At 43.0% G+C, this 72,089-nt stretch overlaps 1 protein-coding gene across 3 annotated transcripts; it reads left to right on the forward strand.

The window, feature by feature from the left end:
• The first annotated feature begins 23,702 nt into the window (after window positions 1-23,702).
• On the forward strand, window positions 23,703-57,521 carry CSK (C-terminal Src kinase). Of its 3 annotated transcripts, none has more exons than XM_042476499.1 (13): window positions 23,703-23,774; window positions 36,048-36,125; window positions 39,046-39,159; window positions 42,162-42,274; window positions 43,355-43,574; window positions 47,824-47,917; window positions 48,023-48,088; window positions 48,893-48,992; window positions 49,735-49,825; window positions 52,539-52,612; window positions 53,244-53,439; window positions 53,905-53,991; window positions 56,121-57,521. In XM_042476499.1, the coding sequence occupies exons 1-13, from the start codon at window positions 23,718-23,720 to the stop codon at window positions 56,301-56,303; spliced, it is 1,473 nt and encodes a 490-aa protein (XP_042332433.1). In that variant the 5' UTR covers window positions 23,703-23,717; the 3' UTR covers window positions 56,304-57,521. The 3 variants fall into 3 exon arrangements, with proteins under 3 accessions (XP_042332433.1, XP_042332434.1, XP_042332432.1); XM_042476500.1 differs by lacking the exon at window positions 23,703-23,774 and adding an exon at window positions 23,996-24,016; XM_042476498.1 differs by lacking the exon at window positions 23,703-23,774 and adding an exon at window positions 25,611-25,721.
• The last annotated feature ends 14,568 nt before the right edge of the window (window positions 57,522-72,089 follow it).

Genomic DNA, 72,089 nt, shown 5'->3' on the forward strand with positions numbered 1-72,089 from the left:
CCGGATCTCCAGCCGTCGGAGGATTGCTGCAGTCCTAGCTTTCCCTCTGCTGCAGGCAGTTGCTGCTGCTTCTCTCCTCTCTTGCCATCAAACTCCTCCCTAGGAAAACCGCAAGAGACGTGAGGCTGTGAATTGTATGTGTGGGGGAAGGCTGGGAGGAATCTTCATGGGGAAGCTTGACCGTTTCCATGCCATTGGTTCCTTGGCTTTCCTTGTTATATAACCCAAGATGCATCTCAGCTTCTGTTCAGGTCTTGTAAGTGCCGCTCTCCTTTTCCTCCCTCCTTTCTCTCTTTCCCTTTTCCCTCTTTCACAACCAGCCCTCCTTCTCCTCACTCTGGGCTTTTCTTTAAAAATTCTGTCTATAATTCAAAAAGGCTGTTCCCTGGACAGTCCACAACACTGGGCCTTGCTAAGTGTGTATCTGTGTGCATGCTTAAAATTGCATTGCATACCTCGCTGAGAGATGAAATTTCGCAGCTGATGGTGGTTGATTTCTTTGGGAAGCTGGCTGGCTACTGGTGATGCTGGTAGTAGTGGGGACAATGTAAGGGGATGCTGGGAAGCAAGTGATGGGTGATATTGCTGGCTGTCAGGATGAGATCCAATGCAGGCTGTATCTTGCAGATGTTGCTTTCTGCCCCAAGCCTTGGACGAATCCAGAGAGAAGTGGATATCTCTGCATGCAAAAAAGGTAGAGTAAAGGCATGCATAGCAGAGGCATGGCAGGTATGGCTTGTACATCTCACCTTCTTCCTTGTTCCTCTTCCGTTGCCTGTCTTCTTGGGCCAGGGATGACAGGATTGTGTCCATCCTGACAGGTAATAGGAAGAAAGCGGCAGAGAGTCAAAGTGGAGCTGAGCTGAAAGCATGCAAAGGCTGCTTCTGAGCAGCTGCCGGCAAAGGACTGTAGCTTGGTGCTACATCACATGCTTTGCATGCTGAAGCTCCTAGGTTCGATCTCTGACATTTCCATTTTAAAAAATCCTATTTTTGCAGGGATTTGATAGAAGACCCCTGCCTGCTTTGTTTTCTTTAATATCCTCTGCTGGTTAGAGCAGTCAGTATTGGACTGAATGGGCACATTTTCTATAGAGTAAGATCCAGCTGTGCAATCGCATCAACGTCTGTAGTGTTTAGAGCAGCCTTTCTCAAGCTTTTGACCTTAGAGGAGGGATTCCCAAACTTTGGGTCCGCGTCCGCCAGGTGTTTTGGACTTCAGTTCCCAGATTTCCTGACTGTTGGCCAAGGTGGCTGGGGCTTCTGGGAGTTGAAGTTCAAAACACCTAGAGGACAAAGTTTGGGAATCCCTGCCTTAGAGGGCCCCTTGAAATAATTTTCAGGACTTAGGAGACCCCTGTGTGAAAATTATTATATCAACAGTTCAAAACATAATGTGATTTCCCCCCTGATCACACCCTCCTAAACTGGCATCACCTAAACTGGCGTCAAACTGCATTATTTCCACAGTGCAGATGCACCCTTAGTTATTAAGCTTCTTGTTGCTGTATGCCTTCAAGTAATTTCTGACTTATAGCAGCACTAAGGCCATGAGGTTTTCTTGGCATGATTTATTTAGAGGGGTTTTGCCTTTGCCTTCCTCCAAGGCTGAGACAGTGTGACTTACCCAAGGTCACCCAGTGGGTTTCTGAGGGTGAGAGGAGATTTAAACCCTACTCTCTAGTCCTAGTCTAACACCCAGACCACTACGTTATTAATCGTAATTATTAGTTACTGTATTTATTATTCCTTTCCCCCACCACGTTGCTTGAACATAAGTTTTGTGAGTTCTAGTCAAATTCAGATACCTGAGAAAGTTAAAATGTAAAGCATTTTGAAAGAAAGGATGTCACTGTTCTTCCATTGTGCGTTTGCATTACTCTTCCCATCTCTTTGGCTTTGCATATCTTTGTTCTTTTAAGGCATGAATGTGAAAACTTAAGCCTTGGGGTCAAATCTGCCCCTCCTGGGCCCAATCCAACCCTCTGGGCTTCCTCTGGTGTCTATGCCCTCATTGCCATAACATTGCGCTTGTTTATTTCTCAGGTTCCTCCCCTCCATTCTAAAAATGTGGAAATGCTTCCTTTACAGGTTTAGTTACTGTAAACTAAAATATGCTGGTAGGGTTGGCCTTTGGCCATGCCTATCACTGGAACTCGGCCCCAGAGGACCTTTCTCAAATTGCGTTTGGCCTTCTGGCCGAAAGAGGTTCTCTATCCTTAATAATTGCTTTGGGTCCCAATTTTGGAAGGAAAGCAGGATACTACTACTACTACTACTACTACTACTAATAATAATAATAATAATAAATAGTAGTAATATCATAGAATCATAGAAAGTCCTGTTTTCTTTGTGTGCTTTGTTTTTGTTAAGGGAAATATTTTTGTTGTTGCTATATCTTTAAGTTGTTTCCAACTTATGGCAAGCCTCATGCAACCCTATCATGGGGTTTTCTCTGCAAGGTTTGTTCAGAAGAAGCTTGTCATTGTCCTCTTCTGAGACTGAGAAAGTGTGACTTGCCCAAGGTTACCCAGTAGGTTTCCATGGCCGAATGGGGATTCAAACCCTGGCCTCCAGTGGCATGGCCCATATTATTATAAATAACGATCACTATGGTTTGTAAGGGCTGTATTTCTGCCGTCCAGCTGTGTTGCCAATAGTTTCTTCCTCTTGTTCAAAGACATAGCCGTCTTAGTCCGGAAAATCAGTATGCAAAGGCATCAGTAGGACCTTTGAGACTAATTTTCTTTCAGTTCCTTTTACCCAGCGATTGGAAATTTGCTTTTAAAAATTAATCACCGTTGGCCCTCCGTATCCACGGATTCCTTATGTACAGATTCAACCATCCATGGTTTGGAGATTTTTTTTTTAATTCCAAGATGCAAACTTTGATTTTCCCATTTATATTTTGCAATTTTCCTACACCATTGTATTTGATGGGACTTGAGCATCCACAGATTTTGCTATCCCCAAAACCAAACCCCAGCGGATACCAAGGGCCCACTGTAGTTCCATTTCCAAGCCTCCAAAAGCATCTAGTCCGCTGTTGCAACTCTTTGATTTGGATTTGATGCTTTGATTTGGATTTCCTGCATGGCAGGGGGTTGGACTGGATGGCCCTAGTGGTCTCTTCCAACTCTATGATTCTATGATTCTATGATTCACTTTCAATTAACCTTTGAGTATGGAAAAATTGTTGCTCTTTACTTCCTTTTCAACCCTAGCCACATTTCAGTAGCAAGACCATGCATCCCTGTAAACCGGTTATAGTTACTTCTACCTTTACATCTCCTGCTCCAAGGGAAAGGTATGCTCATCTGTATAGTAAATGGATCACTAGCTCCAGGCATTTGCCTGGGAAGAAAGTAGGGGACACCAGTGAACTGACTTCTGGATCACAGCCCAGCCTTATCCTCCAGAGTTGGATTGTATCAGGGTTTTTTCTGTCTCCCAGCTCAGCAAAATCTGCTTAAAACTGCAGCAGAAGCAGTAACTGAGAAATTGGGGAGGTTATATTATCCTAAGAAGAGGGAACAGTGCAGGATCTTTGGCGATCTGCAAAGGACACCTGGTCTCATCCCTTTATTATTGAGATCTTGTGTTGTGTTGTTGTTGTATTTATTTATTTTTGTTGTTGTTGTGTGCCTCCACTTTAATAAATAATAATAATAAATTTTATTTATACCCCGCCTCTTGAATGAGACCGAGGCGGCTTACAACAACATTAAAAAGCATTAAAATACAATAAAATACAATGCCCCATAAACCCACCTACCCACCATAACCAATAATAAACAACAATGAACAATAACAAAAAAACTTTGACTTACGATGGTCCTAAGGTAAGCCTCTCATGGGGTTTTCTTGGCAAGTTTCTTCGGAGGGGGTTTGACATCCTCCGAGGCTGAGAGAGTGTGATGTGCCCACAGTCATTCAGTGGGTTTTCAGAAGCAGCCTTACACTGATTTAAATCATTTGCACATCTAGCTGAGTACAGTCTACTCCAGCAGCTCTTAGCCTTGTGCCATGCGTGTTTTGGACTATGCTCTAATAGTGAGGCCAAGCTGGTATGACTGGGGATGACAGAAATTGTAATCCAACACTTCTAGCCAGCAACATGGAAATATCCAAAATTTAGGCCTCACGTTCAGTGGAACATTCCTTTGTGCTGCCCAAAAGATGGCCCTGGAGGATTTCTTGGCAAGCTTCTTCCAAGGGAGTTTGCGACTGCATTCCTCTGAGGCTGAGAGAGTGTGACTTGCCCAATGTCATCCAATGGGTTTCTTTGGCTGAGCAGGGATTTGAACCCTGGTCTCTAGAGTCGTCCAATGCTCAAACTACTACACCACTCAGGCCCTCATTTTTATCCTGTCTTTCCCCCAGTAAAAAGACTCTTACAAATGACTGCAACCAGGACAGATTAAAAACATACAAAAGCCTCAGGTATATATGCATGCATGTGTGTATGTGTGTTATTTTAAAGCAGTTAAACAATCCAGAGGGTTAAAGCGTTTAAAATTCAGCAATCCACAAAACAGCATGCCAGTAAAATGTCAATTCATAAATGACTGGGGGAAAAGCCTGAGTTTTCAGAGTTTAGGTCCTGGAATCTCCCAGCCCAGGGAAGGAATCTTAGGTTGAGAGTGCTGTCTTGAAATCTTGGAAAGCAAAATGCAAATCTTGAAAGCTAGGGAAAGAATCCATGGTGTAGCAGCTTGAGCATTGGGATATGATTCTGGTAACTAGGGTTTGAATCCTGGCTTGGCCATGTAAACCCATTGGGTAACCTTGGGTACAGTCTCTCAGCTGCAGAGGATGGCTGTGAAGAACTTTGCCAAGAAAACCACATGATAGGATCACCTTAGGGTTGTCAGAAATTACTCTGAAGGCACACAACAACTACAATAAATCTCAAGATAATAATGCTGCCTTGAATGTGTGTGTGTGTGTGTGTGTGTGTGTGTATGCCTTATCGTGATCCCCATTTCATAGGGTTTTCTCAGGCAAGGAATACTCAGGTAGTTTTGCCAGTACCTTCCTCTGAAATATTGCCTATGGCACCTGGGCTTCATTGGCGGTCACCTGTCCAAGTACTAGCCATGACCGACCCTGCTTACCTTCCGAGATCAGATGGGATCTGGTGTCCTTAGCATATTTATTTGCGCGTATATATATATATAACTTTGTGGTGTGGCCAATGGAGACTTTGCAGGGGTTGATGCTTAACTGAACCATGTTTAATCATTTCACTAAGCCTCCTTCTTGTGATATTGCCAGGAGCTGCTTTTAGGGCTCAGATTTTGTCTAAACACCCTAAAGACACCAGATCCTATCTGATTTTGGAATCTAAGTAGGTTCAGGTGTGGTTAGTACTTGGAAAGGGCGCCTTATTTTTTTCTCCCCAAGATGACTGTTGGAAATGTTATTTCTTTCTTCTTTTCCTGGGTTTCTTTTCTTTTATGGCTTTTTAAAGGGTTGCCTCCAGGAACTTTGAGTCCGCTCTTCGCATCTTTAGAGCTGCTCACCTGTGTGTGTTTCTGTCATCATTGTCACTGTTACGATTTGGGTTGTAGCGGGTGTTTCAGTGTCAACAGATCACAAAGCACTTTCCAGAGCCGGCCCTGCCATTAGGCAGAATGAGGTGGTTGCCTCGGGTGGTAGGTTTGCAAGAAGGCAGCAGAGAGTGAAAAGCAACTGATTCGGAGGGCATGGTGTGGGAGAAAAGTGCTTTGGGGATTTTTTAATTTTTGCCTTGTGTAGTACATATGTAATATCTGTAACATTTTGTAGTCCGTATCTTAACTTGAGCATGCGAGGAACAAAATTTAGCATTTGCTTCTCAGCTTCAAAATGTCTTGGGATGGCATTTAAAATGATTAAAAAGAGATGCTCCCTGTTAATCTGATAGCAAATTCTATGTCTTTCAATAACCATTAGGATTACTCATGGAACTCACAGATGGCAAGGGCCAGCTTGAAAGGGTTCTTGAGTGAGGCAAGAAACTTGTGCCATCTAAAGAACGAACAAACTCAACATATCCTAAGGTAGCTATATAGCAAAGGACAATAACATCCAAAACCCACAAAACAATAACATGTAAAGCGCTGTGTAAATTTACAACGCTCTATAAATAAAGCTTAATAATAATAATAACAATAATAATATCTTTTTTGGACCAACCACAATGCGAAAAATATACGTCACAAGCTTTCCGTGCTCCACTGGCTTCTTTATCAGGCCAGTCCCACTGGAGCTTTGAAAACTTGCAATGTATATTCTGTGCATTTTGGTTGGTCTCTGATGCCACAAGAAACAATGAACCCCAGATTGGAGTCATGTTCTGTTGGTTCTATCTTGGTTTTATGTGGCCTGCTTTTTTATTGCTTTGGTTTATCGGCCTGTTGTGTTTTACGCTCTTGATTTGTCTACCACTTGAATTTGTCTACCACTGCTTAAAAATGTAATGAATATTTATTAATTGAAATGTTTATCTCTGTATATGTGCGTGTGTGTCGTTCAGTCTTGCCTTTTTCATGACATGCTATTTTTCTATATGGAAGGCATTCTACCACACACACTGGCAAGGAATATCATCATCACCATCGTCATCATCATCATGATCATCAGATTAATGCCTTCATTTACTCCTTTTCTTCTTTCGTTTCCCACTTTTCCTTTTGCATTGCATCTTTCAGATGGTAAGCCTACATCCAGAGACTCCTTTGTTTTTATTGATATTTTCTCAGCTGCCTGGTAGCCTTTCTAACTGAAGAACAGAGTAAAAATCCTTTAAATAAATGAAATGATACTATAAACCAGCCTTCCTCAAACTAGATCCACCCATAGGTGTTGTAATGCAACACCCATCATCCCCAACTAGCGTAGCCAATGGTGGGTGGTGAATTGTAGGAGGTAATGGGAGAGATAATAGGTAAAGTCATGGTCAAATGGGAGGAAAAGCAAAAGAATGAGTGGGATCCAGACTTCATACTTAGACCAGACCCATTGATATTGATGGGATTCCCCTAAGGCCCATTCATTTTAATGTGCTACTTTGTTTTTGTTCCTTATGTATCTCATCTTTCTCCTAGTACTGAACTCAAGGCATCTTGTAACGTCGATTAAAATAGAATGCCGGTAAACAGCAATTACTGTATAATATTAAGAAACAGTTTTAAAAACACAAATGGACTATGATAATAAAAAATGGACTTGAATTAAAACAGGCCAAAGGCATTTGAAACATAACAAATGAGGAAGAAAGTGCAGCACATCCCCTCCATCTTAAAAAGACCCGTGAGCAGCCAAAACACTCTTCAGATACTTCCAGCATTATTAAATCTGAGCCTAACCTGCTATAAATAATGGAGCATGCGCAATTTGCTGATTTATTTTTTACAGACCTAAGGGACACAGAGCTGAGCTTTTTGGTTCAGAATTGGACTTAGCGTATATACTCGACTATAAATCGACCTTAAGTCGAGGGCAGGTTTGGGAGGCTAAAATTATGGATTTTGATATGACCCATGGATAAGTCAAGGGTAAAACTCGACATGGATAAGTCGAGGGTAAAACATATAAATGAAGGATGTAAAGGATGAAGCAAAGGGAAACAATGCCAAAGCTCTGGCATCCTAAGAGCTTGACTAAGCTCTTGTAGGTTTTCCCTGGCATTGTCATCTAGGTGTCTTGGGATTTCCATCATTTGGTCCGTGCCACAGAGAGAAAATGTAATACTTCCCTGGGAGCCAGATGTGAAATAATCACGTTCCCTTCAAAGGGTTTATTCTAATCCCTGTCGGATGGCGAGTGGCTTTAGTTCCAAGGCAGAAAGATTAATATCCTGCCTGCACAGATCTCCACCATCAAAAGTCATCCTTGGAGCCCAAAAAGGGGAAATCAAAACTTTTTAGTGTTCTGTGTCTAAATAAAGGAGGGCTGATTTCTCCTTCTCTCTCCTGCTTTTTGGAAACATGTGTCAGGGATAGAGTTGATGGGATGGAGAGGCCATGGACTATTTGCAGAATACTTCCCAAACATGGAAGATCAAAGATTGAAAACAGTCTTCTACCACAGGTTCCCAACCAACGGTCTTCCAGATGTTTGGGACTTCAGCTCCCATAATAGTTGGCCGCCTTGGCTGAGGCTTCTGAGATCTGAAGTCCAAAACAAATGGAGGACCAAAGGTTGGGACCCATTGGTAGAGTACTGCAGTGGTTCTCAGTCTTGGATTTTCCATGTTTTGGACTTCACCTCCCAGCATTCCAAACCATTGGCCTTGATAGTTGTGGACCATGGGAATTCAGGTCCAGAACATCTGGAGAAGCAATGGAAAGGCAATGAGAAGCACTGGAAGATTGTTCTCTGCCATAATATGGAGACATCACAATAAAAGTATTTCCTTCTGGCCTTCTTGTGTAGTGTAGTGGTTAGGGTGATGGACTGAGATCTGGGAGATCTGGGTTCAAGTCCTGTGCTGAGCTATTTACAAAACTTTGTTGATAGACCTTGGGCTTGTCCCATTTCACTCACTTGTATTCAAATGATACCTTGCCCAGCCTGACACCTTAGTAGTGTGTTGGATTACAACTCCCATCATCCAGACACCAATCATGCTAGCTGACGATGAGAACTATGTTGGAGCAGGAGTTGAGAGATCAGGGTTCAAGTTTCTACTGAGTCTTGAGATTCTCACTCACCCTCTCCTACCTCACAGGGTTGTTGTGAGGATGATGCAGGCTCATAATTACCCCTATGTCACAGGGTTTTCTTGGCAAGTTTCTTCAGACGGGGGGTTGACATTGTCAACCGCTGAAGCTGAGAGTGTGACTTGCCCAGGGTCACCCAGTGGGTTTCCATGCCCCAAATCTGTGGTCCAAAGCTGAAACCACGACATCACAGTGACTCTCATCAGGACAGTTTCAGTGGAATCATAGTGCTATAATTGTGCAGTGTGAAAGACACCCAAGCATTACCTTCAGATTATGTGTAAAAGGTATATAGGAAACATAAAATGAATTTTGTGGGTCCTGTCACCAAGCTAGCTCATTATATATCTATATACAAATATATGTCAATACATAATGTATATATATATATGGTGCATCCTCCAGCAAGTCCGGGAGATGGAAAATGCACCTCCCCAGCCATCTGAAGCTTCCTGTCTCTAAAATAAGAGAAGTGTGTTTCTAGTTTGTGTGTAGGGGGGTGTCACAGGAACTACCTGAAGAAAAGAAGAAGTTGTGTTTGTGAGTTTGAGTTATAGGTCTTCTTTTTTAAGACCAACAAACAAGGGCCCTATTTATGCTACATAACTCCCTCTCTCTCTCTCTCTCTCTCTCGCTCTCGCTCTCTCTCTCTCTCTCTCTCTGTGTGTGTGTGTGTGTGTGTGTGTTTGCCTTCAAGTTGCCAGTCAACGTAGGGCAACCCAATAAATTTCATAGAAGTATTGTGCTTGGAAGAGCCAGCATGGTGTAATGGTTTGAGTATTGGACTATGACTTTGGAGATCAGGGTTCGAGTTCAGCCATGGAAACATCACTGGATGATGTTGGGTGAGTCACACACTCTCAACCCTGTGATAGGGTCACCTTAGGGTCACCATAAGTCAGAAACAACTTGAAGGCACATAAGGACACTATTCCACTTTAACTGCCTGTGATTCTAGAGAATCCTGGGATTTGCAGTTTAGGAAGAGGGATTTATAATTCTCAGCCAGAGAGCTCTAGTGCTTTGCCAAACTACAAATCCCAGGATTCCATAGATGGCCACCATGGCAGTTGAATTGGGATCCTAGTGCTACAACTGTCTGGTGTGAAAGGACTCAAGGAAACAAAATGCAAACCAGGGATTAATTTGGAAAGAAGCAGAGCATCGGGAGCAAGCGTTACTTCCGTGTGGCTGCCATAGGGATGGGCTTGCATTTCCCAAGTTCTCAAGTTCGGGCTTGCAACCACATTCGCAGGTTGCGTTGCAGAAACTCATTTCTGCAACAGGCCTTCCTTTATGTCACTATTTGTTTGTTTGTTTGTACCATTTTGGGGGGTATCAGTTGTTGGTCCTCTGGTTTGAGGATTCTTGCTGAATTGGTATTGGGACAAAAATGCCTTTTTTCACCCCGCAAAAGACAGAAATGGAAGCAGTGATCTTCGCTGCTAGAAAAAGCACATTGTTGTAAAATGAAACCTAGCGGTGACAGCGTTCTTAGTGGTTTCCCACCCTGGGATCTATCCATCTCATTTTCCTAGAGTCCAGAATGCTTCAACTGTACTTTGCCCGCTGACGTGGGTCTCCTAATCTAGGAGTCTCTGTCACTGTGATTGTTTTTGGCAAAGTTCAGGGAACGGTGGTGAGGTGGCATACAGCAGAGGCACAACCTAGTCTTCAAAATCTCAAATCCTTTCCTTTTCCCCCTTGTTTTCTTTTTTCTTTTCCCTTTCCTTTCTTCCCTCCTTTCCTTTCTGCTTTGAAAAACTAAGACTACGCAGTGTTCTCTTGATGTTTATCTTTTGTCTTTGGAATGGATTTGCTTTCATTGGTTTTAAACTCTATGGGCAGTTTTGTTGCATTTTAACTCTATTTCTTGATATATTTTTTTTGTTTGCTTTAAATCAGTGGCGGCTCTACGAATGAGACAATTCAAAGAAATGAATTCAGCCAAATGCATCTGAGCTTGTAGACTGAAGTCTAGGAAAGCTCATGCTGCCAATGCTTTCTTTCAGTGAGTCTCAAAGGTGCTCCAAGATCTCTCTACATCTATGAATGAGAGATTTCCAAGTCACCCTATTCAAAACCGTCCTGCTCAGCTCTTGCAGATTCATGGCTGTGGCTTCTTTGATTTAATCTATCCGTCTGGTATACAGTTTTCTTTTTTCCTATTCCCCTCTACTAAGCATTATTGTCTTTTCTGCTGACTCTTGTCTTCTTGTGCTATGGCCAAAATATATCAACCTCAGTTTACTCATCTTTGCTTCTAGGGAGAATTTGGGTCTGATTTGTTCTAGGACCCATTGACTTGTCAGCACTCTTCTCCAGCACCACATTTCGAATGAATTTATTTGAAAATAAGTTGTCAGTTGACAAATTGGAACGTGTCCAGAGGAGGGAGATCAAAATGGTGAAAGCTCTGGAAACCATGAAGTCCTATGAGGAGCAACTCAAATACATTGATTTTCTTCCTATCCACTTTCTTCACTCTCCAGCCTTCACAGCCGCACATAAAAATGGGAAATACAATGGCATGCACAATCTAGCTTTAGTGTTCAGTGATCCTTTACACTTCAGGATCTTCTCTTATTTATTTAGTGCATTTATAACCACATCCTTCAGCCAAAAAGCCTCCCAGGGCAGCTTTGTTGTTGTTGTGTGTGCCTTCAAGTTCTTTCCGACTTTTGGCAACCCTTAAGGTGTGAACCAGTCATGGGGTTTCCTTGCCAAGATTTGTTCAGAGGAGGTTTGCCATTGCCTTCCCCTGAGACTGAGAGTGTGTGACATACCCAAGATGCTCTAGTAAGTTTCATGGTCAAGCGAGGAATCGAACCCTGGTCTCCAGGAGACTTACAAATTGAGGTTCAGCACCTCTTTGAAAAGAAAACAGCTGAGGTTCCAGTGGTGATTCTTGCTCTGGGAGCAATTCCAAAAGGAGTGACAAAACATCTGAATAAACATGTCATAGATAGGATCACAATTACAAAAAAGCATCAGAACATGCCTGATTATACTTTGCTCATTCCAAGATTCTTGGATAAAACTCTTTAACACCTGATAAACAGTGAAACTGAGATAGCAGCAGCAGTAACAGGAGCAATTTGACACTCTTTCTGCCTCCGGAAGTATGTCCTTACAGATAAACACTTGCACTGAGTAGGTTTCAGTTTATGTTGTGGTGAATGATGGAAGTGTTTAAACCCACGAGAAGAATAAACAAGACCCAAAGGCCTTGATAAACAGTCACATTTCCATTTGGTGCTGAAATGATACCAATGTTGGTATTAATCAGGCCTCCAAGGGTAGGGCATTCCAAAATTGGAGTGCCACAACTGAGGAGGCCCTCTGCAATGTCCTAACACAGGTCCAAAACACACTGCAGAAATAATCCACTTTCAGATCAGTTTAACTGCTCTGGCTCAGTGCTAAGGAATCATGGGAATGGTAGTTTATTTTGGCACCAGAGCTCTGACAGAGAATGCTGAATGTCTCACAAAACTACAGTTCTTAGAATTCCCTAGCATTAAGCCAGGGCAGTTAAAGCAATCTCAAACTGGTTTATTTCTGCAGTGTGTTTTGGACCACAGTGTATCGATGCAGAGATATCCTGCGTCCCTACAGGCCTTAATCCTCAATTACATACTGTATAGGCATATATGGACCTGGATTTTGTAGCTGCCTATGTGTTATGAGAGCCAGCATGGTGTAGTGGTTTGAGTGTTGGACTATGACTCTGGAGACCAGGTTTCGAATCTCTACTGAACCATGAAACTCACTGGGTGATCTTGGGCAAGTCACACTCTCTCAGCCTCAGAGGATGGCAATGGGAAACCATCTCTGAAGAAATTTGTCAAGAAGGCCCTACGATAGCGTCACCATAAATCAGAAATGACTTGAAGGCACACAACAACAACATGCTATATAATTCTGCTGTGGCCCAGTAAGGCTTACTTTGCTTGTGGTGCACAGGAGAGTCTTCTCTATTGTGGCTCCCAGCAGCATAGGCAATGTGCAAAGATATAGCCCTGTTAGTCTGTAGAATCAGTATGTAGAGAAATCTTGTAGCACCTTTGAGATGAACTGAAAGAAAGAAGTTGGCAGCATGAGCTTTCGTAGACATGTCTACTTCCAAATCCATCTGAGGACTTACCGTATATACTCGAATATACGTTGACCTCATGTATAAGTCAAGGGCAGGTTTTGAGGCTAGAATTATGGTTTTTGATATGACCTGTGGATAAGTCAAGGGTAGGACTTAGCCGCATGTGACAAAGGATGTTAAGGATGAAGCAAAAGAAAACAATGCTAAAGAACTTAAAATTTCTTGACAAGCACAACTATTTGTGCTCACCCAAAAGGCTGGATAGATGACAGAGTAGAGGGAGTTGATGCTTCTTTTAGGTACTCTGAGAAGGGATTAAGCTCTCACCTTTCACCAGGGGATGGTTCCTTTTTTTGGTAAGAGTTAAAGTACAGTGGTTACATTGACCCATGGATAAGTCAACTCAGGTTTTGGGGGTCACTTTTTTGACTAAAATTTCTAGACTTATACATGAGCGGCTGGATGGCCATCTGTCGGGGATGCTTTCATTGTGATTTCCTGCATGGCAGGGGGTTGGACTGGATGGCCCTTGCAGTCTCTTCCAACTCTACGATTCTATGATTCTATGGTGCTTTACAGATCACCCAAAAGGGTGATCTGCCGCCGCCCTTGTTTGCTGCACGAGGGAGCTGCAGCGGACAAACCACGTGGCTCCCCTGCGCAGCAAAAAGAAGCTGCAAAAAGCAGCTTCTTTTTCTGGCACCGTTATGATGCTGCAAGGCGCCAATGGGGCACTCGTGGCGTCATCAAGGTGCCATGATTTGCGGGCGCTAGGCGTCCATCACGTCAAAATGGCGGCGGCCATGTGTATAGGGCTCTGCCATTTTTATGCCCTTGTCACGTGCGAGGGGCAAGGCGCGTCAGGAAGCGCCGCCCCTCGCGCGTAACAACGGCGGCCAAAAGGCCCCATCTATAGAGCGCCTATGATTCTATATACAGTTTGGCTACAAAAGCTCATGCTGCCAACTTCTTTCTTTCACTTAGTCTCAGTGGTGCTGCGAGATCTCTCTAGCATAGGCAATGGTAAGGCATGCTTCAGTTGCAGTCAAACAATATCTGTAAGGCCACTTGATCCTCACCCCTGATATGCATAGGCACTGTGAAAGTGCACTGACATGCAGGAGAGGGTTAAAGTCTCTTTTTAAGAAGCCTTTTTCTTTGTTCCCAGCAGACCTAGGAAAAGCTTCTGCCCACCTGGCATGCATTGTCTTTGGAGATGGCTGCTGGGCAAGCATCAGTGGGCGTAAAGCAGCAGGCAGGCCTCTGGACGGCCTCTGGGCGAGCTTCAGAGCCAGGCAGTGAGTGGGCGAAGGCTTTCCTTCATTGCACTCCAGCAACTTTTTTGCCTTCAGGGATCCCAGGGAAGTGGCAAGAGTAGGACACTGGAGCTGGCATGAAAGAATGTGTCAGCCTCAGCTTGGACAAGTGAGCTTTTGGTCTCCCAACATCCCTAAGCCAACATGGGTGGGTAGCCTATCAGGGATCCTGGGGAGGGCACAAGAAAAGGATGTTGAAGCTGGAGCAAAGAGGGAGATCTTGGGCAGAGCTTTGATTCATTAATTTAAGGAATTAATTAATTAGTGTACTGTACTGACTTTTTCCCAAGGCTGATTACAGCATAGGTTAGAAACAAAATACAGTACAGTTAAAGCAACTTGTCATGCAAAAGTGGAAAAAAAATTAAATCCAATGTGAAGCCGAAGGCTTTCATGGCCTGCATCCATAGTTTTTTGTGGGTTTTGGGGGCTATGTGGCCATGTTCTAGAAGCGTTTCTTCCTGACGTTTTGCCAGCATCAGAGAAAGAAGATACAGTACCAGCCACAGATGTTGGCAATATGTCAGGAAGAAACTCTTCTAGAACATGGCCACATAGCCCCCAAAACCCACAAAAAACAATTAAATCCAATTTTAATCTTCAACCCCCCCCAATTATTTAAAACATTAAAAATACAAAAAATACAGTGCCTCCATTGAAAGGACCTTGTGTGACAGCTGTGGTTCTGTATGGATGACACATCTCAGAATCCCCGAACCACACATAGCTAGGTGGCCCATCAGGGATCCTGGATAGTGGGCAAGAATAGGAATGTGGAGCAGGAGCAAAATGGAGTCTTAGATGGAGATTTAAAAAGTTACTATTTTTGAATTGCACTTCACAGAATCTCCCAGCCATCCCTACTCATTGCTTAGAAGTAAATAGTAACTTTTAGTGAAGACGCAGTAAGGTCACATATCAAAAGTTACCTAATAAGTAAGAGAGAAGTGATGGCTTCAAGTTACTGTTAATGGCATTTTACGGTAATTTTTGATAGTACACTTTGACGTTTGCTATCATTCCTTTAGCAATCCAAACGTTCTTTCTTTCAAAAGTGCAACGGAAATTAACAGCAAAGCAGTCATTAATAGCAAAACAGTAATTAATAGCAAAGCAGTAAACAGTGTCAAATAGCAGGTTACTTTTTTTGTCAGTATACTCACTAACAGTACTTCAGGTTTGTCTTCAAACTCTGTAATGAGTAATAGAAGCGTGTTACTTTTTTAAAGTAACTTTCTATGCTGGTTGAAGAATTAGAAGAGTTCTGGTCCCCTAAAATAACTTCTCCAACCTCTAGCCTGCCCAAAGTTATTTTACACTGAAGAAAAGGGGAAAAAGTTACATAATTTGATGTATGGTTACTTAAATATGTATTGAGGCTATAAATGATTTTTGTAATGTGTTTTCCCACTTTAAATTGTTTCAATATGTTTAAATGGAATCTGTCACAGGCTGACCTGAGATCCTTGGACACGGTGTAGGATATAAATGTTTTAATAAAAGTTGCAATGTGGGATAAAAAACTTTTATAAATATTTTAATATTTATACATTTACAAACAGCAGCAGCAATGTAAAGTTGACGTTTCACATTTTATGTTGGCGAAGTTGGAAACAAGGGTATATTTGCTCACGTCTTTTGCATCATCCTGCATCTGCCTGTTTGCATCTCTTCTCCATTCAATAATAGTTAGGTTAAATCCTGTTTAGCCTCACCTTCAGACTGTAAAAGCCCTCGGGGGAAGCCTTGCAAAAAGCACACCTAACCTGTTCACAATTCAGTGAACAAAAATGTTGAAAGGTTAATTAACCACAATTTTCAGATATCATCTTTTTGCAGTTGAAAGCACACCTTGAACAGTAGTCAGTCTGATCCCTCGATGTAAAAACCAGAGCCTGGTAAAAGTAATAGTACTGTAGTAGTAGTAGTAGTAGTAGTAGTATAGTTGGCCCTCCTTATACAGAGATTTTTAAATTTATGGATTCAAGTATCCACGGCTTGAAAATATATACTTTTTAAAAGTATAAATTCCAAAGCAAACCTTGATTTCCCATTTTAAATAAGGGACACCATTTTGCTGTGCCATTATATTTAATGGGACTTGAGTATCCACGGATTTTGTTATCCATGAGGGATCCTGGAACCAAACCCCAGCGGATCACAAAGTCCCACTGTAGTAGTAGTAATAATAATAATAATTCTATAAACGACAATTTATAGAATCATTCTGTGAATCAGAGCCTATTATTATTATTATTATTATTATTATTATTATTATTATTATTATGGCTTTGATTCACAAAATGATTCTAGAAATTGTAGTCCATTATTATTGGCCTTTGATGTACAGGATGATTCTAGAAATTATAGTCTAAGAAAGGTAACTTTTGCAGCTTCTAATTGACAACAAAATGGTGTCCTTTATATAAAATGAAAAATCAAGGTTTGCTTTGGAATTTATACTTGTCTTTGAATATTGAAGTAGTCAGCTTGAAGCTACACTGGTCCACTTTATACTGCCAGTGGTGGTTCTGGTGTGTGGCGCAGTGGTTTGAGTATTGGACTGTGACTCTGGAGGACAGGGTTTGATTCCCCCGTTTGGCTATGAAACCCACTGAGTGCCCTTGATCACACTCTCTCAGCCTCAGAGGGACACAATGGCAAACCTCTTCCGAACAAATCTTGCCACGAAAACCCCACGAAGGTATACAGTTATTACTATTATTATTAGCTTTGAGTCCCAAAATGATTACAGAACGTATAGTTGGAAAAAGATAATTTTTCCAGCTTCTGGTTGAAATAGGAGACATACTGCCTGAGTCCTATCTGACAGTGCAAAGATCGGCTTGAAACTGCCCTGGTCCACTTTATTTATTTAATTTCAATGCCACCTTTCTCCCAGAAAGGGATCCAAGGTGGCTAACAAATAAAAACTCTTTAAAAACTTAATACATTAAAACAGTTAAAACATCATATAAAAACATACAAACTTACAAACATCAAAACCACAATAAAACCACAAAACCCACCCCATATAGCAAGCACTCTGTTTAACTCTTTGTATTTCTGGTGTAGCCCTTTTGCTTCCTTTTCAGCAGGAATCTTTGGAAGCACAACCCACACCTAAAGCTTAAATTCTGCTTTTAAAAAGTATTATTTATTGACGTAAATGCAAAATCTTAGCTCTTAATACTGCACTGGGCTTTAGAGCACATTAGCCCTCTCCCGAGATGCGTTGGGCTTTTTAAGTCTGAAATAATTTGACATGCTGTATAAATATCTCAAAAGCGACGGGGGGAAAATTTAAAGGAAGTATAATATGGTTTAAATGTTTCATGTTCACATTTACTAGGAAAATAAAGTAGTGGTCAACGATTTTAAGGCACAACAGGTGATTCCCCTACATTGTTTGCACCAGAGATAAAGAACCTTTGACCTATCATAGGAACAGACTACGAATCACATCATTCCCTTCCCTCGGTCTCGCTAGCTGGGGATCTTGGGAGCTGAAGTCGAAAATATCTGGGAGACTTAATGTTTGCCATCTTTAGCTGTGATGGCATGGCCAATTGTGAATCGTGTGCCCTTGAGACCCGCCATGATCCCCATCTTCATGGGAAATGGAAAAAAACCAGAGGACTCAAAACTGGAAGTGGGCAGTAGTCCACTTCATGTTTGGCAACCCCTGGTTCTCTTTCGGTGTGTGTTTCTGTGTGTGTATGTGCATGCAAAACAAGCTGGGGAGGCTACACTTTGTTCTTCGGACAACTGATGCTTAGGAAGTGGAAATTCTCCCTGTTGTGCAATCCTTTTATTTCCAGACAGAAGGGTATTGTTGAGAAAGGAGGTTGTGAGTGGTCTGTGGGCCACAAAAACAACCCTATCAGCCACATGTGGTCCACCGCTACACTTTTTAATTGTAAGAACGAAAAGGCACTGAATATATTTGAAAGGAAGCATTTCACCAGAATCTCAGAGCTGCACCAGTGTGGCATAGTGGTTTGAGTGTTGGACTATGACTCTGGAGACCAGGGTTTGATTCCCCATATTGGCTGTGGAACCCATTGGATGACTTTGGGCAAGTTGCATGCTCTCAGCCTCAGGGGAAGGCGATGGCAAAACCTCCTCTGAACAACTCATGCCAATAAACGCCCATGCTAGGTTCATCTTAGAGTCACCATGAGTTGGAAATGACCTGAAGGCACACAACAACAACAACAACAACAAGAGCTGTACACATAGACCTAAGTGCAGCCTTACTAATGGTCACTTTGCAAGAATAAATAGATTTGCAGCTCTGATTTGAGAGATGTGAAGGGTAGTCCTTTCTATTCCAGATGCCCAGAATTCTGTTGCATTCATTGGCTAGTGGGGTTTGGGAACTGACACCTTTCTAATTTCAAAGGGAAGAAACTACCACTTCGTCCCAGAATCATGTTGTTTAAAGGCGTGCATTTCTTTTAGGGCATGAACCGTTTTGGCTCGGTTGGGTGAACAGATATAGTGAAACTGCAGAAAGAGTGAACAGGATTCAAGTGGGAAGGAGGCAGGACTTGGGTAACACCCATAGTTTCTTGTTTGATTAAGCCAGATAAATTAAAATGACTAAACTTAAGTGCCAGCATGGTGTGGGGGTTTGAGCATTGGACTATGATTCTGGACACCAGGGTTTGAATACCCCGCTCAGTCATGGAAACCCACTGGGTGACTTTGGACAAGTCACACTCTCAGCCATAGAGGAAGGCAAAGGCAAAACTTGCAGTGAAAATCCCGTGATAGGCTCACTGTAATCCCTTTGGGTTGCCATAAGTCCGAAATGACTTGAAGGCATAGACCCAACAACAAAACTTAAGTGTACCTCTGAGTCAGACCAAAGGCCCGTCCACAACACAACCAGGCTGACCATTTCTCCAGAATTCGATACCAAAATTTGAAATGCATGTCAGCCTGCCTCTTATCTGCTTACTTGACTGCAGAGTCACCAAACTTGTTGTGTTATCTAATCAGACCGAAACAAATACTATTCTTATTGAGCTACCTATCAAACACTTCAGATTTCTGTGTTATTTGCTTTACAGTGTTGCCACTTAAAAATTGCACCAGTCCACCAGTTATTGCCCATGCAGGAAAATTTTTTTAAATGTAGCCAGTGGCTACAAATACAATACTGATCCCTGCAGATAGACAGACAGACAGACAGACAGACAGACAGATAGTCCTCTGCCTCAGAAGCACTATAGAGTCTACATTTGTGGATCAGTTTTGACCAGCTTTAGACTTACGTTTGTGGGTCCCAAACTTTTTTTCTGCAAGTCAGGACCAGCCGGCCGACTTAAGGGTTCTTTTCAGAAATGTCTCTCTTGGGTCTTTTTTGCTTAGAATGCACATGAAAGGAATTTGAGAGCTGTGGTGCAACCAGTCAAACTTCGGTTCTTCAGGTCATAATGAAGTCCTAACATCAACGCTTGCAAAAGCTGATAGGTTTCCTTTTCTGTTGAATTAACGGTTATTGATTAAGTGCTCCTTCCCTCTTCTCTTTTTAAATAGGATTGGAAAGGAATCATTGATCATCTAGTTCCAATGCTTTGCCAGGGCAGAAATCCTTCCCTAAAGTACTCCTAAGGTGGACATCCAACCTCTGTAAAGGTTCCAACCTTCTGCTGCTGCTGCTGTTTCTTAAGCACTGAGACTGCATACTTCATGTGTGTTGTGTGTAGTCCAGTGGACTAACATATCTTTTTTCCGCTTTCTCTGTTATTTTTAGCCTTACATGCCAAGTTGAGCAGTTTGCTCTTCGCTGCCGTGCATCTGGTCTATATGAATAAACGCTTCTTTCTTTTGCTACTTCCGTAGCGCTTTCCCTCTTCTTGGGCCACATCTCGCAGGGTTCCTTGGGGGGGGGGCGGCACAGTTTGGATTTCTAGGGAAGGTGGCACAGAAGAGCCTGGAGATGGAGGCTAAGTTATCTGAAGGTTTGTCGCTTTCAGTGTCTAGCGCGGAACAGATCTGGGTGTTCAGAGCAGCACAGCAAGATGGGCATTGGAAATGTAATTGATTGACTGATGTAACATGCTGGCTTTCCCTTGTGACTTGGAGTGAGCCACCGGGTTGTGACATAACAAAAGGCCGGTCAAAGAGTCATGGCTGGAAGGAGATCTGCACAGTGAAATACTTGCTTCACTTCCTCCTCTCAAGGGACCACAAGACTGTCCCAAATGAGCTTTGAGGCTACCAGATCCATCCAACTGTCCCAGTTTGGACGGACCCAATTATCCTGTCTCATCCCACTTTTTCCGCTGCTCCGAAAATGTCCCATTTCTCTCTCTCCTCCCACCTTTCCCCTTTTTGTCCCCAGTTGCTTCAGTTGCTGCAAGCTGAGGCTACATGCACGCAGAAATACTTATTATTATTATTATTATTATGTAGCCTTTTATTATGTCTTTATTGTCTATTATTTCTCTGTCAGAGGCTCTAGTGCCACACCAAACTCCAGTTCTCAGAGTTCCATAGTATTGAGCCATGCAGTTAAAGTGGTGTCAAACTGGATTTTAATAAAGCCTTTTCTTCTTCTTCTTCTCTTTTTCTTATTATTTTTATTATATTATTATTATATTTTATTATTTTTTATGTTATTTATAAATCCAGTGTACACCATTATAACTGCCATGGCTCAATGGAATGGAACTCTGGGACCTGGAGTTTGGTGTGGTCCAGAGCTCTCTGACAGAGAAGGCTAAATGTCGCACAAAACTACTGTTCCTAGAATTCCATAGCACTGACCCTAGCAGTTAGAGTGATGTCAAACTGGATTATTGCTGCAATGTGGATGCAGCCTCAGTTCAAAATGCAAAAATAGTTTGCATTCATTTAACTCAGCATGGAGGCGATGAGGGAAGGAAGGTGGCATCTTGCTTTGCCCTGTAGACTCAGGCAAAAGCAAGCAGTTGCAGCCTTTCCTAGCTTCTGTACTTGACTATACTGTATTCTGACGTTACTTGGTCAAAAGTTTCCAGGTTTTCATCTGTGAATTGTTGGAGTGTATGCATTCAGCCTTGTACAAAGTGAGTAGACGAGCATATATTGGGTAATTTTTATGTTCCGTCAAGTCAACTTGAACTTATGGTGACCTAGTGATTGCAAGATCTCCAAAAAGTCCTGTTACGAACAGGTCTGTTCAGGTCTTGCAAATGCAACTCAGCTTAAATTTTATTTGCATCAAACCAGTGTTCATTGGAATTTTAACAAGCAGAACACATACCAACAACCTTGACCGACTTAAGAACATGTTAATACTGATACTAAAACATTCACATATCAAAAATATATCCCCGGTGCCGAAACAGAGATGAATGCCATAACCAGAGGGCTTCACCAGGCAGGTAAAATTGTCAAATTCCTCTAAGAACAAAACTGTGCAATTTGAAGCCCAGGATGTAAATGTAGCCTTTACTATAATACCATTTGCAAACTCAGGACCATTGTTTCCTTTATGGAGTCATTGCTTATTTTACATGAATTAGTGAGTGGAAATATTCTGCCAAATCTGGGTACCTTTGATTCTAATTGGAATAGAGTGAGAGAGGAAGAAACAGAGTTTGGAGGCATCCAGGGTATATGGGAGTATTTAGGGTAAGAATTATTGTGGCGTATGGTTTTAATGTTAGAGTATGACTCTGGAGACCAGGGTTCAATTCCCAGCTGAGCCATGGAAAACTATTGGGTGACCTTGGGCAAGTCATACTCTCTCAGCCTCAGGGGAAGGCAATGGCAAACCTCCTCTGGACAAATCTTGCCAAGAAAACCCCAAGATAGGTTCGCCATAAATCGGAAATGACTTGGAGGCACACAACAACAAAGTGGTTAGAGCATTGGGCTGGGGCATGGGAGTTCTGAGTTCAAGTTGCCGGTGGGCCACAAAACCCACTAGATAACTGTGGACCAATTTCTTTTTCTTTCTGACTGATCTCCCTTGCAGGGTAGCTGTGAATTTCAAGGAGAGAGGGTTTCATGTGAAAAAGATGGATTATCATGGGTGATGGCAGCATCCTTCTCACAGCTAATAAATAGGTAACTAGCAAATATGTACAATAAATAGTAAAACAGAATGTTGTTGTTGTGTACCTTAAAGTCATGTCCGACTTACGGCAACTCTAAGGTGAACCTATCTTCTTGGAGGTCTTTAAGCAGAGGCTGGATGGCCATCTGTCAGGGATACTTTGATTGAGAGTTCCTGCATGGCAGAATGGGGTTGGACTGGATGGCCCTTGGTGTCTCTTCCAGCTCTACGATTCTATGATTCTATCTTTTCTGGGGCTGAGACTGTGTGACTTGCCTAAGGTCACCCAATGGGATTCCATGGCTGAGCAGGAAATCGAACCCTGATCTCTGGAATCATAGGGCCAAAACACACTGCAGGAAGAAGCCACTTTGAAACCACTTTAACTGCCCTGGCTCAGTGCTAGGAAATTCTGGGAACTCTGGTTTTGTGACACATTTAGCCTTTTCTGTCAGAGAGCTCTGATGCCACCACAAACTACAATTCCCTAGATTCTCTAGCACTGAGCCAAGGCAGTCAAAGCGGTCTCAAAGTGGATTATTTCTGCAGTCCAGTGCTCAAACCGTGATACCACACTAGCTCTCCTATAAGCCCTACACTGCTATAAATAAATACTAAATTCTAATAAATTGGTATAGCGGACCCTTGTTATACGCTGGGGTTTGGTTCCAAGATCCCCCATGGATAACAAAATCCGTGGATGCTCAAGTCCCATTAAATATAACGACATAGCAAAATGGTGTCTCTTATAAAAAGGGGAAAATCAAGGTTTGATATTTGAAATTTATACTTTTTTTGAACATTTTCAAACTGTGGATGCTTGAATCCGTGTATAAAAAAATCTGTGTATAAGAAGGGCCGGCTGTACAATAAATACACTACAATACAGGGGCACAAACATGGAGGGCAGGAAAAACACCTTTCATGACGCCTTTGCCTGATGAAGAAGCCAGTGGAGCTTTGAAAGATTGTGCCATGTGTTTTGTGCATTTTGGTTGTCCGGTTACATATATCACTGTTTTGTGGATTTCGGATGTTATTGTACTTTGTGATCTGGCCAACACGGCTACCCCGAATATGTTTTGTGGAGGGCAGGGTTGAGAAGTGTGGCTCCTGGACCTTCTCTCTTTGTTGACTATTATTTCTGTAGAACTGGCCTCTGTGTCTTCACCAGCTCCTGACCTGAGATCTAGAAACACTCGTCTTTTAAGAAAGCAAAATGAAAGCTGAGTTGTGAAGTCGCCGACAGATCTATTGACCAGATCCAGACCTCTCAAATGAATGGGATGTGCGAATGCGGTTGTGCTATGAAGTGATACCACCCCTTTCGACTTGTATGCATTTGGTTTTGCTTCCTCTTCCGCTCCTTGTCTGCCAGCAAAACCTCCAGAGCCCATCTTTCTCACTCAGCTGTTTGCCCTCTTTCCTTCCTGTCCTTTGCTGGTGCAGCTACAAGGCTGCTTTTTCTTTGCTGCCTAACTAGTCCTGGGTGCTGTTCACACACAACATACACACAAAGACACAACACACTGGATGAGATGGTGGAACTACCTCTGCCTCCTCCTACTGGCAGCTCCTGGACAAGACATCATATGGTACTGTATACAGATACCCTTTGTAAAATCTGGTTTGCACTCAGGTTTTGTAAAATCTGGTTTGCACGGTCCTGGGGTTTGTAATTTGGGGAGGCACTGGAGCTCCCTGGATGAGAATTTTAAATAGCCCATGAAGCTACAAATCCCATTGCATGGAATCCGTGGCAGTAAAAGTGATATCAAAATGTCACAATTGTACAGTGTGAAAGGATCAAAGGACATTAATCGGAAATCTCTCCCAGGTTAGTTTATGGAACTGGGGATGAAGCTGCATTTAAAAATACATTGGGAGAAATCAAAGTGTGGAAGTAATGTGTTAGCACTCATACAGTTATGTGGAATGAATTACTCGTATTGATGACAAAGGTTTAGTGGAGTTGCATTTTGCAAGTAGCTCGGTGAGTAGGAGTGAGTGTAAGTATAGTGATGTATTGGGTATAATGAGTAACGTTTTCTAATAGCCATTTATGGTTGGTTTTTAATAGTGTCATTAAGCATGTTAGAAGCAGGAATTTTTGATGTCATTTTGATGTCATTTTAAGTAATAAAAAAAAGCAATGAGGAACATGAGTTAGTTTTTAAACATTGCAATGAAAAATGGCAGCGAATCATTTTCTGTGCAGTACGGGTTGAGTCTCCCTTATCCAGAATTGCAAAATCTGAAATGGTCCAAAATCCAAAACCATCCACATGAGTGGCTGAGAGAGTGGCACCTTTGTTTTCTGATGATTCAGTCAGTGTACACAAACTTTGTGTCTTGCACAAAATTATTAAAAAGATTATGTAGAAAATTACCATCTGGCTATTTTTATAAAGTATATACGAATCATAAATGAATTTGATGTTGAGACTTGGGTTCCATCTCCAAAATATCTCATTAAGTATATGTTTTTTTAAATGGCTTATGCTATACAATAAACAGGATTTCATGTGTGTGTGTATGTGTGTGTGTGTGTATGTGTGTGTGAAATCTTGTTTATTGGATGTTTGAAAATTAATACAATTATTTATTTTAAAAAAGTAATAGCAAGAAGCAAGTTTATTTATGTAGCATAAGCCATTACAAAACACACACACATATACATAATGTATAAGCATATCCATATATATAAACAGTTATAACTTTTATTTGAATTCCTGTGTATAACCAAATATTCAACAATATACTTCCTTTCTTTTTTAACTTCAAATCTCCCACCTCTCATCCCCAATTCATGCATTGTCATTGCATTTTGGAATTACAATAAAGCATACATTTTCTTTTAATATTCTTTCTTGAATCCACACGATTTGTTTGTCCAAATCCACTTCTCATTCCAATATAATTTTTAGTAATTATATGACTATGCAATGCATCCTTATTGCCATTGCTATTACTGTACTATTACAATATATATATATATATATGCAAATATTCCAAAATCCAAAACCCCAAACACTTCTGGTCCCATGCATTTTGGATAAGGGAGACTCAACCTTCAGAACACATCGCTGGATTGGATTTTAACATTTAAAAAGTAATTTCCCAAACTCTGGAGGAAGAGATTGAGAAAACAAGGGTCTGTGTGCTGATGGCGCTTCCAAACATGAGGATCCCCTCCCCGCAATGTGCAAACTCTCTAGTTACTTAGTGCCTAGACTTCATCCTGCTTTGGCCACCTACGTCTTTCTCCTCCTCTGGAACAGAGAAGGCTTTAAGTCAGAGGAGCCCTTGTTGGATGCCTCTTGCCAGTGATCTCATACACCCGCATGGTTCAAGATGGCACAAACAAAGTGGCCCTTGTTCGGAGACCCAGCGCAGCAAGACCTGGGTCCTGGCTGGTGGGCTTGTAAAGTCCCACATAGCCTTGTATGGCAGCACCTCTGCCTGCTAGCTTTTTATTTTATTGGGATATCTGGAGGACTATTTGGAAAGGCTGTGTTGCACAAAGGTTCTCTAAGGAAATGGTAAGCCAGAGCCAAAGATTGGAAAACGTTCTTTTAGTATTATTTTTTCCCCTGCTTGTGGTGCAGTTTGGGTGTTGGCCTGGTTCTGAAGGTAATTTTATGCACAATATTTTTAATAATGTTATGCAGAAAACAAACTTTGTGTGCACTGAATTATCAGAGAGCAAAAGTATCACTGTCAGCCACCTATTTGGACAATTCTGAATTGGAATATTTCAGAATTCCAGATAAGGGAAACTCAACCTGCATCCGTGATCTAAGTTTGGAGAAGTTCCCCTTTGGACCAAAAATCCCAGAATCCCCCAGCCAGCAGGGCCATTGGCCCAACTGAAAAAGAAAATTTGGGGGCTTGTAGTCTAAGATAGTAAATCCTCATCTCTGAGTTGTTGGTGCTTTGCAGATCCTACCCGAAACAGAACCATTCTTTTCTGGACGAAGCTGTATTTATTGTATTGTTTACTACAAGCATGGTATAGCAACCAGATACCCAAAGCCTGTGTTTCTCCATCATCCTCCTGATGCTGTTTTTAATGCTGTGAAGCCGCTCTGATTCTCAGTCCTGAGAAAAGAGCAGGATACAAATAAATATAATAAATAAATAAATGCTGATGCTGCTAAAAAATCTTACAGATAGATAGAGGAAAAAGAAGAGGAGGAGAAATAGGGAGTGGACTGGGTAGACACAAAGCCTTTGCAAAGCGGAGCTTCACTATCAGAGGCTTTGTTAACCGAGTCGTGCCAGTGTAGATTTTATGTATAGAGACTTTATATAATCTGTGATCATGTGGTCTGCTATAGGGTTTTAAACCCCCTTCCTTCCTTCCTTCCTTCCTTCCTTCCTTCCTTCCTTCCTTCCTTCCCTATTCTTACAACAATCTATATTCTGGTAAGCCTGGGAAAATAGCATTTCCCAGGACACCTGGCAATATGTCACTGTTTTAGCAACAAACCCTTTGCACAAAGGAAGGTTAGGTAAGGGGAAAAAAGCAACTTGTCTGTTAACACCTGCCAGAATGTGAATGGGAAGGCATTTGGAGCTATTATCCAGCTGGGATTAAAGTCCAAACTATGGAACAACAGCAGTTTTTGAAGGTGGCTGTTTTTGTTGAGGTTGCTATTCTGAGTTGGAGAATTGCAGACTGTGCTGACCTGTCTCCTTATCGACCTCCCGTTTGCAGGGTTTAAAATTATCTATAACACAGATGTCGTTTCTTCCCCGTCCTTTATACATGAAGCAGCTTACGAAACACTGGGAAATGTAGTCCAAATCGAATCTACAGATTTAATAGATCTTGTTCCTATCTTCTGATGACATTTTTAAAAAAATGTACTTAAAGTGAATAGAAACATGTGGTGTTGGTTTTTTAACGGAACAAAGAAAAATGCTCCCAATATTAATTTTTGCTTCTGCATAGAATGCAAGGAACCTTGCTTTTAAATAGATTTACAAGACTGTAACAAGGTAGGAGATGAACATATTTTCTGGTCAAATCAAAGCAGTTTGAAGGCATAGAATCAAATTCTCTTTTAAAAACCCCAGCTTTCTGGTTCAGGGTTAAGATTCTTGCTTTTTATATATGTAAGTCATTTTGCCTCCCAGCTTTGGAAGAAATGCAAAATAGAAATAAAATAAAATTGTTGAGTAGCTTGGTGTTAGCCGGCCAGTTGGTTCATATGTATTGAAAGTAAGCTGAAAAGAAAGAAGTACAGCTTGAGTCTTCCTTATCTAGGATTCTGAAATCCAGAATATTCCAAAATCCAAAACTTTTTCCATGGGTGGCTGAAATAGTGATACCTTTCCTTTCTAATGGTTCAGTTTGCACAAACTGTTCCCACAAAGTTATTAAAAATATTATGTGTCAAATTATCTTCAGGTGATGTGTGTAAGGTGTATCTGAAATATAAATGAATTTCATGTTTAGACTTGGGTCTTCTCTCCAAGATATCTCCTTATGTCTGTATATATTGAGAGCCAGTGTGGCATAGTGGTTTGGGTGTTGGACCACGACTCTCGTGACTGGGGTTCGAGTCCCAGCTCAACCAGGCAAACCCACTGGGTGATCTTGAGAAAGTCACACTCTCTCAGCCTCAGGGGAAGGCAATGACAAACCTCCTCTGAACCAAATTTTGCCAAGAAGACCCCATGATAGGTTCGTCTTAGGCTGTAAATCAGAAATGACTTGAAGGCACAAAGCAACAACAATATAGATGCAAATATTCCAAAATCCCCAAAATCCAAAGTGGTTCTGGTCCCAGACATTTTGGATAAGGGAGTCTCAACTTCTAATATAATTGTAGTTTGAAATTCTTGTTCCTTGTTGCAGGGTGGGCATGACTTGATAGCCCTTGAGGTCGCTTTGAACGGTCTGAGTGTAGAACGGTCTGAGTGTAGAAAACTGCAGTGGCGGAACCTTCCAAAATCCAACCTGGCACAGAACGGTTGCACGGATGGGCATTCTGGTCTGACAGATGGCAACCTCTGAGTGCCAGCTGTCAGTGTAACTAAGCTACAAAAGACCCTCCCCTTGTCCTGGCCTTCCCTTCTTTTTGCCTTCTTGCCGTCTGTCTTCGCCTAAATCTCTTCCAGGAAGGGGGGTGGGTGGTTTTGCTTATCGTTGGCATCTGTGCAGCCCTTGGACTCATCCGAATGGGGATTGTGCCATGCACCTGTTGAAGCAAATGCCTCAGAGTGCCCACTTGCTATTAATAGCAGCTGCTGGGCTCCGGGGCCTTTCCTTGGAGGTTGGAACGGTGAGGATGCTAAATTTAACCAAGGGGGCTGGACAGGCAGGTGGGTCTAAGGGAGGCAGGAAGATTTGCAGTTGTGTGGTCTCAATGGAGCAGAATGGGGCTTCTGCCTTCAGAAAGTGAAAATGCAGGACAGCCAAGATTCAGTGCCTGAAGGAAGGAAGAGTGGTGTGAGAGAAATACCATTCTTTATCAAACCAGAAAGGGTCCTGGTTAATGCCATTTCCAGATCTTGTTCTGGAGGACTCGGATCACAATGATACCAGGTTTGGGAGTAACACCTTTCCGTTGCACCAGTCTTTTCTTTGACAGAGGTGTGTGCAAGCTTTTGGAGTTATGTAGGACTCTTCCAACAGGTATGCTCTCTGGAATTGAAACTTCACATTGGTGTGAAGGGCTGGGCCGTAACAGTGTCTAAAGCAATGGTTCCCAAACTTTGATTCTCCAGATGTTTGGAACTTCCACTCCCAGAATCCCAGACCGTTGGCCAAGATGGTTAGGACGTCTGGGAGCTGAAGTCCGAAACACCTGGAGGACCAGCATTTGGGAATTACTGGTCTAAAGCAAAGGTTAAGGATGGGTGTGTCTCTGACTGGATATTGATAGACTACAGCTCCAGTCAGCCCCAGCCAACTGATCCAGAGGTTGGGGATGATGGGTCCAGCAATATCTGAAGGGCTGCACTGCCAGTCCCATCTACCTTCTCAAAAAGAAACAGAAGAAATAGAATGACATAAATAGAAACTTGCAAGCTTTGTTTTTATCTCCAGATCAGTGCCTACCCAGCGCCTAGCAGTTGTGTGCCTGTGTGTATGCCTCCAAGTCATCTAACAATGTATGTAGACCCCATGAATTGTGTAGGGTTTTCTTAGGCAAGGAAGATGCAGAGGTTGTTTTGCCAGTTCGTTCTTCTGAAATCTAGCCTACTGCACCTTGGGTTTCGTTGGTGGTTTTCCATCCAAGTAATAACCACAGTTGACCTTGCTAGGATCTGGTGTCTTTAGGGTATTTAGGGTGCCTTTAGGGTATTTATGCTGCCTGGCAGATGTACTGGACTGTCATCCGTGTGAGAGAGCCAGCTTTGTGTAGTGTTTGAGTGTTGAACCACAACTCTGGAGAACAGGGTTCAATTCCCCACTCAGCAATCAACCCAACTGCGTTTCCTTGGACATGTCACACTCTCTCAGCCTCAGGGAAAAGCAATGGCAAACCATCTCTGAACAAATCTTGCCAACCCCATGATAGTTCTGCCTTAGGGTCCCCATAAATTGGAAATGACTTGAAGGTACCCAACAACAACAACAACAATTCAAGTCAATACCCTAAAGGTACCTGATCCAACCAGATCTTGGAAGCTAAGCAAGGTCAGCTATGGTCAGTACTTGGGGGGGAGTCTGCCAGTGACTTCCAGGTGTCCTGTTATGAAGCAACTGTAGCAAGAGGGATGCCTAAATAAAGCGTTAAACATAAATTTAAAGAGAGAAGAAAGAGAAACAGGTAGGATGCAGCTTAGATGTCAAAGGAGGAAGAATTAACAATAACTAAAAATGAAAAGAGGAAGGGTTAAGTTAACTAAAAATAGAAGGGAATGACCCATGGTTTGATTTCTCGGCTTTATAGAGCATTGAAGGGCGAATACCCAGGCAGTGAAAATGATGGAGCGATGCATTAATTTTTTAAAAGCCCTTCAGTTCGCATCATTTCAGGGACTGTGAACAACTTCAAAGAAATATCACTCTATGTCAAATGGCCCGCAGCTTCCAGAATATTTAGGGCTTTTGTGACTTTGCCTTAAGTTGGATGGATGTGTTCATGGGATTAACTGTGGCTCTTCTTTCCCCACCAGCACCACATTCCCTCCTCAAACACCCACCAATTGTCAACTCCATCCATATCTCTTAAACTGAGTGAGCAGCATTTGGCTTGTTTGGATTCTTTACTCAAACAAGTGGAGAGATATGTTGGGTTTCAGATGTAAATCATGCCATGTGGAGGCATGGTTTCCCCACTGAGGGCAGGGCAGAATTACAGGATAAAAAGTAAGGGGGGCCTAGATTCTTCAAAAATGGTATTGAGGGCCACATGTTGCCCCTAGGCTTCATGATTTATAACCCAAGAATAGGACCTAAGAGAACTCTATTCTTCCCGCAGTTTGCAAATTTGCTTTAATAAATTAATTATTTACCATTATTTTTAGGGTGGAAGGTGACTGCAATTGTGGTTATCAGAAAATAGCCCTCAGTTGTCCTATTTCTTTTGCTGTTCCTTGTTGTTGTGTGCCTCCAAGTCATTTTTGACTTACGGTGCCCTTAAAGTGAACTTATCCTAGAGTTTTCTTGGAAAGTTTGTTCAGAGGGAGGTTGCCATTGCCATCCTATGAGGCTGAGCAAATGTAACTTGCCCAAGTCACTCAATGGGTTTTTATGCTTGAGCAGGGATTTGGACCATGGTCTCCAGAGTTGTAGTCCAACACTCAGAGCAATGCACCATGCTGGCTCTCCATTGCAATGCAATGTAGTTATTCAAGTTGCAATACAATGTCATTCCTTTTTGGAAAACGGAATTCCAAGTAGCTATTAACTTTATGACTAGTTAATCCGACGCTCCAAGATGGGAGGCGAAGGATATGGACCTATGGAGATGGTGTTCATGTGGGTTGGTATTGTATGGAATTTTCATTGCTTAGGTGTGACTGGATTGTGGTCTGAGTGCAAACGGCTGGTACGTTCTGCGGCACGAAGACACTGAGTAAACCAGAAAGTGCATAGCAAGGCATATCTGACAATCTGATAAGCTTTAGAAAAATCAAAATCAACTGAAAGTACTTTTTTTTAAAAAAAAAATTGAGACACTAAGCAATCTGTCAAGTTGAGGTATTTGTGACCTTACTGTCTCTCCATCCTGAGCGCCTCTTATTGAGAACCAAAAAAGTGATCGTGTTTCAACGTGGAGTGATTGTTTCATCTCCATGCATACACTATAGCCATGGACAGTTTTTAACTCGGGTTTCCTTTTTGTTGTTTTCTGCCTTCAAATCATTTCTGACTTTTGGCGGCCCTAAGACCCTATCATGGAGTTTTCTTGGCAAGGTTTGTTCAGAGGGGGTTTGCTGTTGCCTCTTTCTGAGGCTGAGAGAGTGTGATTTGCCCAAGGTCACTCAATGGGTTTCCATGGCTGAGCGGTGATTCGTTCAGAGTCATGGTCCAATGCTCAAACCATTATTGAGAACCAGTATGCCCAAGCGCAGTGGTTATCAAACTTTAGTTCTCCAGATGTTTTGAACTTCAGCTCCCTACTGCTAGCCAACCTGGCTGGGACTTCTAGGAGTTGAAGTCCAAAACACCTAGAGGACCAAAGTTTGGGAATCACTGATGTAGTGGTTTGAATATAGACCCTTGGTATCTGCTGGGGTTTGGTTCCAGGATCCCTCATGGATACCAAAATCCGTGGTTGCTCAAGCCCCATTGAATACAGTGACATAGAGAAATGGTGTCCTTTCTATAAAATGGCAAGACCAAAGTTTGCTTTTGGAATTTATATTATTTTTGGATATTTTCATACTATGGATGCTTGAATCCATGGATAAAAAATCCATGGATATAGCGGGCTAATACTATTGGACTCAGGATGCATTTGCGCTGTAGCAATCCTGCAGTTTGATATACCACTTCAAGTGCTGTAGCTCCACTCTAGGAAATCCTGAGATCTGTAGCTTTACAAAGCCGCCTCCGCCAAAGAGTGCTGGTGCCTCACCAAACTACAAATCCCAGGATTCTGTAGGATCGAGCTGTTAAAGTCTGCAATGAAATCTGGCACAATTGTGCGGTTTCACTATACTGTGTGCAGATAAGTGGTTTAGATGCCTCCTTTGAGACAAGCCTGTCCAGCGGTATTAGCCTTGTTCAATAACCATCATTCTTGGCAAGCTTCCCCCTCCTTTTCACGATCAATGAGGCTCTCTAATGGACCCTCAACGTTTTCCCGAAGATGGCCATCCATCAAGCGCTGGGGATGCTATTAAATTAAGTGTAGGTCCAACGATGTTCAGAAGCTCATCCTTGGTTCATAAAAGAGACAGGTGGGGCGGGGAGTGAGTGATATTTTAAAAGGTATTTTATTTTGAATAAAGGCAGTCTTTTCTGCTTGGGTTTCTGCGTAGCAAGCCTCTTGTCTCAATAGTTACAAATGGCCAAGGAAAGAGTAAAAAGAAAGAATGCTCCAAAAATGTGCTTTATTCCTGGGAGCCTCTGTTCTTATAACCCCCATCCTGTGTGACTTTCAACATTGTGGGCAAGTAAGGTTAGAGTATGGTGTAGTGGTTTGAGCATTGGACTAAGACTCTGGAGACCAGGGTTTGAATACCTGCTTGGCCATGGAAACTCACAGGGTGACCTTGGGCAAGTCACATACTCTCAGCCTCAGAAAAACCCATGATAGACCTTAGGGTCACCATAATTGGAAATGACTTGAAGATGCACAGCAACAAAACAAGGGTTATAGTAGGGCCTAAAGGCACTAAAGGCACCAGATCCTTTCTGATCTTAGAAGCTGAGGAGTCAGCCCTGGTTAGTACTTGGAAAGGAGTCTACCAAGGAATCCCAGGCAGTGTAGGCCATATTTCAGAAGAAGAAACTGGCAAAACCACCTCTGAGCATTCCTTGCTTAAGAAAACCCTATGAAATTCATGGGGATGTCATAAGTTGACAGATGACGTGAAGGCATACAGAGAGAAAGAGAGGATATAGTGGAGCCAAAGCTCCTGGGACTGAATTGATGGGACTTTTTGACAGGCAGGGACAGTAGTCTTTGCAAATCTCTCCCTTTCTTTCTTGTTCCCTCCCAGTTAGTTTGCAGTCCTTCCAACACTGTTGATGCCCAGCAGGTATATATTGTTCTGATAACTTCTCATTGCAATGCACAATATTTGTTTTTCATGGGCAATCCAGACCCATTCGCTTTACTAAAGAGCTGCTACTGGTGGAAGTGAAAACTGCTAGATTCACAGGTGGTGAATCCCATGCCAGGGGTGCCACCTTCCAAAGTGCTGAACCTGTTTTGTCAGGGAGAATTCTATGCCTTGGGACTTCCTTCAAAATCTGGAATAAAAGCCAGAGCAGATTCACAGCATCCCCTGACATGGAAACCTCCTGCTTCCACTACTAGGATGGGTTTGTTGATTTGGATCAATGCAACTGTCTGCGTTTTTGGATCTCCTTGGAGGGCATGGGCATTGGGACTGGTAGTGGGAATACCTGCAGTTGAAAAAGTTGACACTGCACCACCGGTGTGTGTGTGTGTGTGTGTTGCCTCTACAATTGCTTCTAAACAGTGCATGTTGTTTAAACTTATCAGAAGACTACAAAGGGCATTACAGTGGTACCCACTGGGGTTTGGTTCCAGGAACTCCCATTAATACCAAAATATGGATATTGAAATCCATGAATGCTCTAGTTCCATTAAATATAATGGCATAGTAAAATGGTGTCCCTTATATAAAATGGCAAAATCAAGGTTTGCTCTTTGGAAATTGCATTTTTGGAATGTTTTCAAACTGTGGATGGTTGAATCTGTGGATAAAGAATCTGTGAATATGGCAGACTAACTATTTACCCACATCTATTTTGTGGCATCAGTAGTCTGTTTATGTACAAGACATTTTTTTCCAAACATCATGGTTGGAGCAGTAGCATTTAGCTTGAGTGCCGATAGACATCCAGCCTTTTGTGAAAAAGGGAAAACTGAAATTGAAGGGAGTGTCTGGCTTGCAGACAGATGCACACTCAAGTAGGCATTTCAGTGAAGAATGTTCGACTCACAGGCTCTCCGGAGACATCTACTGTCCTACAAAGGATGGGCAGGAGGTATTTCAGAATCAACTACTGGTAAATGGCTGAATGATTTACAGAAGGTTATGATCATCATCATCATTTATTTATTTATGTCCTGTCTTTCTTCTGATATAGAGACTCAAGGCAGTTGCCAACCAATTTACAACAGTACAGATTAAAAAGAATACAAAAGTACAGTGGGGCCTTGCCATCCACAGATTTCAGCATCTGCAGACAGCAAGCCCCTTTGTCCCCAATGGTGCATTCACCGCCATTAGGGACAATGGGACTTGAAGTTCGACATTTTCTTGTATTTGCGGTGTGTGTGTGTGTGTGTGTGTGTGTGTGTCTGGGATGGATCCCCCAGAGTTACGAATATGGGATTGTAGTATAAAGTATAAAGTTTAAAAACAATTAAACAATTAAAAACATCCACATTTAAATATTAAAATGCAATTAAAATGACATGCAAACCTTGCCGTCTGAATTGCACAGCATTTAAAAGCCCAACCCCTTGTCACTTTGAAAAAAACTAGATAGCACAAAAATGTTTTTACCAGCTGCCAAAAGGAGAGCAGGGTTGGGGCCATCCTGGCCTCTCTAGGGAGGGAGCCATGGCAGTTAAAGTGGTATCAAACTGGATTATTTCTGTGGTGCAGATGCAGCCACTGTTCTTCAAATAACCTGGACCTAAGCTGTATAGCTGACCCAAGAAGAGCACCAAAGATATCTTATTTCTTATTTTATTTATTTATTTATTTATTTATTGCAATTTTTTTTGCCATCTTTCTAACAATGAGGGACCCATGGCAGCTCAGAAACAATAATCCTTACTCTTGATTGATTAACTGTGGCAGGAACAAAGCATCATCTTGAGCCATGCTCACTCCTCCCTTCCCAAAATTACCAACTGATGCTCACTTGATCCATGCCTAGCTCTTGAGCAACAGCTTAACATGCAGAAATGAGTCAGAAAGGAAGCTCTTTGTAGATAAAAAGTGACCTGTTGTTGGTAAGTGGACCTGCGGAGGGGTCTTCTATTTTAAATGCACAGGAGCAAAGGGCAACCTTGACACAGTGGGAAAAAGTACATTTGCCCTTTCCACCCTCTTCTGTATCTCAAGTTATAAATCTGATGCATTCTTATAGTTCTTATTCTTATAGTTGGGGTTCAGAGATCCGAAAAGCTTGTTTTCTTGGAATTGTGTGCCTTAAGCAATCCTAAAACGAGCTTATCATGGGGTTTCCTCACAGGGGCTTTGCCATTGCCATCCTCTGAGGCTGAGAGAGTGTGACTTGCCTAAGGGTCACCCAGTGGGTTTCCATGGCTGAGCTGGGATTCAAACCCTGGTCTCCAGAGTCACAGTCCAATGCTCAAACCACTACACTGCACTGGCTCTCACACACCATGCTTTTTGGGAATACAGTTCTTAAAATCCCCCCAGTGACCATGCTGTTTGTGGATGTTTTGGAAAATGTAGTTCTAAACCCAGTACTTTTCCAAGCTTTGGTAGGCATCCGCCTCTACCAGAAATGGCAAATGGGCAACATGCCGTTTAAAAAAAAAATAGGTGCAGGTAAAGAGTGTGCTGTTGCAAAGCTAGAGAGGAAATAGCTTGAAAACTACCTTTAAAAAAAAAAGCTCTCATAACTGTTCTTAGGGCGTGGAAGCTCCTTTCAGTGGTAAGAGAGCAGGTCTGCATGCTTGGATGAACAGAATGTGACCTCAGAAATCTTCTTTCTTGTCTAGGTCTCATGGTACCAAGTGACGTGTCCTTCTTGCGAGATCCAGTCACCAGAACCCCCAGAGAAGATGTCAGGAGTGCAGGTGAGAACAAAGTCTGGTAGCTGGGAATAGTTTGTGTTGTCTTTCAATTTTATTGCAGTACTTTTAATGCATCTTTTAGGATGCATCTACACGGCTGAAATAACGTAGTTTCACGCCACTCTAAGTGCTGTAGCTCCATCCAGTCCAACCATGTCCTGCCATGCGGGAAGACACAATCAAAGCAATCCGACAGATGGCCATCCAGCTTCTGCTTAAAAACCTCCAAAGAAGGAGACTCCACCACACTCTGGGGGTGCATCTACACTGTGGAAATAAAGTAGTTTGACACTACCTTAACTGCCATGGCTCTGTCCTGCAAAATCCTGGGATTTGTAGTTTTACGAAGACTTGAGCCTTCAGTTCTAAAGAGTGCTGGTGCCTCGCTAAAGCACAAATCCCAGGATTCTGTAGGAAAAAGCCAGGGCAATTAAAGACAGGCAAGTGGATCCAAGAGCAAATGAGATCTGAACTCTCCTTAAAAGCCATGTATGCTGTGTGCGTTGTATTTTGGACATTTCATGAGACTATGTGACTCACTGGAAAGGACAATAATGCTGGGCAAAATGGACAAAAGTAGGAAAAGAGGAGAACCGCATTACACATGGGTTGATTCAATGAAGGAAAGCCTGAGTTTACAAGACCTAGAACCTAATCCTATTCTTTCCATGTTATTTGTACCCCTGATACCAACATTTCTTGCCAGGAACCAAGCTTATCGTTCCTAAAACAGCAACTTGATTCTGAACTTTTGGAGGCACAGAGTCTTCCACCTAGACAAGGGTGATGTGGTGGGATTTGTGGGTACCATCCAGAATGGCATCAAACAGCAAACGTGTTCCAGGTGCAGAGAACTGGAAGGCACCCAAGCTCTGGCCCCCGCTGTGAGGAAATGGGAGAGTGAGATGGTCTCTTTCATTTAAATACTGTGCAAGGATGCGTACCATCTCTAGTTGAAGAGTTTGATTTGCACACAACATCCTGAGTCAATAGCTGAACCTCTAACTTTGCAGGCACCCTGGTGTGAGTGCTTGGTGCGTGGTGTTGTGAGCACCCTACATCAAAGACTGGGTGACCAGGTATCATAATCACAAAGGAGAACAAGGCACTGCAACATGTAGGACCTTTAAGAAAAATAAAGGACATTTCCCAAATGCCATCCAAGCTAAAAACACTGATAGAAATATAAATTCATGCTTCTTCATCATGTTCAAAATAGAGGACCTTTTGGAATTTCTGCTGGACAGAAGGCTGAATTGTAGGACATGTCTGGGAAAAGAAGGATGTCTGGCCACCCTGATCAAAGACTATCTTGATCACTATCTTTAAATATCTGCAGGGTTGTCATGTAGAACATGGAGCGAACTTGTTTTCTGCTGCCCAAGAGACTAGAACACAAATGCATCTGAGGAAGTAAACTTAAGCCTACAAAAGCTCATGCTGCCAACTTCTTTTTTTTTCAGTTAGTCTCAAAGGTGCAACAAGGTCTCTTTGCAGTGGATTTAGGTTATAAGAAAAGAGATTCCATCTCAGTGTTAGGAAGAACTTCTTTACTGTAAGAGCTCTTTGAAAGTGGAATGGACTGCCTTGGAGGCTGGTGGATTCACCTTCTTTGGAGGTCTTTGAAGAGAGTTTGGGTGGACATCTTTCAGAAGTGTTTTACATAACTGCATGGCCGGAATTTGGATGAGAGGATATTTGCAGACCCTTCTAACTCATAAGATTTTACAGTTCTATGAAAGACAAAAAACATGGGTCTCGCTCTCTTATTTCCTCCCAACCCTGCTACTTTCTGTAATGCAAAGCAGGGCTGCAATATTTATTCATTTTGAACATGGGTTGGACAAAGGTGGCCCAGGGCCCACATGTGTTTTAGCCTTCCTAGACTCCCCCAAACTGCTCCTTTTCTGTCCTTCCCCAAAGGGGTGAATTGCCCATCCTATAAACTACCATGTGGGGCAATTCATCTTTTAAGCAGGTTACAAGGCACTTCTGCTCTGTTAGTTTTAAAAGAAAACCCTATTTTTTCAAAGGTGGAAAGGGTTGTTGTGGAGGCTGGTATTCTCTTTCCCCCTTGGAACAACTTCCCTACACATCTCTGTTCAGCTTCTGCAACCTCACACCATGACCATTCTGTTACTGGTGGGGACTTGTTGTGCCTTCAAGTAATTTCCGACCTATGGCAACCCTAAGCCGAACCTATCACAGGGTTTTCTCAGCAAGATTTTTTCAGAGGGAGATTTGCCTCTGATGTTGAGAGAGTGTGACTTGCCCAAGGCCACCCAGTGGGTTTCTATGAACAAGTGGAGTTTTGAACCCTTGTCTCCCAGAGTCCGGCACTCAAACTGTTTACACCTCACTGGTGGAGAGGTGTTTTGGGAGGGAAATTGGCTTTGTCAAGAGCCAATTTGGTGTAATGGTTTGAGCGTTGGACTAAGACTCTGGAGAACAGGGTTCAATTCCCACCTTAGCCATGAATCCCACTGGGTGACCTTGGGCAAATCACACTCTCTCAACCTCAGAGGATGGCAGTGGCAAACCTCCTTTAAAGAAACTTGCCAAGAAAATTCTGTAATAAGTCGACCTTAGGGTTGCCATAAGTCAGAAATTACCTAAGGGCACATGACAAGAACAAATTTGGCTTTGTCCCTGTAGCCAGCTGTAGAATAATTATAACATCTATTGAGATCTCCCAAGGAGCCCAGTGGATTTCAGCAGGGGATATAACCATAGCAGCAGCCCCTAAAAGAATCCAGGGGAGATGTAACATATTTCGGCATGCAAACCTTTTAAGTTGTGCCATGCCCTACAGGAACTTGGCCTCTGTGTATCTAGGTTGCTCCCCTTCCTTCTTTGCAATATTCACCAGTAATGGTAAGAAGAGACTTGTCAGTCTGTAATATGCCTCTGTTCTCTCCAACAGGCTGTCTGGCCATCTGGTACGGAATGTATTGCCAAATACAATTTCCATGGCACTGCCGACCAGGACCTCTCATTCAGCAAAGGGGATGTCCTCACCATCATCTCAGTCACCAAGGTAACCTACTTGGCTCTGGTGCCAAAGAGCAAACAGAAAGTAGAATCTGTGTCTTTCTCTCTCTGTGTGTGTTCTGTTGTGTATTTTTGTACATGTGTGTATATGACTTCAAGTCGCTTATTCACTTATAGCAACCTCATGAATTGCATAGGATTTTCTTAGACAAGGAATACTTAGAGGTGATTTTGCCATTTCCTTCCTCTGAAATATACTCTACAGCACCTGGTATATGTTGGTGATGTCCTATCCAAGTACTAACCAGGGTTGACCCTGCTTAGCTTCCAAGATCAGACAGAATCTTGTTTACCCTTTAGCAAAGCTTGAGGATTAGTTTCTTACCCAAGGCTTGTTCTTTATTCCTTCTCTATGCCTTCCTGCCTTGGGCTTCTGTACAGTAGTGATTCTCAATTTTTGGACTGAAAAGTAGTTTGGATTTCAACTCCCAGAATCCCTGTTCAGTCATTGTTGGCTGGAGTGTCTGAAAGTTGAAGTCCAAAATCTCTAGTTGAGGTTGAGAGTCCCTGGTTTAGAAGATCGTCACTTATATATTGAGGATGGTACTGTGGCTCCAGATATATGAAACTGGCTACATGAGAAGAATTTATAAAGGAGGGTTTCAGCAATCATACATCACTGGTTGAGGAATGGAGGCACTCACTCTAATTTGCAGGTTTATGGGCATGGATCATTTACTGAAAACATCTGCTTGTCTCCTTTCCAGAAGTACTGAACCCACCAAGACAGCTTACCTAGTTTTTAATTATTTCCATATAGCAAAATGACAACAGAGTTGGCAACCAAGAAAACATAAAATAAAACAGGGACGAAATGCATCACAAATTGCGATGCTGCCAAAAGTTTGTACCTAGTGAACAAGTTTTATAATTGATACCTAAAAGGCACTAACCTGTTGCGAACTATGTTTCACAGGTAGTGTGCCACTGTCAAAAAGTACCCAACCCCAGTAGCCACTCAGGCAATATGGGCACCCAGAACAGGGCACTGGCACAGTGCCATTGGTTATGCAGATCCCAGTTAATGCCCTGCTTACCAAGTTTTGAACCAGTTGAAGCTTGCAGACATATTCTGACTGTCCCCACCTATAATGTGTAGCTATTATTTTAATTTGGAGGTTAACCTTGCATGGGTTGTTGTGGCAAAATCAGGGCTTCAGATGGTGTGTTTCTGGCAGAAGGAGAATCTTTGCTCTAAAAATTTTAGCACGAATTGGGTAGAAGAGAAGAATGTCAAACACTTTTACATACCGTCTGGAAATAATGCACAAATCTCAGCAAGGTTTTGAAGTTTTCTGTACTTAGTTTTGTGGCCTGCCTCCTGTCCCTTGGGACCCAAACCAAAATGGGGAAAAATGTGTGTCATAATTAAACGTGAGCGTTAGTTAAAGTTCTTTTCAAAGTAAGCCACTGGGTCAAATCCCGGGGAGAGGTTTGGCTGATGTAGCAATCCATATTTACCAGGAGAATTAAGCACTTGTCCGAAAGCTTGAAAAGGTTGATTGGGTGGACTGCAAGTCCCAGAATGCCATGCTGGCTGGCGGATTCTGGGAGGTATAGTCCAAAAAAGGTCACTTCTCCAAACTTTGGGGCGTCCATCTTGCCTGGTGAATATTTTAAGGAGAGCAAAGAGGAGGCCAACCTGGCCTCCCGTTGAAGAGAATTCCACAGACTTTTAGCTTCGGTCCTACCCAGCTTTGTTCCATTTTAGCCACTGACCCACAATAGTTTGTTCCTTTAAAAATGTGATTATCGAGGGAAAGAAATTTAGGCACTGTACAGACAGGCCCTACGGGGCGCTGTCATTATGTGTGAGGTGCGGCGCTTCCAGATGCGACTCGCCCCTCGCACGTGACCAGGGCGTCAAAATGGCGGTGCCCTGTACATACAGGTGCCACTATTTTGACGTGACGGACACATAGCTTCCGCACATTCCGGTTCCTTTGTGACACCGCAAGTGCACCATTGGCACCTTGCAGCATCACAAAAGCACCACAAGAAGAACCTGCTTTTTGCGGGTTCTTTTTGCTCCATGATGGAGCCACGCGGTTTGTCCGCTGCGGCTCCCTTGCAGAGCAAACCAGGGCGGCGGGAGACTGCCCTTTCTGGGCAGTCTGTATCCTGCCATACTCACCCTGCTTTAAGCTGCAGCACTTTTATGTTCCCTAAGCTCCTCAGGGTTTAGTTGAAGGCTTTCATGGCCGGCATCCCTAGTTTTTTGTGGGTTTTCAAGGCTATGTGGCCTTGTTCAAGAAGAGTTTATGCTGGACGTTTCATCAGCATCTGTGGCTGGCGTCTTCAGAGAAATTTCTCTGAAGATGCCAGCCACAGATGCTGGCAAAAACGTCAGGCATAAACTCTTCTAGAACATGACCACATAGCCCAAAAATCCCACAAAAGACTATCCTCAGGGTTTGTTTCTCTCTCTCTCTCTCTCTTTCTTTTGCCCCTTAATGCCTATGGGGGATGGGCAAGATACCCACACACTCCCTTGAGGGATGTGTGGATGGGTGGGCATTTTGGGGCAAACAACACTTTGGATCTTTTTTTTATGAAGGGTACAGTGAGGAAGATGCTGCCATCCAAGGACTGCTAGGGGGCTAATAGTTGCCACTGTTGCCTACACCTGCCTTAGGCAGTAGATTGTGTATATTATTATTATTATTATTATTATTTTGATTCAGGCTCCCATGTGACACCTTCCCATTGCTCAGATAGGAGAAAGGGACAGGATGAATCTCCATTCCAGTAGAAAACCAGGATAGCTGGAAACTAAATCCTAGCTGTGCTAGATATTTATTGCAGGGGGATTTTAACCCTGGTGAAGCATTCAGTTATATGGGATCGAGAAGAAAGCAGCACCGAGGTTGGCCAACAAAGTCAGAAGTAAATGACCGCCCACTGACTGATTTGTTTGGCACACCATGGGACGTGAAACCATTCTCTGTGACTCACCCGTCATTGCTCACGATGGCTTTCTCTTCCCAGGATCCCAACTGGTACAAAGCAAGGAACAAAGTGGGCCGTGAGGGCATTATCCCAGCCAACTATGTGCAGAAACGGGAAGGCGTGAAAGCTGGAATCAAGCTCAGCCTGATGCCGTGAGTCCCAAATTTGTATTTTGCTCAATTTGCTTTTTTCCTAGTTTCTTTTAAAACAACCGCCACCGTAAAACTGTTTCTATTCCTCACTGTTTAGAGGGATAATTTAAAAAAAAAAGTCACATGGTCCTATTGTTGTGTGCCTTCTAGTCATTTCTGATTTATGGCAACCCTAAACCAACCAGTGGCGTCACTATGCTTGGCATTACCCAGTGCGGTAACGCATGGTGTCATCTCCCCATTGACCTCCTCCCATGCTACACTGAGCAGAATCTTGAATCATATTTTTTTGTACTAAAGTTACTCATAAATCATAATTCTTTTATGTCACTGAATGTAATGGTAATAGCTGTGACATAAACAACTAGCAATATTAAAAGTATACCTTTAAATTATAATATCATATGCAGCTTAAATGTATTTACATATATACAGTTTTGTGTGGTTAAAGTGAAAAGTTGCTATGTGATGTGATGTTTTTAAAGAAAATTTTAAAATAATATATATTTTTTAAAAAATTAAAATTTAGATCTTTTTAAAAATCTGGAGCCTCTCCTTTCTCCTCCCACTGACCCTGACTCCATTCTTGCCATCTCTTCAGCATTTTAAAGGGAAGCAGCCCGTATCTGTCAAAAGGCAGATGTTTGGGCAGAATACCAATAGCATTTACAGTTCTATACCACTTCATAGTGAACTCAACACTCTAAGCAGTTTACAATCTGTAATCCAATTGCCCCCAACTAGCTGGGTACTCATATTACTGACCTATGAAAGGATGGAAGACTGAATCAACCTTGGAGCCTTGGGATTGAACTCACAACATTGTGGCTACAGTACCAGCATTTAACCACTGCGCCACCAGGGCTCCTTGAAGTGGTGCTACCCATGCTTTAAGTGTCACCTGGCTCCGCAACTCTTAATGACCCCCTTGAAGACAACCCTATTTTATGCACTGAAAATGCTAGAAAAATGGGTTACGGACAAAGTGGGTGCCATGCAAAATGGCAGCAGGTTCATTCTTTTTGTTCCTTTCCTTGCCTCTCCTCCATTCATGCATCTCTCTTTCTCCTTCTTCCCCAGTTGGTTCCATGGGAAGATCACGCGTGAACAGGCAGAGCGGCTGCTGTACCCACCAGAGACGGGCCTCTTCCTCGTGCGAGAAAGCACCAACTACCCAGGCGACTACACCCTCTGCGTCAGCTGCGAAGGGAAAGTAGAGCACTACCGCATCATCTACTCTTCCAGCAAGCTCAGCATCGATGAAGAGGTCTATTTTGAAAACCTCATGCAGCTAGTGGAGGTAAGCTGAAGCTTTGTGGTGATGCTACGGAAGTGTCTTTAACTGTCTTGGCAACATCCTATAGTATCTTAGGATTTGTCATTTTACACAGTCTTTAGCCTTCTCTGCCAAAGAGTGCTGGTGCCTCAGCAAAGTACTGATTCCAGGACTGCATGGGAAAGAATCATGGCAATTCAAGTGGAATAAAAGCACTGTAATTGTGTGGTGTGAATGAGCCCCAGTTTTTGCTCTGTGTCTGGGGAGTCCTTTTTAAAATCCCAGACACAAAGGGAGCAGTGGCAATTCCTGACCGAGGAAAGAAAGCTGGCATCTGCACATGCACAGCACCTGCTGGATTTAAGCTGCTTCCCTAGCAACCTAGCCTGCAATTGTTTGCAAAAAATCTGCCTTGCAAATTTTCCACCTGCTCATTTGTGTTTGTGGCCGCCTGTGTGTATGTTTGTGTTTTGTTTTGTTTCTTGTTAAATCTTGGGTTATAGCACTTTGATGTTCCCATCATCCTGGCTTGTATCCATGTCTGGGAGATGATGGGAGCTGTAGCTGAAGACATCTATAGGGCCCCTGGGCTGAGGCAAGGTGTTATACCTTGGGATGAACAACTGGCTTTCCAGATCTATCTCAGCTGTTGGGGAGACATTATGGGGGATGCAGTCCAAAAACAACAGGAGAGCCAGAGTAGCCCATTCCTGTCATACACAATATGGTTCCTTCTTCTTGTGCAGATGGAATACCACTTGGACTCTCAAGGTTCTGTTCTGTGGAATCCTGGGAGATGTAGTTTACTGAAGTAGTTAGAATTCTCTCCTAGAGAACTCTAGTGCTGAGATTGGGTGGAGTGGTGGTGGACTAAAGTTCTCTAGCAATGACTTTCAAGTCCATCGTTGTTGTTATGTGACTTCAACTGTTAGCCAATTGCAACATTGGCCAACTCCAACAGGAACTATATCATAGGGTTTTCGTTGTCAGATTTATTCAGAAAAAGGGATGCCATTGCCTTCCTATAAAACTGAGAGAGTGTGACTTGTGCAATGTAGGTTTCCATGGCTGAGTAGGGATTTGAACCCCAATCTCTCAGTGTCCTAATCCTGCAAACTACTATACCACGCTAGCCCTCAAAATAGATCCTTCACCAAACTACAAATCCCAGGATTCCAGAGGATAAGTCATGGCAGCTGAAGTGGTATCCAGTTGGTGTAACTTTGCAGTGTGGATACACCCTTGACCATTGAGAGTGGGGGATTCTGGGTCTTGTCATCCAAAAGGTTAGAACAACTTTCCTCATGTTCTAGTAGAGAAAGAGAGGAAACCGTTCTGCTATCTTAGCCTCTCTTCCTGTGTCTTATCTCAGCCCCATGTTTGCAGGGCTGGAGCATACAGATGCTAACTGTTGCACAAGGACAAGCTGAATCTGTGTCTACACTACAGAATTAATTCAGTTTGACACTACTTTAACTGCCATGGCTCAATGCTATGGAATTCTGAGATCTGTAGATTTGTAAGAAATGCAGCCTTCTCTGTCAGAGAGTTGTGAGAGCCAGCATGGTGGAGTGGTTTGAGTGTTGGACTATGACTCTGGTAGACCAGGGTTCGAATCCTGGCTCAACCATGGAAACCCACTGGGTATGCTTAGGCAAGTCACACACTCTCAGCCTCAGGGAATGGCAATGCCAAACCCACTCTGAAAAAACATGCTACAGAACCCTATGATGGGTTCACTTTAAGGTGGCCATAAATGTCATGAAGGCACACAGAAGAGCTCTGGTGCCACAACAAACTACAAATAATAGGATTCCATTGCACAGAGCCAAGTGGTGTCAATCTGCAGTAATTCTGCAATGTGTTAGGAGCCTTATGCTCTGGGTCTGGGAAGGAGAGCTATTCCAAGGGAATTTTTTTATTTCTCCATGTGGCCAGAAAAAGGACTTATGGCTGGCCAGCCTTTCTTTTCCCACCAACTATTGTTAAGTTGTCTGCCAGCTCAGCCACAACCCAATACACAAATAAAGCAGCCTGGTCACAGTCTATGACGCTCAGAGGTGCTAAATGCTTCCTGTGTCTCTCCTCGCTTTGCAGAGAACGGAAGAAGCTCTGAGCGATACCGAAAGTCTCCGAAACAGGTGCAGGGGCCCCTTTGCTTGCGTGCCATGTGCTAGGTGGGAGGTTGTTGGGCAAAGGCAGAAAAATTGGGGTCTGAGTAGGGCAGGATCGGAGCAAGGATGAAGAAGCCTGTTCCTCTTGAATAGAAGCAATAGCCTGAGGGGGAAAATTGAACTCCTTTTTTCTTGGAACTGTGGCAGAGAGAAATGCGAGCAACTCCTCAGGGGTGATAACAGTAAAAATCACAGAATGTGAGCAAGGCACTCTCAGTTGGCTTTTTGGTAAAAGCCATCAGGAGCTCTGCTTAGCTGCAGGATGCCCCCTCGTGGAAGGAGCGTGCCACAGTTGTCTGTTTTGGGGTGCGGCAGATGTCTTGGATTCAAACGACAAGAAAAGAGATTCTGCCTGAACATTAAAAAGACCCCCTTTTTACTGTAAGAGCCATTCAAAAGTGGAATAGATTGCCTTAGAAGCAGGTCATTGGACATCTTTCAACAGAGTTTGGATGAGCATCTTTCAGGGTGCTTTGGTTGTGTGTTGTTGCATGGCAGGGGGTTGAACTAGATAATCCTTTGGGGTCCCTTCCAGGTCTAAGATTCTCCATGTATTTTTATCCAGCATCTCTCTCAAAAAACAAACAGATTTGAATAATAAATAATTCACACAGCTACCCCTGCATGTTTTCTGTATTGTGAAATAATTCATACAGTTGGCCCTCTACAGTTGCGGCTTTGACTTTTGCGGATTTAATTATTTGCAGCTTTGATCTCTTTAGGAATCTCAAAGTCCTCCAGTGCAATTCAGCTGGAAGTTATATGTTCCTAGAGAAAACACTTCTCTAGGCATTTGTAGGTCCTCCGACATTATTCTGTGATCAATATCTGGCAGATATTGACCATAGAGGTGCACTGGGGGACCTGGAGATTCCTAGAGAGTTGTTCTCTTAGGTAAAAAGAAGAGTGTTTTTTTACTTGTGGTTTTTCCACATTCATGGGCATCCTTCACCCTTAACCCCAGCGAATGTGGAGGGACCACTGTATTTAATATTAACAGGTTGCAGAAAGATAGGTTTAAGAACATTAAAGGTTTCTTTTTGGCAACTGTTTTTTAAATTTTTTAGATATAAAATAAATATTACACTTAAATGAGAATTTACGTACAAAATTTGTTAAGATATAGACTGGTTATTTGTATGGAAATTAAAAGTAAAGAATATTGCAAGTTGAAACGTCTAAGAGGAGGATATACTATCTGTTGTTTTTAAAAGATGTAGTGTTTGGTAGTTTTTCATATATAAAAAACCCAAACAGATTTGGAATGTGTGTTGTGTGCTTTCAAGTCATTTCCGACTTATGGCCACCCTAAAGTGAACATATCATGGCGTTTTCTTGGCATGTTTCTTCAGAGAAGATTTGCCATTGCCTTCCGCTGAGGCTGAGAGTATGTGACTTGCCCAACTGATTTCATGGTCAAGCAGAAATCAAACCCTGGTCTCCTGAGTCATAATCCAACACTCAAACCACTGCATCATGATAAAACACAGAAACATATACACATATCACAGACTAAAAAGATAATATAATTCATTGATGTGTTTAAAAATCCAAGTAAATATATCACCAGAACCAAGATATTGACTCCATTAACTCAAATAGTTTCCCCATTGAAAAAGTTACAAGTTGAAAGCCATCGGAAAGCAATTTCTTTCCATCCCCCCAGCCCATCTTTCTCCCTTACTTGTATATATTGGAGGACATCTTCAGAAATGGTAATCTATTCTGACAGGATCTGCAGGTAGGCAGGAAAAGGGTCCAAAACAACGCAAGACACAAAACAACAATAGTACTGACACTCACATCTGGTATAACTGAACTACTAGGCTACACTTACTAGGCTGGATCCACACTGCAACCCATTTTATATGCTAACCTGGGGAAAAGCCCAGTTGAACTCAGCTGGACTTGCTTCCAAGTGGGCAAATGTAGGATCCAGTTGCAATTTGGCTAAGCTTTTGTCCTATTCCAATCTGAGTTTTTGTTTACCAAGGACTAACCTGTCTCATAGATTGCAGTGAGCATAAAACATAACCTTAATCTGGGATCCAACCCCATAAAGTATTCTTAATTCCTTTGACTCTCATCTTCCTTGGCAGCATTACACTTCAGATGCTGATGGGCTCTGTACCCGCCTTATCAAGCCAAAGGTCATGGAGGGCACCGTGGCTGCTCAGGATGAGTTCTCACGCAGTGAGTATCTTCTAAAGACTGAGTTGGTCCTTTTCTTTCCATATCCAACATCCCACAAGAGACCATTGTTTGTTCTGCTTCACCTTTTGCCTCGTGTCTTTCCAGGTGGATGGTCCCTCAACATGAAGGAGTTGAAGCTGCTGCAAACCCTTGGCAAAGGGGAGTTTGGAGGTACGTTGGTCAGTGATGGCATAACCACATTTTTTTTCCTCTGGGCAGCAAGAGCATTCATGCACTGAGTGTGATTTTGTTGTTACACGTTGCTGGGGAATTTTGCTACAGCCAGGATTGAATAAGATATGAAGGGGGGTTTCCATAAAAGCCCGTTTCAAATGAGAGATTAGCTTTAATGTCCATGAAGCTGTCTATATCTCTGAACAAAACCTATTGAATTGTGCTCTTTTTTACCCTGAGCAACTTCAGCAACTTGTATGCTCTAGGACTCCCTGGGATGGGTTGAGGGCAGCAGAGATGTCTGAATTTAAAAACAACAACACAACAGCAACAACAAAGTGGCCAGAAATCCACTTCTCTTTCTCAAGAATAGGTATCTTTTGATTAGCATCAGTACAAGTAACATCAGTACAAGGAGGTCTTGCAACCTATAGAAAAGGAAAACTGTTGTATCTGAAGGCTTCCGGAAGCAACAACTTGCTTTCTTTTTTGTCCAGGAAAAAGGGTCAAGGTGGGGGTTCAAGAGGTGCCAAGCACCAGAAAATGGGCCCCATGCAACCTCAGGCACTTTGCCCACCCCTGCTGAATCAAAAGAGACTTGTTGTTGTAGTCTTGGGACTGGTTTTCCCACACTCCAGTGGAGCAGCACGAAGTTGGGCTCTTTAACAGGTTGCTGTTGGAAGGCATATACTGGGTTTAATCGATCCATGGTCTAGTCCAATGGGGAGGTCTCCTTGCTCACGTATTTGTCACCTCTCAGTCTCATCCCACCCTTCAACCCGTCGTTCTCCTTCTTTGCAGATGTGATGCTGGGCGAATACCACGGGAACAAGGTTGCCGTGAAGTGCATTAAACATGATGCCACCGCACAGGCCTTCCTGGCTGAAGCTTCAGTAATGACGTGAGTGCTGGGTCTTAAGAAGAAGGGGGTTAAAAGTGAGATGCAAATTTAGTCTAAAGTATAGATAGCGATAGGAAACTCTTGCTCAGATCTATTATAGTATGATGTTGTTTCCTTTCTTTAGGGTGGGATGTGTGATTGCAGCCTTGGGGAAGATGAGCCTTCTGCCTTACCCCAGTGGCACGGTGTGGGGTGGTGCTGCCAGGGGTGTTCTCCTTCTCTGTGATGGTGGAAGTCTCCTCGCAAAGGGTGTGTTCGAGCTTCCCTACCCCATAGGGGCAGGAGAGCCCTGACCGAGTGTCTTCTGAATTTTCAGCATGGGGGCCAAAGGCCAATATTCCTCCCAGCATCCCCCTTTGCAGGCTACACTACACAGCAAAGCATCAAGCCCAAATATCTCCATTTTCCTTTGCAGGCGTTCCAGAAATGGTGAGAGAAAGTGACATTGCATTACTTCCTATCACCATTTTGAGAGGGACTGCAGAGGCAAATTTGGGTTCTGGGGTGTTTATGGCCATGAAGTGGAAGTGTTGCTAATTTTCATACATTTGGGAGGCTTTCTATGTGATTTTGGGATGAAAGGGTCTTGAAATTTAAGTTATGGGGGACTGGTGGGGTGCTTTAGGGGCCACAAAAGTGGAATCCAGAGGTGCACCGTGCTCACCCTTGTTTCTTGGCAATGTCACTGTCGTACTTGACTTCCACTATCCTTTTTTTATCCTTGCCCTCTATCTCATTGCAGACAGCTACGGCACAGTAACCTCGTGCAAATGCTGGGGGTGATTGTGGAGGAGAAAGGTGGCCTCTACATTGTCACAGAGTACATGGCCAAGGTAAGAACTGATGGGATCCTTGTTGCTGCCAGCCAGAGGACTTGAACTGCTGTCCTAACTAAAACATTCTTGTCTGGTAAGACTTTTAAGAGGGAGCTCAGCTGGATCAGACCAAAAGCCAGTCCAACATTGTGTTATTCCAGATGCCTGATCTCCTCAAGTCCCGGCAGATGTGACTTCTTCTTCCTTAGCCTTCTCTCAGAGCTGGAGCAAGCAGCTGAGCTTTTCTCCCCTCTTTTCCCTTTGCATCCCTTATTCCTTGTGTGTCATGACCTACATTTTGGGGTTGTCTTGTTTTGAAAAAACTACTCTGGGAGCATTATTTTGGCTAAAAGTGTGGGGAACAAATGTGATTGTTAAATTGAATGATGATGATATGGTGATGAGAATAATAAATTTGATTTCTTACTTGCCTCTACCCAAGCTGGTGGCGGGATACAACATGGGACCAAAATACACTGCAGAAATAATCCAGTTTGAGACTACTTTAACTGCCCTGTCTCAGTGTTCGGGGATCCTAGAAATTATAGTTTGTTATGGCACCAGAGCTCTGTGACAGGGAAGGCTAAGTGTCTCACAAAACTACACTTCCCAAAATGTTCTAGCATTGAGCCAGGACAGTTAAAGCAGTGTCAAACTCAATCATTTATGCATTGTGTTTTGGACCATGGATTGAAACACATAAAACCATTTAAACACATTGGTTAAGACACATAAACACAAGACATGTTAAAATTATAAAACGTGAGATTAAAAATATACCAATTTAAAATTCATAGCTGAAAATCAAGTGGGTTGGCCTGCCAAAAGAAGTAGGTAGGTAAGTCTGGACAACCCATAGCCAGGTTTACATCCCTGTATGGGGCTTGTCTTGAGGCTTTCAGTTCTGACTCTGCAGGAATGGATGGCTTTTTAAAGCACTTATACCTGTATTTCTTCCACTTTGTGAGTGTCCTCCTTTCTCTATTACACACAGTTTCCAAGCTTGTAGGTGTAGCTGTAGGGAAAAATGGATGTGATCCCTGGATCCTTAACTATCATCATTTTGCACCTGCCCTCTTAAAAGGCAGGAGTTTTACAACTCCAATAGCTAACTGGACCACAGCTCTCTCATTTACTTCCAGAGTAAAGTTCTGAGAGCATGTAAATACTCTCTGGTACAAATAAAGGAGTACCATTTAGTGTCAAGAGTGCTAACAGTATTCACATGAATAACTGCTTTGTAGGCAAGCCTGGACCTAGTGTGGTGTAGTGGTTTGAATATTGTACTACAACTCTGAAGACTAGGGTTCGAATCCCAGCTCAGCCATGGAACCCCACTGGGTGACCTTGAACAAGTCACATTCTCTCAGCTTCAGAGGAAGGCAATGGCAAACACCCCTCTGAAGAAACTTGAAAAACCCTATGATAGGTATGCCTTAGGGTCACCGTAAGTCAGAAATGACTTGAAGGCACACAACAACAAGAACAGCCAAGCCTGGCCTGCCATACTCTAGCCAAGGAGCAAATAATGAAATGTGGGTTAAAGCACCATATAACTTGCCTGGTAGCATTTCATCTCTCATTGTTTAAATTTGCAATTCACATGGCATAAGCAACAATCCGTATTCACCAGTTACCATTTCAGTGATCAACAGACACTGATAGCTCCTTATTGATACTGCTTTCAAAGGCAATTTTCTTTGTTCCAACTGTAGTCACTAATGGGTTGGGGGCTGCATTTCACCATCTTGTATTTTTTATTCCCCTCTCGAACTGGTGATGTTCTGCCTCATTAGCAAAGCCCTGCTTCTCTGCCATTCTGTTGGCCATAATTGTCAGCCCCAGAAGGCCGTATTATCTGACTGATATACATATATGCGCAGCCTCCCACCCAGTAATAGCTGTTATACAGAAGCGGTAGCTTCCAACCATTACCTACTTGCTTGTTTTCTTTCTCAGATTCTGCAGAAATAATACTTTCAAAGTGCAGGAGGGAGTGCTATTGAAATCACTGGGGCTTACTCTGAGTAGATCTGCATTGGATCATCCTACATAAAGCTTCAAAGGGCTAGGAGTCATTGAAAACTAAGCTCAACTCTTCATTAGATCAGGTTTCTCCAGCTCTCTAGGGGAATTTAGGGGGAGGTTAAGGGGAAGTAGAACCGACTTTTCATAATTAGCTTAGGAAAAAACAGTGGAGATAGGATATGGTATAAAGAGGTTAGGACAACCAACATGCTGTAGTGCTTTAAGCATTGGACTGTGACTCTGGAGACCAGGGTTTGAATCCCTGCTCAGCCATGGAAACCCACTGGTGACCCTTGGGCAAGTCACGCTCTCTCAGACGCAGAAGAAAGTAGAGGCAAGACAAAGCTTGGCAAGAAGACCCTGTGATAGGCTCTCCTTAAGAGTCACCATAAGTCAGAAATGACTTGAAGACACACAACACACACAGAGTTTGCCTGCACCCCTTCATGCCTCAAACCTATCCTCAAAATGGAAGCAGAAGAGTCACTAATGGGGGACGGCTTGTAGCTGAAGCCCAAAGAAATGTTGCAAGTCTCTTGTTTTTCATAGGAAGAGACGCCTCACCTCAACCTTATTATAGGTTGTGAATTTTCTAATTGAGGATGAGGGACAGCTTTATTCTGAGTTTCATCACCCCCTTCCTCCTTCAGGACTTGCAGTATTAATCTTTCCTCTTTCCCCATCCTTTTGTTTTTGTCTGCAGGGAAGCTTAGTTGACTATCTTCGCTCCCGAGGGAGGTCTGTGCTAGGGGGAGACTGCCTGCTGAAGTTCTCCCTGTAAGTATGACTTCTAGGCTGGTTTGTCTCTTTGTAATCCTATATATGGATATGTAAAGATGACTACTATGTCATCCCTAAGTCTTCTCCAAGCTAAACATGCCCAGCTCCCCCAGTCATTCCTCATAAGACTTGAATTCCAGATCTTTGATCTCCTTAGTTACCCTTCTCTGGAAGTATTCCAGGTGAGGTCAGACCAAAGCCAAATAGAATGGCACCACTACTTCTCTTGATCTGGACATTATGTTCCTGTTGATGCAGTCTAGAATTGCATTGGCTTTTTTTGGTTGCTTCATTACGTTGTTGACTCACGTTTTGGTTGTGGTGTACTAAGACCCCTAGATCCTTTTCGCATTTACTGCTTTCAATCCAGGTATCTGTGCATTTGTCCTATATTTGTGCATTTCATTTTCCTTGCCTAGATGTAGTAGCTTCCATTTATCCGTATTGAAATTCATTTTGTTAGTTTTGGCCCAGTTCTCTGATTTGTCGAAATCATTTTGAGTTCTCCTCCTGTCCTCTGAGATATTAGCTAGTTTGGTGTTGTCTGCAAATTTGGTTTTCAGAATTGATAAGCATTGACAACCTCATTTTCTGAGCACTGGCCTATATGTTCCTTCTCTCCCTGCAGAGATGTCTGTGAAGCTATGGCATATCTGGAAGCAAACAATTTTGTTCATAGGGACTTGGCAGCACGGAATGTACTGGTCTCAGAGGACAATATTGCCAAAGTCAGTGATTTTGGGCTGACGAAAGAAGCTTCATCTACCCAAGACACGGGCAAGCTACCGGTGAAATGGACAGCACCAGAAGCACTTAGAGAAAAGGTCTGTGAAAGTGACACAGTGGTCTTTCTCATGTATTGACTAAGCTGTTGTGGACATTTGCACAATTATGCATGGACTGAGGTGGCCTCTGATGGGCCTTACATAGTCAAACAACTTTCAGCTTGTTTTACCACAAGCATTGGGAAACATTTTGCAGCCTAAGAGCTAGATTTGGTTTCAGAGTTCTTGGGGGGTCACATTCCTGTGGAAGGAGTATAGCCAAAGGCAAAACCTATTATTGTGTACCTTTGTTTTTGTCTCAAGGCGAATCTATCACATGGTTTTCTGGGACTAAGAGTATGTGACTCACCCAAGGTCATCCAGTAGGTTTCCATGGTCATATCATATGGGACAACGCGGTCTCTTAGATACCCTGGTCCCAAGTCGGGTGCGCATGTGTGTCTTTCTACTGTTGGCAACTGTTTCTCTCAGTGATGGCTTGTGTTTTGTTTCTACTCTTGGCAGAATTTTTCAACCAAGTCAGATGTGTGGAGCTTTGGGATACTTCTCTGGGAAATCTACTCCTTTGGACGAGTGCCTTACCCAAGAATTGTAAGTTAAGCCTGCACAACTGGGCTTTCATGGGGGTATGTATGAAGGAAATAATATTATCCATCCCCCACACAATGTTTTTTTGTTTTGTTTTGGTTTTTTTGCCATCAGTAACTTTAGTGATCCTTTTCCCAGGGCAATCCCCTTGTCTGCCTGGTTAAACCTTGGGAAAATGACAGGAAAAGAAATGGGCAATAATGGCATGGGTGGCTAGTTCAGAAATCAGATAAGTCTCCGAGTGGCAGGCTAAAACTTTGTTCAACCACCCACACTGTATGCATAAGCCAAAACACCTTCCCATTTTTTGGCCTCTTCAAAGACAGTAAAATTGTTGCGCTTTTTGCCTGATTTTTCATGGATGTGAGAGAAGGGGTTTGTGAGTAGGAAAGCAAAATACTGTTACCACTGCCTGGAAGTCATGCCAGCTGAGAGGTTTCCCAAAAGGCTTCTGAAGCATGCATCATGAATTGGTTAGCCCAATAAAGACAATGTTGTTATGACATAGACTTCTGGGGAAAATATGGTGTCCATTCAATGGAGCTCTGGATGGTAGTAAGTTCCACCCACCAACTTACATTTTGTGCCCCCTGCCTCTAAATTTTGCCCAGTTGGCTTTGTCTCATATTCATTAATTATTGTTAAATTAATGTACAGTGGGCCCTTGGTACCCACTGAGGTTTGTTTCCAGGACCACCCCCCCCCCCCCCCGTGAATACTAAAATCCGTGGATGCTCAAGTCCCATTAAATACAATGGGGTAGTAAAATGGTATCCTTATATAAAAAAGCAAAATCAAGATTTTTTTTAATTCATATATATTTTTCAATATTTTCAAACCGTGGATACTTGAATCCATGGATACAGGAGGCCAGCTATATTACTTATTCCATTTATGTTCCATCCATTCTCATAGGAGTTCAGGGAAGCTAGCAATCTATGTAAAACCACACTGTTAAAACACCAGATGACAACTACTGTATATACTCAGCTGTAAGTCGACCTCTTGTATAAATAGAAGACAGGTTTTGGGGCCAAAATTATGGATTTTGATATGACCTGTGGATACGTTGAGGGTAAAATTGAAGGGCGTGAATCAAAAAACGTAATGGAAAACGATGGCAAAGAAGTTAGAAAATTTCAGCCGGCATGACTCTGTTCAGCCTAAAGGTTGGATGGATGAGGAAGAAACTAGTAAATTATGGCTGTGTGATATGTGGAAGAGATGCTCAGACACAGGCAGGGCTATGAAAATGTGCACATGTCAAAAAGGATGAAAAGGCAAAGCACAGAAAATGGCAACTAATATTAGCAGTCATTATAGCCTTTAACTTTAATGTGATTAAAGTATAGTACAGTGGTCCCTCCATATTCACTGGGGTTAGGGGTGAAGGACCCCAGAGAAGTGGAAAAACTGCAAATAAAAAAACACTATTCTTTTTACCTAAATGAACAGCTCTCTAGGGATCTCCAGGGCCTCCAGTGCAACTCTTTGGTCAACATCTCCCAGACATTGGCTATAGAATTGCGTTGGAGGACCTACAAATGTCTAGAAAAGTGTTCTCTCGAGGAATCTCGAGGTCTCCAATGTGATGTCTGGTGGATGTTGGCCATAGATTCTTGCTAGAGGATGAGATATTCCTAGGAGATCATATTAATCAAATTTGTGAACAATCAAAACCACAAAAGTCAAAGCTGCAAATGTGAAGGGACGACTGTACTTACATTAACCCATGGATAGGCACAAAACAGCAATACCTTTATTGGATCAACCAAAACGCACAAAATACCTGATGCAAATTTTCGAAGCTCCACTGGCTTCTTCATCAGACTAAGGTGTGAAAAGTGTAATACAGTGGGCCCTTGTTAACCACTGAGGTTTGGTTCCAGGACCCCCTATGGATAACAAAATCCATGGATGCTCAAGTCCCATTAAATACAATGCCATAGCAAAATGGCATATATAAAATATAATGTATAATGTATAAAATGGCAAAATCAAGGTTTGCTATTTAGAATTTATACTTTTTTGAGTATTTTCAAGCCATGGCTGCTTGACCCCGTGGATAAAAAAAATTAGTGGATAAGGAGGGCCAACTGTACCTTAAGGAATTTGTTTCTCTGCTTTTGCAGCCTCTGAAGGATGTAGTTCCTCGCGTAGAGAAGGGGTACAAAATGGACGCTCCCGACGGCTGCCCGCAGATTGTCTACGAGGTGATGAAAAAGTGCTGGAACTTAGATCCTACTCACCGGCCGTCCTTCCACCAACTACGGGAACAGCTAGAGCATATCAAAGCCAGTGAGCTTTACCTGTGAGGTAGACGGGAGGGCGGGCTTTTCTTCGGACGCGCCTTCTCCATCACTTCCTGTGATCCCCTCCTGTGCACGTGTGTCGGGGTAGGGCTGGGCGAGGGACTGAGCGAAGCGATGTTATTATTATTATTTTCCAGGAATCCGAATTCCTCCACTCAAGGGACTGTACTTCAAGAAACATACGGGACTTATGTGCATAGTCTCCCCCCCTGCCCCGGCTGGTGGGTGGGGAGATGGTTAATTCCTCCTCCTTCAAGGATGGCTTATCTTTTTAGCTTTTTAATTTTTCCCCCCTCCAGCAAAATCATCTGAAGATGCACACAAGAAAGAGTTTGTGAATTTGATTTTGTTGGGTCTCTGGTCCGTAATAAAGAGAGAGAGAGAGAGAGAAAATCTTGGAGTGACCACCCCATCTTCCTATTCTTTCCCGCATCCCATAGAAATCCCCAATTCACCGGGGAAGGGCATGACAACATTTTAGTAGCATGTTCTTCACCTTCCCATCCCAAATTCCACCCTGCAAACCAACCTCCTGCATCCCAACCCTTGTCTACCTTCCACTTTTTTTGCTTCTCCCTTGGAACCAGACTTGGTGCCTTCAGTTCCTACAGAGAGGAATAAGAAGGCCACGTAATGCCAAAACAACACCAGGAGGAGAGGTGGGCAAGGAAGACTTTTTGGGGTGGCATGAATGTCCTCCCCATCTCAGTACTTCTCCAAACATCTGGAAATACCCAAATGTCCAATCCAGTATCCTTATCCCTGACTTTTTTTTAAAAATGTTTTTTGTTCAATTTTTTTATTTTTGGTTGATTTTTTATTATTATTATTATTATGTCAAACTGCACCAGGAAATCAGCTGTTTTGCTGGGTTTTATTAAAGTTTTTTTTTGGGGGGGGGAATCTTATTTTTTAATGTAATGGTTAAAAATAATGTTTAAACACACATACACACACACATACACGCAAACACAAAGACACCTGCTCTCAAACTTGGTAAACTCGCCCCACTCCTTGACCAAATGTAGGTGGGGCGAGTTTAAAACTGCAAAGCCACCGTGGACAACTGTGGGGTTGTATTTTTTTAAAATTTTTGCTTCAAACAGTGTTTGCATGCTGTCTCCAGAGGCCTTTTCCAGTCCTGTCTAGTGCTTTATGCTCATATAATGCTGCCAACTGTGAGATTAAACTGTAATAAAACCATTCCATACGAACACATTACCTAACCTGCTTCAGCTCTGATCTTTTCACTGGGTTTGCAGTACTTTGGAGGAGGCTTGTGGTTTTGTGTTAGCTGCTGGTTCATTGTTATTGTCGTTGCTGTGTGCCTTCAAGTCATTTCTGCTTACGGCAACCCTAAGGTCACAGAGTGGCACGCTTCTCTCTCTGGTTGTTGTCATGTGCCTTCAAGCCATTTGCAACTTACGATGGACCTAAGGTGGACCTATCATGAGTTTTCTGGGGCTGAGAGTATGTGACTCGCCCAAAGTCACTCAATGGGCCTCCATGGGTGAGTGGAGGATTGAACCCTGGTCTCCAGAGTTGTCTGCTGGGCTCTGGTGGCACAGTGGTTAAATGCCAGTACTGCAGCCACAAGGTTGTGAGTTCGATCCCAGAGCTCCAAGGTTGACTCAGCCTTCCATCCTTTCGTAGGTCAGTGAAATGAGTACCCAGCTTGTTAAGGGCAATTGGCTTACAGATTGTAAACTGTTTGATTGTGCTGAGTTCACATTAAGCATTATAGAAATGTAAATGGTATTGCTAAATTACACCACACTGGATCATAGAATTATAAAATTGGAAGGGGGCCCAGCTAGAGCATCCTCAATAGATAGCTATCTAACCTCTTTTGAAGATGTCCAGAGAAAGAGACCCCACTACTTCTCTAGGTAATTGGTTCCATTCCCGAACAGCTCTTATCGTCAAGTTCCTTCTAATGTTTAATCTCCCATAATCCGTCACTTTGATGAGAAGGCCCCAAATCCTCTACCTCAGGTGTGAAACGTATGCCTATGATTCATTTAAAGAGTGAGCAGCTTCATAGGGGGCAGGGTCCAATTTGCCCCTAATCACTCTGTGGGTCACACAAACACACCTCACAAACAGCAAGTCCAAATAGCTCCCTTTTCCTTTGCAGTCCCTCTCAAAATGGATGTCGCAGCACATCCTGTTGCCATTTTGAGAGGGACTGCAGACGAAAATGGAAGTTTTGGGATAGTACAGGGTTCTGGAATGCTTGTGGGGCTAGCTATATATACATATTTGATGCTTTCCTGCAGTTTTGCAGGGTTTTCTTTGTGAAATTGCCCCCAAATCATGCTGAAATTTTAAAAATTGCTCAGTTAGGTGGCCTGATGGGGGATTCAGGGGCCACATAAGAAGTATCCAGGGACCATATGTGGCCCAAAGGCCACATGATACCCACCTAAGTTTAAAGAAGTTTAAAGAATCCTGAGTCACAGGGTTAGGAATCATACAAAGGTGACACATGTTAGGTCAGATTATTTGTCCATTAAACTCCCAGAATCGTCGCAATGAACAAATGATTATTGTCACTAATGGGCAGCAGGCCTTTAGTCTTGCCGTGTGTGTGCGCATGTTATTTGCCTTTAAGTCATTTCTGACTTATGGTGAGCCTATCACAGGGTTTTCTTCACAAGTGTCTTCAGAGGGGGGTTGCCATTGCCATCCTCTGAGGCTGAGAGACTGTGACTTGCTCAAGGGGCAGAACGGGAATTCGAACCCTGGTCTCCAGAGTCATAGTCCAATATAAAAGCCACCACACCACATTGATCCTTTTTCACTGGAGGCGTGAGGGATTGCTACCTGGAACTAGGAGTGGAAACATATTCACAGTTATTCGATTCCTGATTGAAAAATGGATTTCCTAATACTGTACTCAGGGAAACCTCCTTAGAAAGAATAATATAGGGAATTTGGTGCAGTATTTCTCCCCTAGCATTCACCTATCCCAAATTGTTTTGGGGGAAATTATTCGCAGAAGTTAATGTGGGATTTGTGCTTGAGAGAAAGAATTTTGCAGAAAAATGCCACAGTTTCCAAACAGCTACATTTGGGAGTTGTTTGGACTTAGCTGTGGCCATTTTTTGACAGAAGTACAAAGAAGGTACCTTATAGCAGATCACAATATTTGTTCTTCCACTGCAATATTATCTACTCTAGGAGTGGCTGTCTTAAGGCAGGGGAAGGTGGCTGCAGCCCTTCAGATATTGTTGACCGGCAGCTTCCATGAACCCTAGTCAGCATAAGAAAAGAGAAAAAGGCTAATGACTTTGTAATTAAACTCTATTAAACTATCAAACACATAGACGAATGGTCTGAGTCAGTTTCAACTGTGTCAGTGGTGTCACTAGAGGTTGCAGGGGTGCAGTCCGCACCAGGTGACATCCTAAAGTGGGGTGACAGCACCATTTCCCAAACATCTGTCTTTGGGTAGAAAGGAGCTGTGGCATTTGCCTGTGTCCCTTTAAAATAAAAGGGACTTTTACCATCAGGTTCAGTAATATACAGTAATATCAGGTTCAGTAACATACAGGAATTACGACGAATGAGTAACATTAGTGCAAAAAACATTGCGAAGGATTCTGTATGGTGTAGTATGGGATTAAGTCAATGGAAGGGGTGACGCCATGAGTTACCGCACCGGGTGACACCAAAACCAGTGATGCCACTGTACTGTGTGTTATCCTAGTTGAAAAGTCAACAGGACTCAATTGTGTAAGTGCTAGCCATCAGCAAACACTTAGATTCACCTGTAGAAGTTGAATAATTAATTGTGTTGCAGAATTATAGCCATTTAATTCCACTTTAAATGCTATGGATCAGTGCTATGGAATCCTAGGGTTTGTAGTTTTGAGTTATTTAGCAATCCCTGTTAGAGAGATCTGGTGCTACACTAAACTGCAAATCCCACAATTCTGTAAAATAGAGGCATGACAGCTGAAGCAGTGTCAGGCAGCTACAATTCTGTAGTGTGGCTACATGACAAGAGAAAATTAATTTTTTCCTAATACAGTAGATGAAGTGTGGATAGTGCTAACCATTTAACACTAGGTGGCTCTCTACCCCTACATTGCAGACCAGGATACTTCGTGTTTTGATCCAATGAAATACTCTGCTCTTTCGCTGCCACATTTTTTCCTAAGCTGCACCTTCCAAACAAGTGATGCAAGAAGCATATTGTCCCTCCGTTCTTGTCCCACCCACTCCCCTTTTTCCCCCCCTCTGTGGATCTGTAGAAGCTTCTCAACAAGGCTGGACGTCTAGAATAATAAAGACGGAAAGGACCACAAGGGCCATCTAACCCAACCCCCTGCAATGCAAGAATAAGCAGCTAAAGCACTCTTCAAAGATGCCATCCAACCTTAGTTTAAAGGCCTCCAAAGATGGAGATCCACCACCCTCCAAGGTAGTCTATTTCATACTCAAATGTATAAGTGGAATCTCTGCTCTTGTAATTTGAATCCATTGGTTCGTGTTCTGTTCTCCAGAGCAGCAGAAAACAAGCTAGCTTCTTCTTCCCTTCAGATATTTCATGATAGCCATTTTGTCACCTTTCGGTCTTCTCCAAGTTAAACACACCCAGCGCTCCAAGTCATTCCTTATAAGACTTGCTTTCTAGATTTCTGTTCATCTTGAACACGTTCCCATTTGTCGGTATTCTTCTTCAACTGTAGTGCCCAGAATTAGACACATTCCAAGCGAGGTCTGACTATAGTAGAATAGAGCAGCACTAGTATAGTGGTACCTCCACATTCTCTGGGGTTAGGGATGAAGGATTCCCATGAATGTGGAAAACCCACAAATAATTTGAAAAAACACACTACTATTCTTTTTACCTAAGAGAACCCCTTTCCAGGTCTTCCAGTGCCACTTTGTGATCAACATCTGCCAGAAGTTGATCATAGAATCATGCTGGAAGACCTACAAATACCTAGAGAAGTATTTTCTCTAGGTTCTCCAGCACAACTGGTCATCTTCCAGCACAATTGCACTGAAGGACCTAGAGATTCCTAGAGAGAACATATTAATAAAAACCGCAAATAACCAAATCTGCAAAAGTCAAAGCTGCCAGTGTGGAGGACCAACTGTACTTCCCTTGATCTGGAGACTGGCATAAAGTCTTTAGCACCAGCCCAGCAGAATGCCATCCTTTTGGTGGTGCTGCCTGGATTTGTAGCTAGGTTTGGTCAGGTTGGATCAGCTCAGGAGACAGATCATAGCCAGGACATCATGGCTATGTACAGTATCTGATAGAGGATCTCGGCTCCTCTTTTGTGCGTGGATGAAACAACGGTAACAAAATGGACGTAAACAGCTAGTTACAGACACTCTCTCACCCAGGACATAGTTAACATTTGTAAAGTGGCTGGTTTGTTTCTTGTGGTTAAGAAGCAGCTATCTTTTCTAGTGGCATAGTTTTCATTTGGTTTGTCCTGTGTTTCGTGCACCTTGGCAAAGACGCTTCAGCGGAACAGAAGACAAATATCCAAAGTGAGTACACCTAGAAATCCTATCTTGCCAACTTCATGTTCATATTTGGTAATTACCGTTTTCCTCCTGCCAACTTTGTGTGTAATTTTGGGTTGTTTCTGTCGTTGCTAATCTTGTGGGACTGCCATCATTCTCATTCCTATGTCATCATTCAACTAGTGTTTGTTTTTTAAATTATAGCTGACATTCATTTAATGGCAATGTATCTTCCGTGTGCGTTCTGGTAATTCTCACTTTATATCCAGTTTGTGTCACTCCTGCTTAATTCATGCAGAATGGAGCATTTTATATCACTCCATTACAGTCCACCTCAGTTAATGCAGTAGATGCGTGTGACAGATCTGTCACAATGCGCTCCTGGCCATTTCTTTTTAACAGAAATTTTGGTCCCGGAGGCAGAAATAACATGGAAAGAATAGGGATAGGTTCCTGCACCACACACACAAAAGCAGTTCAACGGGTTTCAGGAAGCTTTTTATTCAAAGCTAACAATATACACATGAAGAAATTAAAACATCCAAGTCAAGAAAGCCTGTGGCAATCTAACACTCAAAGTCTGTGTTTTTCCAGCTCTTCTTCACCATCCTCCCAATGCTGATGCTGCTAAAAATGCTCCCAGCTAACCAGAGGACAAAGAGGAAAATTTTGGCTGGACAGGTGCAAAAAGATTGTGCGAAAAGGGACTTCACTGTGCAAGGGTTTTTAAACTGTTGCTCCAAAAACGCTGCCCCTTTTTTGCACTTATATGAGCTATTCTAGAAATGGTGGTGCAAACATAAAATTAATGAAATTGTAATAGAGAGGAGTACCAATATGTATCCTATGTGAATACATTTTCAGCCCTGCAATTTCAGTGAAATGTAACAACATGATCCTATGCTCAAGTACTGTAATATGCAAAAATGTGGATGGTAACAGAAACACCAGGAGATTAGGGAAAGTCACTGGGGACGATGAGAAAGCAAGCTACCTTTTTTTCTTCCTTCCTTCCTTTTCTTCCACAGTTGGGTCCCTTGCCAATGAGGTGCCTGGAGCAATAGCACCCACTGAACCATAGATAATCCAGCCTCATACACGCATGTACGCGTGAGCACACACACAGAGATACATGCAGTTCTTACTCATTCTGTCATTTTTGAAAGGTAAATCCATTACGCTCTTGCAAAAACAAAAAACAGCACATTACATATAACTATATTGTGATGCATTGCATGCTGAATGTATATTATTATTATTATTATTATTATTATTATTATTATTATTATTATTTTACTATATTGCGATGCATTCCAAACTTCATCATCATCATCATGATTTGCAGCAGACTGGATGTAGCCATCTCTCCGGAAAGTGTCCAAGTGAAATGTACCCAAGCAAGACCCCAAAGACAGGGGGCATCCTGGGAATAGACTTCTTTGGCAACAGCAGCAGGGAGGAGGAAAGGATGAGTGCGGGCTCCTATTCCCCTGGCAGAAAAAATCAATGCCACTGCACAGCCCTGGTTCCCAGAATAGCTTTTGCACTGAGGGCATTTGCAGTCATAGAAATACTTTCTCAATAAAGCGAGCTGCACACAGTGGCTGAGCTCTGAGCTCTGTGCACAAAGCTAACCGGGAATGAACTTGTATGTACAACTGACCCACACGGTGTCACCCACATGTGGCTAACCTGACCCAGCCGAGATGGTGAAAGCCATTGCTTTCACCCCATTGTTTTTATGTCTTGCAAAACATCCCTCTGTTTTATGTTGAAAAATCTCACAGGACTGACTTTGGTTAGGCTTGCACTTCTGATCTCATTGCTCTTAATGCTTTTAACATTTCTTCCCTCCAGTCAAGGCACATAAATGGCCCTCCTTCTCTCAATTCGTATCCACACAACAATCCTGTAAGGTAGGACAGGCTCTGTGTGTATGAGAAGCCTGCCTCAATAGCTCGGCGAAGATGAGAAACAGGATCTTTCGTGTTTCCATATCAGTTTTACATTTACTGTTTGTTTAATCTATATCCCACCTTTCTCCTGGCATAGGAGATGACTTATCACATAGATAAAAATTGTTTAAAGGCTAAAAAATACATTTTAAACGTTAAATACTGTTCAGAACACTGGCTGGCAAATCTCATAAATATTTATGTGTCCCCAGAGTTGTAGTCCCAACATTCAAACCACTATGCCATGCTGGCTTAGACTGTTACTCTGAGACTGTTACTCCTGAATTGTTGTTTTAAGTCATCTACAATTTAAGAGAGCCAGCATGGCATAGTGGTTTGAGTATTGGACTATGATTAGGAGCCTGGGTTCGAATCCAGGCTTGGCCATGAAAACTCAGCCTCAGAGAAAAAGTATAACCTCCTCTGAATCAATCTAGTCAAGAAAACCCTGGATGAGGGTTTCCATAAGTCAGAGACAACTTTAATGCACAGCAACAACGCAGCCTCAGCTGCCAAAACATGATGGTATAGTGAAGGTCAACCCACTGCTTTTGATTATGCAGAAATGTTCGCAAGGAGTAATGGAGCATCTTACCACATCTACAGCTCTCTAGCCAATACAGGTCACCCAAGGCCCAGGAAATCAGTCTTTTATTTGGGATCTGCAATTCTCCATCTAATTTCCAACCCATCATATCTATGCCTTCCTAACCAAGGCAGCAGGTTTACAAATCTGCTGCAGCCAGCTTTAAAAGGGATAATTCATATTTGACGAATACATGCTATCTGGCCGCTTCCCTCCCCAGTGTGAACTCCAGGGCAAACAGAATGCGCAAGTTTCCCTAGCAATCCTCTGTGTTGTTGTTGTGTGCCTTCAAGTCAGTTCTGACTTATGGTGACCCTAAAGTGTTTGCCTAGCCTGGGATTTTCTTGGCACGGGTTCTTCAGAGGGGGTTTGCCATTGCCATCCTCTGAGGCTGAGGGAGTATGACTTGCCCTAGGTCAACCAGCGGATTTCCATGGCCAAGCTGGTATTTGAACCTTGGTCTCCCAGTGTCCTAGTCCAATGCTCAACGTACTAAACCACTGTGAGGACAGTGCATATCTTCTAGCTGTCCCAGTTTGGCAGTCCTGATTAATCCCCTGCCTTCCCTTTTTTCAGCAGGTTTTAAAATGTCCCAGTTTCTTTCTCTTCCTCCCACTTTTCCCTCTTTCTCCTCAACTTATTTCACTTGTAGCAAACTGAGTTCAAAATGCAAAGGTAGTTGGCATTCAATTGGGGAGGAGAGGAGAGTGGGTGGAAACATGCCCTTCCCAGTAAGCTCAGGCAAAAGCAATCTGATACAGTTTCGTGTAGCTAGTGTGTTCTTCCTTATTAATAACTTTTGCCATCTTGATCACCCTCTAATGTGCTCGGCCATATGTGTCCTGGTTTCCATTTGTGAAATGTTGGTGGGTGTGAGAGTTAATTGTTTGGAGGACATGATACGTAAGTGGGCATAGGGTGACAGCCTCACTATTTGAAGATATGGTTTCTCAATGCTACCTTAGACACAATATTATTATTTTGTTTTTCAGAAACTTGCTAAACCTCATGATAGTTTCACCTTAGGGTTGCCATAAGTCAGAAGCAACTTGAAGGCACACAACAGCAAATGACAACATACTGCATTGGGAAGAAGTGTTGGCCTCCACAAAACAGGGTCCAAGGAGCGTTCTGGGATCCAAGATCTGGTTGAACCTTCTCTCCTAAGCATCCTTTAATACAGCTCTCCAAAAGAGCGCCTCTCAACATGCAACACAAGAGGATTAAAATAGTTCCGTTTCCACTGGAGAGAATTATTCAGTGTTAAACAAATATTCTATGATCTAAAGCTCTTCGTTTTTGCATTTCCAGCTTTTCCTGTGACTTCAGGAGCTCAGCTGTCAGAGAGCAGGGAAATCAGGATGGATGTGGGGTTTTTTTATGGAGATCACACACCCAGGGTCATAGGGTTCCTCTGGCAACAGTCAACGGTGTGGAACTGTCAGGGTATTTTAGCAGACCTGACCCAAGACATTTGGCCACCTGAGGCTAAGGACAAGATGGTGCCTCTGCCCCATTCGGATGCTAAATGAATTGGCAGTGGAAGCTAACTTTGGCTTGATTGACAGGACAGACATTCAGGATACATATAGAGTTTTCCCCGTGGTACTTTGCCACTACTCTGCACCCTTCAGTGCCTGCTGCCCGAAGCAGCTGCTTCATCCAGTCTCATGGTAGGGTTGACTTTCATTTTTGAACATTTTTGTTCATCCTAGAACAGCCTTTTCCAATCTGGCCTACTCTTGTGATGCTCAACTGCAACTCCAGTTATCCCTTTGTGTATTTCTGTGGATAATGAGGATTTTAACATAGCAGTAGGTGCCAGGCTGGAAAGGGGTGTGTTTTTATTTATTTAAATATTCATATTCTCACCTATCTCATATGAGCCAAAATCCTGCATCACAGTCTATGTTTCCTAACTTTACAAATAAGTAACTCAGTTAAGGAAATGCAACAAAATGCTGTTAGTGAATTACAAAGATGCCTACTTAAGGACTGGAAAGACTGCTTCAATGCATATTGGACATTTCTGATGTGCATTGGGCACTTCTGATCTCATTGCTTACACCTGTTATGCTCTGGCATTTCCTAGCCAGAGTCCAGATACACATTGGAGTGTGCCCCAATATACCTGAATAGACTAGAAAGCTGGGCCAAAGCTAACAAAATGAAATTCAACACGGAGAAATGTAAGGTATTGCACTTAGGGCGGAAAAATAAAATGCACAGATATAGGATGGGTGACACCTGGCTGAATGAAACTACGTGTGAAAGGGATCTAGGAGTCCAAGTAGACTACAAGTTGAACATGAGTGAACAGTGTGATGCGGCAGCTAAAAAGGCCAATGCTATTTTAGGCTGCATCAATAGAAGTATAGTGACTAGAGCAAGAGAAGTAATAGTGCCACTGTATTCTGCTTTGGTCAGGCCCCACCTGGAATATTGTGTCCAGTTCTGGGCACCACAATTCAGAAAGGACATTGAGAAACTGGAGCATGTCCAAAGGAGGGCGACAAAAATGGTGAAGGGTCTGGAAACCATGCCCTATGAGGAACGACTTAGGGAGCTGGGGATGTTTAGCCTGGAGAAGAGAAGGTTAAGAGGTGATATGATAGCCCTGTTTAAATATTTGAAAGGATGTCATGTTGAAGAGGGAGCAAGCTTGTTTTCTGCTGCTCCAGAGAACAGGACCCGGAACAATGGATGCAAGCTACAGGAAAAGAGATTCCACCTGAACATTAGGAGGAACTTCCTGACAGTAAGGGCTGTTCGACAGTGGAATGCACTTCCTCGGAAGGTGATAGAGTCTCCTTCCTTGGAGGTCTTTAAACAGAGGCTGGATGGCCATCTGTCAGGGATGCTTTGATTTGGATTTCCTGCATGGCAGGGGGTTGGACTGGATGGCCCTAGTGGTCTCTTCCAACTCTACGATTCTATGATTCTATGATTCTATACATCTGTGCCCATGGTACATGGCACACTAGTCATTCCACCATTGCACAATAGATGCCTATATGTTATAATGCCATGACAGCCCCTGGGTGAATATGGATGTTCTGAAACTACTCAGTTTAATTTTACACATACATAAGGCCAAAGATCTGAGTCTCAAGCAGAATGCCAGCTAAGATCTGTAGGAAGTAAATGAAAAACTCTAGCTGAAAAGTATATTTCAACTGCATTTCCTATGCAGGTGTAGAGAAACCCTACCGAATTCAGTTGGACTTAATTCCAGGTAAATATACTTAATATTATGCTGTTTGATTCCAAGCCCTTTTGTATATCTTTAGGCCCCACTGAACACAATGGAACTTAATAAATGCCTTTAAGATTGCACTGTTGGTTTTTGTTCCATGTCCAACATCTATCCCAAATAGCCAGCCTGACTATTCCATGCAAACAGTGTTCAAGAGACTCAAATGTGCTTTTCAGGCTCATACAAAGTGATCACTCTGAAAAGCTTGAGGCAATGCACAGATCTCTAGTCTGAAAACACAACGAAGCGTGTAAACTGATTGTGTGTGAAGCTTAGTTGCAATGCATGAAGTTGCATAGCACTGTTTCACCATAAACTGCAGACTGAATTGTATTTTTTTTAAAAATTATTGGTATTTTTAAAAAAAATTGGGGTAGTATTTTCTAGCAATTCGGAAAGACTACAGGACTCTGCATTGTCAAAGCACTGGTTAAGGAGTGCTAGGAAAGAATCCTGTCTGAAACTGTAGAGGACATCAGAGATGAGGGCAAATTGTGAACATTCAGTTCTTAATGAACCTCTACTTTCATGATTCCTCAAGAATGGCCAGGCTGGCAGGGACTGATGGGAATTAGAGTCTAACAACAATAGTTGGGAAGCTACAGGTTCCCCACCTGGGGAGCAAACTGAGCTTCAAATGGATAGTGGTCAGACCCAGTATCCAACAGCTTCCTTCCCCTTATGCCAGTCTTCAATGCTGGGAAGAGCCCCCTCCCCATTCATTCCTCCCCCAACCTCCGTTCTTTGCTCAGACAGCCCACAGTGCATAAGCAGCTTTCCTTCTGAGGGATTATGAAGATTAAAATAATTTACAGTCAAAGCCACAGGATTGATGCTTGAAATTTTTAAGATACGGAATATTTGAGTGCTGTTTTGCCCTTTGGGGATGAAAATAAGCCAAGCTCTCTCTTTCCCACCCAGCTACGTCTCACCTGCTGCTGATGGTGGTGATGATGACGACCATTATTTTTAATGGCTGGCACTGACATCACTAAGATTGGTGTCACCCTAGGGTGTCTCATGGCATCACCCCCATGGATGAACCCCTCACCAGCCGGAAGGTGGGGGGCACCCATCATAGGAATTGGGGAGCCCAAACACACGTGTGTGATGCCACATGACCCCAACAATGCTCAGCTTGTCCACATGGAATAGCATGCACTGGGCCCCAAAGAAGCCCCTTGCCCCTACAAAAAATTTCATGTTCCCAAATCCCCCATTCAGTCTGGGAGATTCTGGAAGCTGTACTGTGACCCATGTCTCCACTTTCTCCAAGCCCTGGTGCAGGGTAGGGGATATAACTTCCTTCCTCTGACATCTTTCTGCCATTACCCACCCCTAAGAATAGGCTGCCTGAGGCAACTCTGTCTCACTTTGCCTCATGGCGGAACCAGCCTGACCACAGACGTTCTTCTTGGTCCTCTGAAACCTTTGCGACAAAGAGACCGACATCCACTTGCCGAAGTGTTTCCAAGTGAGAAGGTGTTAAACCTGCCCGATCGCTCCGGGTCATGGCACTGCTGCAGAGGCGGAAACATCTTTCCCAGCCAGCTGAGGCTAACCTTCACTGGATGTGTAACCTTCCAGCTCACTTTATGTCAAGATGCTACACTACACACACACACACACACACACACACACATGCCTCTCACTACATTTTTTGCTGCATTTGTCTCAGCTGGGCCCAATTATGTCATTTCCCATTCTGCTTCAGCATGTGGCACACAAACTATCATTAGCGACAACAGGCGGTGGGATCATCCATCTCAGCAACCTCCAAAGATGGGACTTTAAACTGCTGCGTCTCTCTGCCTCCATCTGCCCTGGTGCATCACCTTTGTTTCAAGCTGTTAAACCTGGACTTACATTTACATTTCTATACTGCTTCATAGGGAACTCAGCACTCTACGCAATTTACAGTCTATAAGTCAATTGCACCCAAAAAGCTGGGTACACATTTTACTGACCTACGAAAGGATGGAAGGCTGAGTCAACCTTGGAGCCCTGGGATCAAGCTATTAAAACATATTAAACCATTTCACAAGAAGAAAGCCAAAAGTAAATGCTATTGCTAATGCTATAAACTTAACTTTCCCCAGCTTTGATTTTTCTGCCGTTTTCAAGGCCGGTCCACCATCTCTGACCCTTCCTATGTCACGCTTTTGAAAAAAATGTTCATCAATCACAATAAGTTGATCAAACCCTCTTTCAGGAGACTCTGGGTGGGCTTCCCAATCATTTTCTTGCACAGCAGTGGCAGGCCTCTTTGGCAGCTATTGTCATCAGTCACGTAATCAGATGCAATTGTTTCTGCTCCCCTGATTAGACCTTTCCCAGCGCACTCCAGATGGCCATGTGACCACATCTCTGCTCAGCACAAGGGAGGATACCGCCATTCCAACCGCCTGCCAATCTCCGTAAGAGGATGGCAAAGTAGGGCAAGGTTTGGTTCAAAGCGATCCGAGAAATATAGCATGTGGGTGGAATGACAAGCCTTGAGCTGGGTGGGTAGCCAGGTGGAGGGAGATCACTTTCAAAAAGAACCTGCTGCCGGCACCAGGTGCTTTTGGGTGTTTTGTACAAGGCCAGCTCCACCATTGAGCAGAATGAGGGGGCCATTTCAAGCAGCAGATTTGCGGGTGTTGTTATAAGGCTTGTTGTTGTTGTTGTGTGACTCCAAATTGTTTCTGAATTATGGCGACCCTAAGGCCATATCATGGGGTTTTCTTGGCAAGTTTCTTCAGATGGGGTTTGTCATGGTCATCCACTGAGGCTGAGAGAGTGTGACTTGCGCAAGGGCACTCAGTAGGTTTAAATGGCCAAGCCAGGATTTGAACCCAGTTCTGCAGAGTCATAGTCCAACACTTAAACCACTACACTACACTGGCTTTCACATGAGTATACCCCCCCTCCAATAAAACAAGGGCACCCTGTGGGTTTAAGTGGCCAGGTCAGGATTCAAACCCTGTTCTGCAGAGTCATAGTCCAATGCTCAGACCACTGAACCACACTGGCTCTCTGGTGAGTATAACCCCCCTCTCCAATAAAACAAGGGCATCCAGTGGATTTAAGTGGCCAAGTCAGGATTTGAACTCTGGTCTGCAGAGTCATAGTCCAATGCTCAGACCACTGCACCACACTGGCTTTCAGGTGAGTATGGCCCCGTTCTCAGATAAAATGAGGGTGGGCAATTGGATAATGGTGAGTATGGGCACCCCTCTCCAATTGATCACCCTTGTTTAAAAAAGGAAACACGGAAGCTGATTGCAGGATTCTGGGAGTCATGGTACCAATCAGAATACAGCATGGGAATTCTGGGAGTTGTAGTCCAAATTTTTGGGGACGGGACTCAGAACCAGATTGAAGCTGAAACCTCTTCCTTCCTTGATCTTGCTTTTCCCTATCTCAAACTGGCTGCAACCAACAGTGCAAAGATGACTAAAAATGTCTCATGAGATCACAGTATGTGACACCTTGAATGTTCATCTGACCTTGAGCCTGAGGATTTGGTTTGATAGAAGCAAAGGCCAGCCACTGAGTCTAATGCATAACAGCATACCACAGTGACCTTTCCCTGTTTGATCAACCTTTCTTTGCTCTCCAGAGTTTCTCTTGCGGCCATTTCCAGACAGAACAAGGTGTGGAGATGAGTGTCAGGCACACTGATCCAAAATGCCTGACACCCACACAAGGCACAACAAGTCTACTTCATCCCAACAGTGGACCGTGAAATATTAATGACCAGACTACTCTAATGCATGCTTCATGGGCTGCCCTTGAAGACAGTTTGGAAACACAGTTGCTTACCAAAGGAGGCTGCTTGCCTTTTAAAGACAGGATAGGCCATACAAACACGCGTCCCAAGACATATGTCAGTATATCACATACTGGACTGTGTCTAATGGACATGGTTAAGATTATACCTTGTCTTCTCATCTCCTCCCTGCTGGGCTATTATAATGCAAACTACTTTTGCACTCTGAACTTGGTTTTCAACAACCGAAGTAAAGTGAGGACAATGGGGGAAAGGAAGCAAGAGAAAGTGGGACATTTTAATAGCAACTGGATGACAGAGGGTTAATTGGAACTGTCCCTGCCAGATCAAGACATTTGGAGGCATGTAAGCACAGCAATCCCTTGCAAGATCATAACAATGCAATCCAGTCTCTTATCAAGACAGTTAAAGGGTATGTTTTTTTTCTTATGGTGTTCAGAATGGTACACCTTCTAAAGGAGAAACATACAGTCCTACCATTGTCTGCTTTCTGAGAGGCAACTTTCATTTCCCCGTGGGAATGGTTTCCATGCTGGGCTACAACTCTGGAAACCAGAGTTCAACCCACTAGGTGACCTTGGTCAAGAAGTCATCCTCTCTCAGCCTCAGAGGACAGCAGTGGCAAACCACCTCTGACCAACTCTTGCCAGAAAGACCCCAGGATAGATTTGTCATAGAGTTGCCATAAATCACCAAATGACTTGAAGGCACACAACACAGAGAGAGA

This window comes from Sceloporus undulatus, chromosome 6 (genome assembly GCF_019175285.1).
Source record: "Sceloporus undulatus isolate JIND9_A2432 ecotype Alabama chromosome 6, SceUnd_v1.1, whole genome shotgun sequence".
In the NCBI taxonomy this organism is placed as follows: Eukaryota; Metazoa; Chordata; class Lepidosauria; order Squamata; family Phrynosomatidae; genus Sceloporus; species Sceloporus undulatus.

Coding starts and splice junctions, on each gene's coding strand:
- CSK (XM_042476498.1), top strand. CDS start 25,626: ATGGCAGCACCTCTGCCTGCTAGCTTTTTATTTTATTGGGATATCTGG. Junction 48,089..48,892: donor TGGCAAAGGGGAGTTTGGAG/GTACGTTGGTCA, acceptor CCTTCTTTGCAG/ATGTGATGCTGGGCGAATAC. Junction 53,440..53,904: donor CAGAAGCACTTAGAGAAAAG/GTCTGTGAAAGT, acceptor TACTCTTGGCAG/AATTTTTCAACCAAGTCAGA.